Here is a 72,089-nt window from a genome sequence, read left to right on the forward strand (position 1 = left end):
TGCACTTACCACAGCCTGCACTCAATTGTGGCTGCGGTTTCTGTGCACCATGTACTGTAGGATTTCTATGCTACCTCTACAACACTGACCAACCCTCACCAATGGCTGTCCTATATTATTCATCCCTATACAGCCCCGTGATTACCTGTGAACCTTCGCAAAAACAAAGAGGTGATGGCTGGAAGGTTTAGAATTAATCTTAACCACTGGCAACGCTCTGGGCAACCCTCCAGACCACCGTTCTTCGCCTGCCAAGCCATTACAGAAGGGAAAGACCATATGCAAATCAGGCTTGGCCCCACCCCAAAAGGGGCAGTCCAGCCCGAACTGCTAGGCCACATCCCCTCTGCACGAGACCACAAGCATCCCCAAACATGTTTCGCCCTTGTTGGGGCTCATCAGTGAGGAGTAGCTTGGGTCTCTAGGCCCAGCAGGCACGGGACCCACGTCTGGGCATACCCGTCCCACTCGGGGTGACATAGCAAAAACAAAGAGGTGATGGCTGGAAGGTTTAGAATTAATCTTAACCACTGGCAACGCTCTGGGCAACCCTCCAGACCACCGTTCTTCGCCTGCCAAGCCATTACAGAAGGGAAAGACCATATGCAAATCAGGCTTGGCCCCACCCCAAAAGGGGCAGTCCAGCCCGAACTGCTAGGCCACATCCCCTCTGCACGAGACCACAAGCATCCCCAAACATGTTTCGCCCTTGTTGGGGCTCATCAGTGAGGAGTAGCTTGGGTCTCTAGGCCCAGCAGGCACGGGACCCACGTCTGGGCATACCCGTCCCACTCGGGGTGACATAGCAAAAACAAAGAGGTGATGGCTGGAAGGTTTAGAATTAATCTTAACCACTGGCAACGCTCTGGGCAACCCTCCAGACCACCGTTCTTCGCCTGCCAAGCCATTACAGAAGGGAAAGACCATATGCAAATCAGGCTTGGCCCCACCCCAAAAGGGGCAGTCCAGCCCGAACTGCTAGGCCACATCCCCTCTGCACGAGACCACAAGCATCCCCAAACATGTTTCGCCCTTGTTGGGGCTCATCAGTGAGGAGTAGCTTGGGTCTCTAGGCCCAGCAGGCACGGGACCCACGTCTGGGCATACCCGTCCCACTCGGGGTGACATAGCAAAAACAAAGAGGTGATGGCTGGAAGGTTTAGAATTAATCTTAACCACTGGCATATGGTCTTTCCCCTTCTGTAATGGCTTGGCAGGCGAAGAACGATGGTCTGGAGGGTTGCCCCGAGCAATGCCAGTGGTCAAGATTCAGTCTAAACCTTCCAGCCATCACCTCTTTGTTTTTGCTTTGTCACCCCGAGTGGGACGGGTATGCCCAGACGTGGGTCCCGTGCCTGCTGGGCCTAGAGACCCAAGCTACTCCTCACTGATGATCCCCAACAAGGGTGAAACATGTTTGGGGATGCTTGTGGTCTCGTGCAGAAGGGATGTGACCTAGCAGTTCGGGCTGGACTTCCCCTTTTGGGGTGGAGCCAAGCCTGATTTGCATATGGTCTTTCCCCTTCTGTAATGGCTTGGCAGGCGAAGAACGATGGTCTGGAGGGTTGCCCCGAGCAATGCCAGTGGTCAAGATTCAGTCTAAACCTTCCAGCCATCACCTCTTTGTTTTTGCTTTGTACCTGTGAACCTTCTGCATTAATTGCGAAGCCTTTCGTTCGGCATCTGCGCTACTGGTCCTGGCATCTGGCATTATACAATGCGTGGGCGCACCAATGCGCTTGAGATAATGCGCACCGGCAAGTACGTTTCCTAACCGGTTGCCATGAGAACTGACCTAGTATTACCATATGCCCCATTTATTTGGGCACCTGTGGCTCTCAACCCACTCAATTTACGATAATGTTACTCCATACAGGGTCCCTGATTGGGAGCCCTGATGAAGGCGGACTTTATATCTACTCATGACCGCCGAAACGTGATGACTACAGGGAACAGTGGTCAACCTGTACTTCAGCCTGTTGGAATCCCTGTTACCAACTAGCACTCTACCACGTTGGCAATTGATCAGATATCTTGCATCGAAAGACCCTGCACAATTCATTGACTTTCTTACCAAATAACTCTTTGCTCCACTAATGAGCCACTATTGTACCAAATAAGGAAACTCATGATGCAATGAATTCTTTACCAAATTGCACATGCATCTTTATTTGTTTTTGCTACTGAATTGAATTTGAAGCACCATCTGTTTTTGAGTTGTCTCATTTTGTTGTGAACATATGAAATCTGTCTGTATTACTTGCTTACAATATGGTAATTACTTGTTTATAATATGCTTCACAATCCGCTGATGTGTTTTTCAAAAATACACTTTTTATTAATTTTTGCATAAATATTGTATTGCTTTCTGAGATGCTTAGAAATAACCTCCCTAGTGGGTGGTTAAGGTGTTTTGAGCGGTTGATTGACTTAGGGATTGCTAAAATTAAGCAACTCACCTTTCTACCTCTAAACAGTCCAAGAGACCAGGCCCAACAATTGTCGTGACCTGCTCTTCTTGAATCTCTGTGGTTAAAGTAATAACAGTAAGGGTACATTTCTTGTTTCACTGCCGGTCCATTTACAACGGTACCAGTATGCTTGCTGGTACCATTGTTACCAGACCAGCAAACTCTGAGTTGTGCTCCTGGTGCCTTTCATTCCATCAGGTCCGCTTTGGTGGAATGGAAGGCACCCGCGAGCACAGTAAGCCTGTAGCACCGCATCGTTATGAACGATGCCCATGCTACGGGCGTCCCCATTCCCATTGAGCCCTATGGAGCTGAAATAGGAATGGGGATATTGTTACGCTCACCTGGTTCCCACAGGGGCGTCGGTCGGATCCAGACAGCTGCGGTCTCCACCAACGTGATGGGTAGTGCAGAGATGACTGTTTGGACTGGCCCTCCTAGTTTCGTCTGCTTGACCCAAAGAAGTATTCTCCTGCAAGTGGAGAAAGGGATCTAACCACCCGTGGATTTTAGCAAGGACCCCCCGCTGCTCCCAAACTCCCCACTAGTCACCTCTGATATTTCCTTTTAGTAAGCTCACCTTATGTATTTAAATGATGAGCTCTCCATCCTGCGTGGCATGCAGGGGCGCGTAGATACCAGTTACTTCACTGGCTTGAAAGTTCTGGAGGAGTTCCGGCTATTGACTCTGGGGCTTATAAAGTTCAAAAGAGTTCAATATGTCCGATGTTCACTCTTGTTCCATTCCCTTTTTAGAATTGCACTGGGTCCAAAAGAATATTGCCTGGAGGTAGCTGATTGCGTTTGGGTAAGAGTCTGTATTTCCCAACACTGCCCGGTAAAGTTGCCTGGGTTTAATATGTTTTCTCTCCCTTTATAGGTGCGGCATATGAAGATGCGGCATGTTAAATGGTAATGCCTCTGGTGATAAATCAGGTAAGTCTATGGTAAGTGATGATATTTGTCGGCTTCCGGGCTCACCTTGTTGTTTCTTTGGTTTTCCCCAGATGCTGGAGTTCGACGACGAAAAAGATGGAGAGAGCGCCAAGGTGAAAGATGCTGTGGACTGGTGAGTATAATGCGGCGCTGCAGCTGGCGATGCGACGCGTGTTGGAATAATGTTTTTTCCAGGCTCGGAGACGTGCTGGGTCCGGAATCAGGTAAGGAATAAAAATAATGTTAGTTATCTAACCTTTTCTCCTTCTTTTCCCCTTTTCCTAGGAGCTCTGGGTTCGAGGCGGGCATGGCAGAAGACTGGATGCAGGGTAACGCGAAGCGTGTGCTGCTGATCGGGCGTGGTTTAAATAGCCTCCAAAGTAGTTCCAGGGAAGAAGTTCCCCAGAACCACACCCAAGTAAAAAAATAGTCCCTGTAACAAAATAGTCCCATCCAAGCCTCACGTTGACTTGGATTCAGTTGCAGCATGGTCTGCATGAGGTAAGTAATGTCCATGAGCCTGGCGCCAAGACTGATTCCTATTATGAGCCTGGCGCCTAAGGCACCAGGACTGAACCCAAACAGCCCCCAGCCGGGGCTGTTGGGGTTTTGATAAATATCTGGATGCCTGCTCCCAGGGCTGATGGACTTGCACCGGATTCCCAGGGGTAGGCATCATGACAGCACTCCCCCCCAAGTCCCCTCCTAAATCTGTTCTTCCCCTTAGCCCTGGTTTGTCTGGGAAGTTCCGATGGAATTTTTTCACCAACCGAGGAGCATGAACGTGGTCGCTAGGTTCCCATGACCTTTCTTGAGGTCCGTAACCCTTCCAGTCGGTTAAATAAAAATGTCTAGATTTAACCATCTTAGAGTCCAGGATGTTTTTTACCTCGAATTCAGGTTCTCCATCTATTAGGATGGGGTCAGGTGGTTTGGTTAATCTGGTCCCGGGTTGAACTGGTTTTAGAAGTGAAACATGAAAGACAGGATGAATCGGCATATAGAGGGTAATTCTAATTTGACGGCCACCAGGTTGATAATGGCCTTAATGGTGTAAGGTCCCAAATATCTAGGATTAAAGGTCCAAGTTCCTTTCAGAGGTATGTGTTTTGTAGCCAGCCAGACTTGATCCCCAATCTGGTATGGTGGAGTCTCACTTCTGTGTTGATCAGCGTTCTTCTTGTATTTCTCTTTTGCTTGTTTCAAATGTTCTGTTGCCTCCTTAAAGGCTTGTGTAATAGTTGAGTGCAGATGAGTAACTGCCAGCATTTCTAAGTGCTGGGGCGAATCGAGTTCTGAGGTTCGAGAATGATGTCCATATATGGTATAAAAGGGGCTTTGTCCGGTTCCTGAATGTACTGAGTTATTGTATGCATATTCAGAAATCCATAAAATATCCTTCCAATTACTTTCGGTTTGGTGAAGCATACAACGTATGTATTGTCCATGAGTCTGGTTGGTCCTCTCCGTCTGACCATCGGTTTGGGGATGGTGACTTGTTGATAACCTTACGTCGATTTGCGCCAATTGACAAAAAAACTTCCAAAATTGCGAAATGAACTGACTACCTCGGTCAGAGATCAATACGGAAGGCAATCCATGTATTCGAACAATGTTTTCGAGAAATTTCTTGGCCAAAATTGAAGCGGAAATTGGCCAAAATTGAAGCGGAAGGTAATCCTTTTAACAAAGTGGGCCATCTTGGAAAAAAAGATCCACAATAACTAGAATGGTGTTGGATCCATTACATGGAGGTAGATCTGTAATAATGTCCAAAGACAAAGTGTGCCATGGTGTGGGTGGTGTATCTAAAGGTTGTAAAAGACCAGTTGGTTTTTTCTTCTGACTTTTATTTTGGGCGCAGATGCCACAAGACAGTACAAATGACTTTACGTCTTTTCGCCAGGTGGGCCACGAGAATTGTCTTTTAACTTTAGCTTCCGTTTTTGCGATACCTGGGTGCCCTTCTATCAAAGCATCATGGTAACTGGAGATGACTAGTTCCTGTAGTTCCTTGTGTGGTAAGAATATAAGCCCTTCATAGTAAGGTAGGTCATTGATGACTGAACAATCTGGGCCCTTTTTATCCCAGTCCTGCAGGGCTGCTGAATTGAAAAGTTGTTGGATTTTCAAATGAATATCTTCCAGAGTCTGTTGAGCAGTTATGCCACAAATTATTTCTTCTGAAATTATAGGTACCGGTTCTGGGTTCGAGCATGCTTCACCCATTCCTATTCGGGATAAGGCATTTGCCTTGCCATTTTTACAACCTGGTCGATAAGTGATCACGAAATCGAATTCTGCAAAGAATAATGCCCACCTAAATTGACGTGATGATTGGGCCTTGGCTGTCTTCAAATATTGCAAATTCCTGTGCTCGGTGATTACAGTGATGGTATGCCTGGCACCGAGGAGATAATGCCGCCAAGCCTCGAAGGTAGATTTGATGGCTAACAGCTCTTTATCGGTAACCGCATAGTTTAACTCGGGTGCCGAGAACTTTCTGGACCAAAATGCTACTGGATGAAGTTGACCGGTTTCGGGATCCTTCTGGGATAGGACAGCCCCCATGGCTAAACTGGATGCATCGGTTTCAACTATGTATGGAAGCTCGGGGCGTGGATGCCTTAAGACAGGTGCCGATGTAAATTTCAATTTTAGCTCTTGGAAGGCTTTTTCAGCCCCTTCAGTCCACAAGAAGCGTTTGTTTTCGTAAATGTGCTGTGATGGGGTGTACAACATGTGAGAGGTCCGGAATAAATCTGCGGTAGAAATTAGAAAATCCAAGCATGCTTTGTACCCCTTTAACTGAACTGGGTGATGGCCACTTGAGAATCAAGAGTCCATTCAAACTCCTTTTGGAGTCAGGATGAATCCAAGGAATTCAACTTCTGTAGCATGAACAACACATTTTTCCAATTTTGCATATAACTTATGCTGGCATAGTTTCTCGAGGACTGCACAAACGTGCTTAACATGGTCTGATTCTGAAGAGGAGTACACCAGAATATTGTCTATGTATACGACAACACAGACGTCAATGAGTTCACGAAAGACATCGTTCATAAAATACTGGAAGGCTGCTGGTGCATTACACAACCCGAAGGGCATCACCTGATATTCGAATAATCCGTACTTTGCTTCCATTCATCACCTTTTTTTACACGTACCAGATGATATGCCCCTCGAAGGTCCAATTTAGTGTAGATGCTAGCATCCTTTACTTGGTCTAGTAATTCGGGGATCAGAGGCAATAGGTATCGGTTCTTCAACGTAATCTGATTTAATGCGCGGTAGTCTATGCACGTTCTAAGGTCACCTTCCTTTTTAGGCACGAAGAATAAAGCTGAGGATGCAGGGGACTCGGATGGACGAATGAAGCCATTAGCAAGGTATTGGTCCAAGTATTGTCGTAGGTGAAGGTTTTCGGGGTCCGTAAGGGCGTAGATTCTACTGCATGGAGGTTGTGCACCGGGTATGAGATCGATTTGAGAATCGTATGATCTGTGACGTGGTAAGGTGTTTGCATGTTCTTTTTGGAAAACGTCTTGGAATTCTTGATATTCCTGAGGTAACTGCACTGCTGGGCTAGTAACTGTGGCCAGGCCTTTGTTCAAGGGTTTTTCCGGGTAACAGGTGTGTGCACAATCCGGGAAGGTTATTCTCTTCTCTCGCCAATCAATACTAGGATTATGTGTTTCCAACCAAGGTATCTCCAGTATTATTTGGAACTGCGGGGCTTTGATTAAATCAAACACAATAGTCTCTCAATGCCCAGCTTGACCCAACAGTGTCATCTCTGTAGTGGAATGAGTTACAGGTCCAGAGGCAATCTCAGTTCCATCGACTGTGGTGATGACATCCGAAGTGGTCTTTTTGCAAAGAGGTAGATTCATCCTAGAAGCCAATTCGTGGTCCATATAGTTTCCTACGGCCCCACTATCAATGTATGCCCTTACTGCGTGCATACGTGATGGCTGCCTTGGGTTAATAAGGACCATTGGTATGATTAGGTGCGAGGTCTGAGTGTCCTTCTTTAAGCTCGGCAAGCGGACCTCTACGCTTGTCGGGCGTGGTCATTTCCCGAATCAGGCTCTGTTTGGTTTTTGTCAGCAACTCCGACTATTTTCTTGTATGGTTTTATAGGGCAATCCCGTAGAAAATGTCCTGAGGCCTGTAAGGATATTTGGCGTGTTACAGCACAGAGTACAGCACTACTGTACAGGTAGCAATTTTTTTTTGATGCAGCACCACCACATGGGTGTGGTGCATTGCTATATGTGTTGCCAGATTAACATGGACATATAAGTAAAGACAGACTATTCAGTCAAAAACGATTTTAACATATAAGATGCAAATCTATTTTTACAGTTAAAAGCACACGTGCACATTCAAAAATGCACACTATTTTTCACCTGAAATACCTATGGTGCAAGAGACACATTTGAAAATTAATAACTAACATTATTAATAACTAACCTGACTAATAACTCTGCATTTAACATAACCCACTAATAAAAATGTGTCTCCACTGCAGAAATAGGCCTACTCTGAAAGTGAACTTTTAAACGCACATTCATTTTTTTTTCTTTTTCTCTGCTGCTCTGTCCACATAACTACAGGAAGCAAAGAACTCGAAGGAACAGGAAATCAGTTGGTTACAAATGGTTACTGTAGAAATGGACCATTGTGTAGTGAGGGAGGAGATGGCATGATTGATTCTGATTGGAGCAGCGTCATAGCAAGTATCATGCTAGAGGCAGTGATTAGAGTTTTGCTGGGGGAGCTTGAGGAGAGGGGGAGGACAATCGAGATTTGGCAGAGCTGGGAGAAGGACCTGTTTCCTGGCTGAAGCATTCCTGCTGCAAAAGCTGAGAATTCCAGGCAATAACCCCGGTTTGAGAACGAAAGACGCTTGTTTTCACTGGGGTTAATCTTCAAGGGAGCCAAATTCAGAAAGAGAACAGCTGGAGAAAACTCATGCTGAACAGATAAGGTAATTACAGAAGTGTGGGGGCTGAGTGTGTACGATAATATTCAGTCAGTGTAGGAAAGGAGATTCCTGTGCTTTACTCACATGTTTAATGTTGCAAATTGAGTTCTTGTCTCCGCCACTCTCTTTTCAGTGTATCACAGACAATGCTGTTACTGTGCTATTTTATTTATTTCTGTAAAGAGTGAGATCGTGTTTAAATGCAACTTTTATAATACACAAAAATATTTGAAAGCAGACGGGTGGTGCGTTTTATATTTACCAATACAGTGCTGATGATGTGGGGAGATGTTTTGCCATGTAATGCCTCCGGTGATAAATCCGGTAAGTCTTTGGTAATTGATGATTTTTGGCGGCTTCCGGGCTCACCTTGTTGTTTCTTTGGTTTTCCTAAGATGCTGGAGTTCGACGACGAAAAAGATGGAGAGAGCGCCCAGGTGAAAGATGCTGTGGACTGGCGAGTATAACGCGGCGCTGCAGCTGGCGATGCGACGTGTGTTGGAATAATGTTCTTTCCAGGCTCGGAGACGTGGGGGTCCGGAATCAGGTAAGGAATAAAAATGATGTTCCTTATCTAACCTTTTCTCCTTCTTTTCCCCTTTTCCTAGGAGCTCCGGATTCGAGGCGGGCGTGGCAGAAGACTGGATGCAGGCTTGCAGGCACAGTGAGCATTATGCTGCAGAATGCAGAATAACATGAAGCGTGTGCTGCTGATCGGGCGTGGTTTAAATAGCCTCCAAAGTAGTTCCAGGTAAGAAGTTCCCCAGAACCACACCCGAGTAAAAAATAGTCCCTGTAACAAAATAGTCCCATCCAAGCCTCACGTTTTCTTGGATTCAGTTGCAGCATGGTCTGCATGAGGTAAGTAATGTCTATGAGCCTGGCACCTATGGCGCCAGGACTGATTCCTATTATGAGCCTGGTGCCTAAGGCGCCAGGACTGAACCCAAACAGCCCCCAGACGGGGCTGTTGGGGTTTTGATAAATATCTGGATGCCTGCTCCCGGGGCTGATGGACTCGATCCGGATGCCCGGGGGTAGGCATCATGACAGATATACCGGCACCCGGAACCCACGAAAGGGCAATTAACGGGTCCGGCGGGGCCAGAATACCCCGGTAATTGCCCATTCGTGGGTGCCAGATTTTCATGCCGGTATGGAGGTAGCCTTTCCGGTAAAACCGGCAAGGCTACCTCCAACCTCGTAATGAGGCCCATAGACATTCTATAAGATCGGACGAGGAGGTGGTAAAGATGAGCAATATTTCGGGCTCAAGATGAAGATGCTCATGCTACAGAAACATTGAAGAAAATGCTAAATTAGTTCACACATGTACAGATGCAGTAAAGCAGGTAGACAAAGCGATCTTGCGGCTGGCTACATAGTGAATAGTTACAGTGATGTACCAATGTATAATACATAGGAATTTATAGAACCTGGATATTCCACAATGCACTTTAAGCAAGGCTTGAAATCCCGTGATTGGAAAGGGTTTTTCAGTGCGGGCAGTTGGAAAATAACTATTGGCAAAGGAGAAATACAAGAAAGTCTTGGCTAGCCCAGCATCAAGAAGTCGAGGCCACCATGAGCCTGGTTGTCCATCCAGTAGTTACATGAACGTGAGAAAGAAACCAACTACTGTTTGAGGTGAAATGTAAAAACACTGGAGGGATCAAGAATTCATCATTTAATAATATTAAATGCTGCAAAGATCTTGAAAATGCAGTCTTCAGTCACATGGTCAGATCAAAATAGATATTGGGTCGAGTTACACCTAAACCAAGAAGATAGTCCCTTTTATTCTCAGGCACAGAGAGCTTCTGCAAGACCAAGCTCAAAGCCTTAATTGACTGGCAGACTGCAAGAGTGATAATAGATGTTGGGCTAATTGGGAGGGGAGGCATGATCATGCCGACCCTCCCTGCACCTGGTATGGTAGCCCAGCGTGCTGCTAGCATGTGGAATATTCCAAAAGAGTAAAGAGTGCCAAACCAATTGTAGAGGCCATGTATCAAAGAGTCCTATAGTTTGTGTAACCAATAAAGTGTTGAGTATTAGTTTGACACAGAAGATGACTTGCACTTGGGATGGGCTCAGTTTCCCACCTGGCAGTAGAGACCCAATCACAACCCCCGCTAGTATGTAACGTATACTTAGGTGTTCCTTGTAAGCCAATCACATCCCCAAGTCATTTTTTGTAGTTTGCCAAATAGTGTGACGTCACCGATGACGAGTTTTGACTATAAAAGTTGTTTTTTATAATATGCGCTGAGATAAATCGAGCGAACGTCCATTGATGTCCATTGTGACTCCCTGTTTTAGACAATTGCAAATAAAACAGCAACAAGTTTTGCCAACTTCCTGAGTCGGTTTGATTATTGATGTTTGAGTAAATTATGCATCCCCATCTATCTCTTGGTATTGCTACCTGGTCTTAAAGGGCCGTAGGTTTATGGGTTCATGTGGTAGCAGAGGTGAGATGGTTAAAGCTCTGTTGACCCAGTAGGCTTTTAAGGGTCTCGGAAATATCAGATGCCCTCCGCCAGTTATTTGGAGGACCACAAGGCTTACTGTGGATAGCGGACAAGAATATTAGTAAATATTGCAAGACAAACAAAGCAGGTGGGATGGGTCCCTCTTTCACAGGATTTCCCTCCCGGTTTCTACAGGCAGTTGAGCGGACCAAAGGCTAATGTGGCCTGTTAAGGAGCAAACAATCCCTAGGGTCAGGAGCTGAAAAGCAAATGGTGAGTAGATTAAGGGAAGTGGCAAAAAAAATTGTGTATTAAGTGGGGAAAGTGATAATGGGGAGAAAGTAACTGAGGGTTGGTGAGGAATAGTGAAGGTGGCCAGTGCCCAAGGTATTGTTAGAGGAGCTTAAGCTACGTTCCTCTCTGGTAATAGCAGTCTGAGCTGGGGTCTGCACTCTTAGGTTTAGTCACTGATGATCATGGGGTTGGCTGCAGCTCAATTGTGGTTGTGGTTGCTTCTGGTAGCATAGTGAGATCGGTTGCACTGCCACGTAGGGACATTTGCATCCCCACTGCATCCCTCTCACTTCCTGCTTGCTCTTTGCTTCAGGTGTTGTAGTATGCAGGAACTACTAAAGGGTTGTGCTTGCTTAGCCGGTTCCCAGTTTCTGGCTACTTCATGCAGTCAGTGTATGGCCCTGGGTGGGGATTCTCTCTCTGTCTCTCTGCTGGATCTTGCTGTTGCACAGGTCTGGAACATTATTTCTAGGAAAAGCATACATCCTCTGGTGGGCATCTTGCTTAAGAGGTATGGCTTGTGATATAGGTGTACTGCTCATAATCACATTTTAATAAGGTTCAGGGATAGTATTGGGACTCTCTCAAATACTACTGTCCACCTCAGGTGCAGGACTGGCTCTGGATTTATCCCTGGGAGGCCTCCCATCCCTGACTGAGATCGGATTCTATCCTGCTTGACAAGTGCATGGGGAGCTGGCCTGCTCACAGTATTTATATGGCCAAAATCTGCAAGACTAATAATAGTTGTTCTCAGTCTATGCATATCCATTGATGTGCACAGCTAGCCCCAATAATCAAATAATTGTTCATGCTAGTCTTCAAATTCCGAACTACTAATATACCTGGCTTCCACATTTCTGACCAACCAGCATAGCTAGCAACTAAAACATGGTGAAACAGTATGCTCAGTGGCCAGATGCACAGGTTTTTCTTGTATGTTATTTACCCGTTCATTCTCCCTTCCTTCAGTCCCATTATTTTGCCTTTGTACTTCCATTCCAATGAGATTTGTTTTTGTCTTTAAATTCTTGTTAATATATAAGTTATGTATCCCCTTAGCCCCAAACCACATGCAAATGAAGGAACACGTGTTTTCTTTCCTACAGATGTATAGCTTGAGATGTACCTTTGTATGCTCTCTGCTGTGTAAAAAAGGCATGGTATTGAACCATACACAGTTCCTTCGAATAGCCCCTTGGCTGCTTCCCAATGGCAGCTGCAAATGTATGGGGTTATTTAAGAGACAACACCTAGAAAAACTCTTCAAACCTTCAATGTATCAGTGACACACAAAGTCCAAACTGTATCACAGTGAGTTGCTTAAGGGAAACTGAGAATAAAAGGAATGCATACTCTGTACCCTAGTGTAGATTTCTCTGCGTTATTGCAAAACATCTTAGTTTTTGTTTTTCATGATTTTTGTTTGCACTTCACCTATATTTAAAATGCGTTCAGTCCCTGTGATGGTGGCGGTGTGCGGCGAGAGAGTCAAGTGATTCTGTCTATAAATATTCCTAACATGGACCAAGGACTTACGTCCTTAGCATACTAATTATACACGTGTTAGCTGACAATAGTTATTAATTCACTACTAACCCACACAATGAAAATAATGCACCATAGAGGGTGGTTGAAGAGTTACCGTATTAAGTGCAAATTAAGGCTTCGCAAACATAGAAAAGCGCTATCATAGTTAATTTGTACATATTAGTAAGCAGTTGGGAGGAATAAAAAAAACGCATGTTCACACCTGACACGGTTACAAAGTGCTAATGGAATGTAACTTGGATGGGAATTACTCATCAAAGAACTGGATGAGATAGCAAGCATGCCCTGCTTTTTATAAAAGCCAGGACGACCTGCATGGAAAGTCCTCGCAATGGTTTGCAATCAGATGTAAACAGCAATGCGGAGATGAAGATATGAATCAGCCGAGTGGACCATTAAAGATGGCAGCATCTGATCGCCTAATGGATATGAGCTTGCACAGTACTATGTTAAAGGGCACACTCACTAGATTATGTTTGAGACTACGATTCTATGTAAAAGAGATGGATAATTACGTTGTTTATTGGGAATGACAAAGTACTGTGCACATAAAAGATCCCCCCATTGACATTGCTGCTTGTTAGGCAAAGTAGAAAATGGGTGTCTGACACAGGGCTACTATATGTCTGTTTTTAATGTCAAAATGAACGTTGCAAACCGTATTGTGTTTCTGTTTTCCATTAGAACGGGATGTAAAAAGCGACACAGGTGCATACGCGTGTGTTGTGTGCAGCATGTTCTATTTATGCTAAAATACATTACTCTAAATAACCACTGTTTGGAAGTTGCAATGATTGCAAAAGACACTCCTTTAAAAAGAAAAGAAACTGTTGAACACAATAATCAACACTGTATCTCGGTGGACAATATGGGTCTACACGGCAGTCGGGATAGCAGACCCCACCAAATGATTAGAACCCGATGGTGGTCCACCAAACACATTGGTAGCATATCCTGAACAAGAGCAGGTGCAGCCATGCGGGTTTATGTGCCGGAAGAGATTGCCCGTCTCAAGTTATACCTATTATGCAGTGCAGTTTTCCTACCTCACAACACCTGCATGCTATTTGGCAGATCACACTTGTTTCATGCAGGTTCCCCAGCTTGGTGTGTGGCCACACTCAATGCAAATGCCACCCTTACTTTCTTATAAACCCTTAGCCTGCATGCATCACCACAATTTTGTGGGTTCCTGTCAGGGGTGGACTGGCCAATAGAGACCTCTGGGGATTTCGCGTTAGGCCTCTGCACTATGGGCCCCTTTATTGTGGTATTTCCACATTTTCCCAGAAGAAAATGTTTGGGCTGGCTGAAAATGTGCAATATGGGGCCACTTTGAAAACTATGTTCAGGCCTCTTTTTGGTTGTTTACAAAACACTTTCGAGACAATGCTGTATAATTTTCTATGTCATTTTTCCCAATTTGTGGAAAAATAGTTTGTGTAACTGGATTCCTTATTTTTGCCAATAATTATATTTCTTTCCATTCTACCAGACAACCCAGGGACGTCAACCCCAGTTAATAGCTGATCAGCACGTTAGGAACACACATCGGGTGCCCCAAAAACTGTATCCACATTGTTCCTTCCAATGAATTCAAAAACATTGCTAATGAATGGAGATGCATCTGCAGCCCATAGTTCACCTTAATACCATACAATGTATTGAAGGAACAATCGAGATTTTACAATAGGTGTTTAGAACGAGTTTCCATTGAGATACCAAAGGTGCTGCTTTCATTCTCAACATTGTCATCACCAGCAACGCTGCTATGGATTGGTGTAAATAAAATACTATATATTTAGACGGTGCTCCCCTATCGAACAACAACTTTTTGGGAGCTCTATTGTTGTATTAAATTAGCACCTTAGATTAGTAACCATTTGTTTACAAATAGTTCACTTTTGCGTAATAAAAGAAAAGGACCAGTTTTTACTGCAACCTCAAAGGAGTGGGGTCAAAGAGGAGAATATCATCAGCATAGAAAAGCCAATGCATACTTATGTGAAACCACCACACAGGTTCTAAGTTTGCTGGATCCCATAGCTCTATCATATCAGCTAAGTAATGATTAAATAGTAAGGGGGCAAGCAAACAGCCTTGGTGATGGCATACCGAAGTGTTGACAGCCCTTGTTACAAACTCCTCATTATTCAACATCACTCAGATTTTTGTTTGCATATGCAGCAGAGCAATGAGACCGATCATCTTTTCAGGTATGCGCCATCAATGTAACTTCCACCATAAGCATGCTTAAGTCTATCACATGTCCTTGAAACAACCAAGCTTGCTATATAGATAAGGAGAGCCCCAGGAAGATTTTAATTGAGCTTTTAGGTGGCACAGCATCATACCATCCCTGTTTGAAAGCTTTCCTGGAAACAAACCAATGTATTTCTTCCAAAGGTATATGCAGTGAACACCATACTGGTAGCAGATAAAATGGTGAAGATTCGAAAAATAAATGCTCCTGACCATAAGGGGAGCAGGGGTGGCAGAATATTTTGGCAAAAATATCCAAAATGAGATCTTGCAAAAAGATAGCCCATCATTCCACTTTAAGGGTTCAGGTACCTATGAGCTTTTTCAGTATTTGCAACTGAGAAGAAATCAGCCCAAATATATTCAAAATCCATTCCTTTTATACTCTCATAAGTCTGAGCACTAAGTACATTGAATTCTTTGGAATAATAATCAGCCAAATCTTCTTCGGGATCTTATTAACCTATATTTAATATGATGTTCTGAGGGAGTTAGTTAATTTCCAAAACCTTCTCAAATGTTTAGTTCTCAGTGATTTCAGCATAGCCTGGCTATCAGGTTGTCATATTTAAGAATTTAATTTTATTATCATACATCTGTAGGATCTTTTTTTTTTCTTTTGAAAATCAACAGAATAGGACTTATTTGTCATAGTTAGCAGCCTTAATGAAAATCTCTTTTCTTTGTTAGCTTGCATTATATTCAGATTAAATATATGTGTGGAACAAGATTTCCTATTCGACTTCGCCTTTCCCGAAGTTAGTATTAACACCTGTTTAATGAGTAGGGTAATCCTTTAAAGTGCATACTTAGTGGGAATTGTTGTTTACATTTTCTTCTTTACCTTTGGCTAAGGCCCTTTTAAATGGAACTGTAGTAACAGTCCAATGTATTTCCAGTCCCCTACTATTATGGGACAATTGGGCTAAACATGGCTCGTGTGTCTTATTTTGAAGCTGTACGTTTGGAAGCATCAACTTACTTTATATAGCATGGTCACTAACATTCGCAAAAATAATATTATAATTCATGCAGTATGGTAAAATAGCATTTGAAGCAAACATATGATCAATCCAAGAGCTTGATGCAAGCCACAGAATTACCAGAATCTCTATTTTCAACCGGAGACATCAAACTAAAGCCCCAATGCCCCATAAATTGTGACCATTGCAAAGCATTATTAATTAGAAATTCTCCCTAAACATTTATTTGTGGAGAGTATAGTTTATCATCCATCACAAAGTCGCACATCTACAGTTGAAATCACCCAATACTCGAACATTGTTCTGATGACCGTCGTTACAACATGAGCATACTATTAGTTCCATATGCTTATGTGACAATTCTAAATCTGTTTTTTGAGGGTTGAAATATACATTGATGATTTACAATTCCATATAGTCATCATTTTGTATGATTGATGTGTATATTAATTGCTAGCAAAGCGTGTTCATATGCTGCTATTAATGAGGATGCAGCATTAAGCTTAATGTCAACTACCGCAGTCAGACCACCATAGGATTGCCCTGACACACCCTTTTTTGCCTCCACATAATAACATTTCTAACCTTCTAATTCAAAGAGTTCCACCAACATTGATTCCTGGAAAATCATGGCATCCATACCAAATACAAAACCACAATTAAAAAGATTTCCGATATTTAAAAAAAAAAAACACATTAGGTCCATGAGGATATTGACAGATTCAGTGGGTTAAAAACTGCGATCCTCATTGTGTAGACCCAATTTTTCAACTAAGGCTTTCATAAGCCATGACAGTCCTCTTTCACTATGTGTTGCATTCTCAATTGCAAACTGTCTTTGATCGGAGACTTGGAAGAAGCTGAGTGAGGAACTTTAACAGCAGTTGTAGGCAGATCCAAAATGGACCTATAAGTGCCTGGAGTGGAACATGATAACAGATCAAGGCCCATGTTTCTAAAATCATCCACATGATTCCATATTAAGCATGCCACAACCTTAGAACCAAAATGGGCTACAATTCGGTCCAGGCCACTGTCAGATAAATCAATCCATTCGATATCACCAGCAGTGATTGATGTAAATATCTGCATCAATACTGATCGATGAAGGGCAACCGACTCAATGATTTCAGATTTTCATAACCAGCGATGTCATCATCCTTGGAAGCCTATGTATGAATATTAGACACATACAGTGCAGTGAAACCCGGTCAAAAGTTAGATACTACATCACTAATTTGAGTCTTCCTTCCTTTATTCTATAATATTGGCACATGATTGCGGGATTAGGTGTAATTACTTGGTTGTCCAAGTCAGATGTTTTTAAGGCAGACTGTAAATTATTAATTGGAGAGACCTAGATTTATCTTTTAACTCCAACAGCAGTTTCAAATGAAAAATTTACGATTAGTATATGATTATCCCTGTCTTGTGCTGCAGTTACTTTGGCTTGAAGGTAATTTTGTAATGTTGGTGCTTTTTGTTTAACCAAAAATTACTTGATGCTTCCTTGAAGGAGTTTGTACCTTGTTTATTTTCTTTGGCCTTTTCTTGTGGGGTCTCACATCAGAATCTGATGAATTAGGTTGACCTTCACCAACCTCCACAGTTTCTGATGTCACCAATATTAAAACACTCATTTAGTTTCCCTTCAGTGTCATCTTTTCCATTTTCAATGGAACACCTCACTTTTGCCTTGTCATTCCCCCGATTCACGGTATAGACTTCATTCAAATCTGTCCATTTCTGGTAGCGAAGAAAGTGAGTTTCCGTATTGCATGGAAGTGGATCTGCTTGGAGATTTTCATTGTGGCATAATTTTCGATTTCTTGGTATGTTTATTGCCGGTAGAGCCCATTTTATGATTACTTGTCACTGGAGAGCCCACCATCAATGTGTCTTTATTTTCTATTTTGTGTATATGAAGTACAAGTCGAATCGCCTCCTTCAATGGTGATTCAGCTTATAAAACTAGATCTGGGGAGGCACTCAATCTACTCAACAAATACATTTGATCATCCATGTGTTCCTTAGATGAGAGTTGATCAATTAACTCATTTTGGATTCCTGGAAATGACTCGTCCAATTCAAAAGGTACATCCGTTTATGTATTCAAAGTGATTATTTTCCTGTAGTTAAGTTCTTGGTCTAGATTTTTTGTTTCAAACCAAGCTGTCTGGCATTGGCCTTCACAGTCTTTTTTATGTTATCAGTACACCTCAGCATTGACTGTAAAACCAATTACAGGGCTTATATGGAGGCAGGACCCATGGTGGCAAGAGAGAAGGGTTGTGATAAATCTTTATTACCCAAAGGTGCTGCTTGCTGTTGAGAGGTCTACTCTCTATCCTTGCCCAACTACACATATGGAATATTAGCAAAATTAATCATGGTCGGAGCTGGCATTTTTACTGACTGGTCCTTAATGATTGATGTCCTTAACATCTTGTCATCCAGTGCTTGACATATGTGTTAAAAATGATTTGTCAAGAATCACCGAGTCTACCATTCTAGGGTATTCAGCAGGAACTTGACAATCTGTCATCAGGGTTTTGGGAATTAAATTGGAAGTTTCAGTTAATGTTGCATCGCATATTGGAGTGAGCACAGCCACCAGCTCAGTGACATTGCCGGAGCCCTTCTGTTCATTGACCGTTTGTGTTGAGTCACCAATCTGGGAGCCATCCCTGTGCACCATAACTTTAATCTTTGTAGCACCACTCTGACAATTATACATAGACCATATATAATTAATAGCAGGGAGGCAAATCATGAAGAATAGGAACTATCACAAACAATCAGTCACGGCTTACCACTCTTAGACAGGATGTAGGCTGGGTTTTATACCACTCAAAAAAGAGATGCTATTTCCAACAAACCAATGTTTCTCTCCTCCCTTCATCCTGCAGCAGACCATAGCTGACCATTCTTAGGCCACACTTCTGCAACGCACTCCGTGCAGGTAGCAGGGTTTTCAAAGTGGCGGGTGTGCTTGTAGAAAGCGTACTCCTGGGAACAAGGTGCAAACAGAGTTTGGTCTTCCACAGCACCCACACTTAGGCCAAACCTACACGCCACGCTCCATGCAGGCAGCAGGATTTTCAATGTGGCTGGTGTGCCTGTAGAAAACATACTCCCGGGAACAAGGTGAAAACAGAGTTTGGTCCTCCACAGCTGACCACACTTACGCAACACTAATGCCCAGGCAGCAGGGTTTTCAAAGTGGTTAGTGTTCTTGTAGAAATCGTACTCCCGGGAACAAGGTGCAAACAGATTTTGGTCCTCCACAGCTGACCACACTTACGCCACACTTAGGTGCTGCACTTCGCCGAGTCGGCAGGATTTTTAAAGTGGCTGGTGTGCTTCTAGAAACATTTTCCCGGGAACAAGGTGCATCATTGTAAATAATATACTAAAAGTGTATTTGTGCTTTTTAACTCAATGTCTGATGACAGTGTGTATGTTCATATTGGAGAGATTGTTACTCTTTTGTCCAGAATAGTTATTTTTTCTTCCAATTGCTTTCATACGAATTGTTGTCTGTGTGTTATGTCTTGGAAGGATAGCTCAGGGGCAACATGCTTACCTTGGAAACAAGAAAACACAGAGCATCACAGGTTCGATCCCCAGGTCTGCATTTAGAAACCTCTGGGTATTAAGTGCATTATAAATAACCTATCATATCATAACATTAGCGGGCATGTTTTGTATCTTTACTGTAGACAATCTGCTTGTGGGCACTGTTGTGGGAGTCTTCCCCAGCATTCAAAGTTCGAGGACCACCCTTTCTTCTTTTATTATTTTAAATTAAACGGCATATTTGGATAAAAACATATATCCCAGATTTTGGGGTGGGATTATTCTATTGGAGGGTATTAAATTAGAGACATTACTCTGTAAATCACTCATATGCTAGGAATTTAGATATATTCCACTGATGAAATGATGATGTAAAAATTATACAGTCAGAAATGAGAGAAGGAGAAGAGTTGGTGAAAGGTAGCCAATGAGCTGAGTGTCATCCGCATAGCACTGAAATTCTGGGCAGAGAGCAGCAGTCCGGTGGGCAAGAAGTGCCATATATTGGTTGAACAGCCAGGGGGAGAGGTTAGACCTCTGGGGAACACCACAGGTAGAGAGAGAGAGAGATGGAGGAGAGGAAGGACCCTAGTTGGACATGGGAGGGTCAATCAGAGAGGAAAGAGGTCAGCCATGCCAGGGCCTGATCGGTGATACCCAGGTTATAACAGAGACGGTTGAGCAGAGTGGCATGGTTGACTGTGTTGAAGGCAGAAGAGAGATCAAGTAAGATGAGGACAGATGGGGTATTAGAATCGATTTTAGAGAGCAGGTCTTCACAGATGTTCAGGAGAGCAGTTTCCGTGCTTCTGGCTGCTCTGAAGCCAGACTGATGGTCATGGAGACAACCAATAAATTCAGTGTGAAGATTAAGCTGGGAGATAGCCAGCTTTTTCAGGAGTTTGCCAGGAAAGGGAGTGATGGAGATTGGGCGATAGTTTAGCCGGGCAAGAGGGGTCGGCTAAGGGTTTCTTAAGAAGTGGGTGCACAAAAGAGTGCTGCAGGACAGAAGGGAAGACTGCACTGGCAAAAGAGTGGTTGCAGAAGTAAGCCAGAGCAGGGACAAGGGTATCAATGTTGTCCTTGATTGTGTTGGAGGAACAGTGGATTACCTGTTTTGATGAGACTTTCATAGATCGGACTTGTCTAGAAACCTCATCAGGGGAGAACAGGGGAAAGGCAGAGAAGGAGGGAGGAGAGGTTCCCACAGGGGGTGCCAGAGGAGGAGCAGAGAGTTGAGGTAGGAGGCGGAGAGGAAGAGCGAGAAGCTGGACCATGCAGAGGGCATGCGAGGGGACAGGAGAGTTAGAGACTGCAGCAAGATTGGCCAGCTCCTTGCAGATTTTAAAGAGTTTAGCCGAGTTGTTGGATGCTACGGAGCTATGGACTTGGATGTGGACTCTCTTCTTGATGCGGACAGAGAGCCGGTGTTGCCTTTGGAGCAGGCGACAGGCCAGTTTGTCAGAGAATGCACAGGAAGCACGTCATTTCCTCTCAGTCACCCTGCACTTGTGTTTAAGGGTGAAAAAGTCTGAGTCGTACCAGGAATTGCACTTGGCTTTGGGCTTCAAGCGGATCCTCTTGACAGGGGCAAGAACATCAAAAGTATCAGATATAGCAGAGTAGAGCATAGAGTAGTGAATTATTATCAGGTAACACGTGTATAATTAGTATGCTAAGGACGTAAGTCATTGGTCCATGTTAAGACTATTTAAAGGCAGAATCACTTGACTCTCTCGCCGCACACCATCCCAGGGATTGAACGTATTTTAGGTCAGGTCAAACAAGTTTATTCGGAAATAAGAAAATTTCCATTAAACGACAAAAAAAGAAATATAATTTACACAATTCCAATAATACAAAAGCACCAATTGAATAAAAGACGGATAAAAATAGATACCGAATATTGCAAAACACAATCAGCATTGATAATCATAACTTACACTTGCTTGCCAGTCAGGAGGGCATATTTTAAAATTATACATTATAATCAAGCATAAAACAAGACTCAACCACTTTTCCCCCAACATAATTCATTATTAGAATTGGTGGCGCTAACTACCCCCATCTTGTAGATTCAATAGATTCATTCTAAAATGCATCGCTCTTTTTAAAAAAGACAACAGGGCCCAGGATGTAAAAACTGACTCAGCACTCAGAAGAAACTCGAGTGCTGCCTTATGTAAACGGATCTCCGTTTTCTTGAGAGCGGGGACCAAGGTCACTCTGCGTATACCCGCATATCCTATACAAAAGAACAATAGGTGCGAAAGGTCCTCGCGCTTGTGACCACAGACCGGACAGCCGGCATCACTAGGAAAACTTTTCCAATTGCATGTATTTCCCTGTAGCCGGAGGCAGTCAAAGCGGGCCCTCGTGATCAACCACCTTTCTGATTTAAAAGTGCTCCTAGTCAAATATGGTTGAATTTCGGAGAGATTACTAATACTGGAGTGAAAAGAATCAGATTTCTGGGTATATCCCAGGAGAATTTTCCTCCTAACTACAATTTCACCCAGTTTAGCCTTATAAGCTGCCCCCTCTGGCTTAGTGATTAGAAATTCGGGCGGGAACAGGGCACTAAGGTTGACTTCCCCCAATTTTGCCGACACATAAGCTAACCATGGGATTTTTTTCCAACCTGATGTGCACAACACTGTACGTAAGATGAAATGGCACAGCGTTGCGTGTTCATTTGCCCACAGCCGAATCCAGAAAAGTAAAGGTGCCATCGCCCACTGATCCTCCCAGAACTCTGCCCCCAATTCTCTATGAACAGCTAATCCGGGGGCGCTGGTCGGTAACCCCAGCAGGTTTTTAAAAAATTTATTTTCTTTACTCTGGATTACAGCCGCATTCTGGAAACCCCAAATGGCTGCGCCATACAGAGTAGTTGCCGAAGTTTGTGCACCATATATTTTCAGAATCACGTCAAGAGGCTGAGCTCTGCTTCTTGACGCAAATCTAAAGAGCCCACCTATCTGTTGGCTCATCTTTGCCGATTGCTTTGCCACATGAGCCCTTCCATTTAGGGTTTCAGAGAAACTAATCCCCAGATAGTCGAACACCTTGACTCTGGGGATAATTTCCCCAACACATAGCATGGGTTTCATTGGTGCAGGGCGTTTCCTTCCAACACATGCCATAACCGCTGACTTTTTGGAGTTAATTTTTAGGCCCAGATTATTCATAAAGGATGCATAAGCATCAATCAGGACCTGTAGGGCCCTTGGTGTTCTGGCTATTAGGACTGTATCGTCCGCATAAGCCAGAACCGGAAAGCCCCTACCCCCCAAAACCAAAAAATCTGCCCTTACATCGTTAAGGTCCCGCGAGAGACCATTGATATAGAGACAAAAACAAATGGGAGCAAGCACACACCCCTGTCTTACACCGCATCCCACCTGGAAACAAGCTGTGCAATGCCCACCCGGCCCACTACGTACACAAGCCACGGTGAAGTGCAAACAAAAAATCATTAAAATCAAAAACTAAGACGTTTTGCAATAACACTGAGAAATGTTCACTAAGGTACACAGTAATAGTTCATTTTATTCTCAGTTTCCCTTAAGTAACTCACTGTGATACAGTTTGGACTGTGTGTGTCACTGATACATTGAAAGTTTGAAGAGTTTTTCTAGGTGTTGTCTCTTAAATATCCCATACATCTGCAGCTGCCATTGGGAAGCAGACACAGGGCTATTGGTGCGAAATGTATATGGTTCACTGCCATGGCTTTTTTACATAGCAGAGAGCATGCAAAGGCACATCTCAAGCTATACATCTGTAGGAAAGGAAACACATGCTCCTTAATTTGCAAGTGGTCTTGTGATGAGGGGATACATAATTATCAAGAATTTCCGTTTGGCATACACAGGAAAAACCCAAATCCCATTGGAAAAGAAGTAGAAAGGAAAAAGAATGGTAATGAAGGAAATGCAGAATGAAAGGGTAAATAAGATTAAAAAAAAAGCCTGTGCATGTGGCTACTGAACATACGTACTTTTTTCTTTTTATTGATACAGTTACAATAAATCAACCTATCAATATATACAAAGAATTGCAAGATAAAAGGATTCATCATTACAAGCAAGTTTTTAAACATAAGTAAGAGAAGAAAAAAGCATCCAGATACATTAAAATTAGGTTTTAAAAAAAATGCTATTTATTCAATCATAAAGATAAGCTCCCATCTATCTCGAAAGGCAATTGACTTCAGCATTTGTTCAGTTCATTTGATGAGTCCGAAACAGGGGACAAAACGAAAAAATGCAAATGAAATAAGACAAACTATTTCAGTCCAAATTTAGTGACAACAGAAAGTTGATAATTGCAATTCTGACACATTTTCGCTGACAGCTAAATAGTCTACTCCATAAAGACTCACAAGTCAAGATTAGGCAATCTCGAAAATGATGCTGCAAATAGAATATCTGTCTCTCCAGTAGCGCTGGGCAAAAGGGAAAACAATGTTTCAAGGATTCATGTTTCTTTGAATCATGACAGAATCTGCACATGATACCAGATTTAGGGATAATTATACAGTTTGCTAGAACATCCTTAGTTGGCCAAAAGTTCAATCGGAACCTTGAGAATAAATTCCCAAACCTGGAACATGGAAATTTGACAAGATAAGATTCAGGAGTGTGATATTCAATTTGGGAATGGTGATATGTTATGCATGATTGTCTCGTGCAAATCCAGTCATATGAAACACGTGTATGGGGTTGCTGGTGGTACTCTCGTTCAGGTTGGAATTGCCATTGCATTTCGGTGCTGGACTGCCCCTGGGCAGGACAAAGACTGATATGTAAATGGATATTTCCCATCTGTGAAAGGCACAGTGAGTAAAAGCAGTGGCTGCGAACTCTCAAGTGGTTAATAACCACTGAACAGGTTATCAAGTCTGTTCTTTCGAGAGAGGGGCGCCCGCTACCGTTGTAAAACTATTTTTCAAGGAACCTGGGATTGGTAACCCTAGGTCTCCTGGGGGCAACCAGATGTGGTCTACCTCTCACTGTGCTTAGAGAGGCATCAGCTTCACCTCACTGATGATCCCCAACAAGGGTGAAACACGTGTATGGGGTTGCTGGTGGTACTCTCGTTCAGGTTGGAATTGCCATTGCATTTCGGTGCTGGACTGCCCCTGGGCAGGACAAAGACTGATATGTAAATGGATATTTCCCATCTGTGAAAGGCACAGTGAGTAAAAGCAGTGGCTGCAAACTCTCAAGTGGTTAATAACCACTGAACAGGTTATCAAGTCTGTTCTTTCGAGAGAGGGGCGCCCGCTACCGTTGTAAAACTATTTTTCAAGGAACCTGGGATTGGTAACCCTAGGTCTCCTGGGGGCAACCAGACGTGGTCTCCCTCTCACTGTGCTTAGAGAGGCATCAGCTTCACCTCACTGATGATCCCCAACAAGGGTGAAACACGTGTATGGGGTTGCTGGTGGTACTCTCGTTCAGGTTGGAATTGCCATTGCATTTCGGTGCTGGACTGCCCCTGGGCAGGACAAAGACTGATATGTAAATGGATATTTCCCATCTGTGAAAGGCACAGTGAGTAAAAGCAGTGGCTGCGAACTCTCAAGTGGTTAATAACCACTGAACAGGTTATCAAGTCTGTTCTTTCGAGAGAGGGGCGCCCGCTACCGTTGTAAAACTATTTGCCATAGTTTTTGCTTGGCTCAGGATGGATAGGTCAGTAGTAGCTCACTAGATATGCCACCCGCTGCCATAATATCTATTTTCTCCATCTCCAAATTTCCATAGAAAGGTGTTCAGGGGAATTCACATACATAGATAAGGCATTCAGCAGAGAACCTGGGTTTGAAGTTGATAGACACTTCCTATATAAGGAGCACAATTTCCAAGCATATGAGATATAAAGGGGCTGATTCTTGGGATTTGTGCGCCGAAAAACAGGGATTTGTGTGCCATTCTGCCCGCAAATACCCATTTGTTAAACAGGGATTTACGGGCAGAATGGCGCTCAACTCCGCGTTTTTCAGTGCACAAATTCCATGAATCAGCCCCTTAAAGTGAGCAGGCCCAGGTTGTGCCTCACTATACACGTTGGTTCACTCTGAAGCAGTGATAGGACTTTCTTCCAGAATAAGCCTTCTAATTGCAACCAAACGGATTTAGGTCTACAGGCTCTAGTATCAGCACCATATTTGATTCTGGGGACTACCTTCTGGTTGTAGAATAAGCAGTGGGAGAAAAGAAAAAGTACCGTATTTCCAGTGTATAATGTGTGCTTGGGTCGCAGCCGTCTGCATTTTTTTCTTTAGTTCTGATAGGTAAAGAAGATCAAGGATATTGTTGGTTTTTTATCCCAAGCAACGGTATTCATCAACCACTTGTAAACGTTTCTTGTGTACCAGATGCAGCAACATTTCTTGATTTGATGTTTTGATTACACATATTAAGACTTTTGTCTTCTCAAGATTTATTTTGAGTAGGTTTGAATCAACATATTTTTCTACTGCAGTGAGAAGATTCTGCAGCTGCTCTGGGGTTTTGGCCAGAGGAATAAGGTTGTCTGCATAGAATAACCATGGCACAATTTGTTGACCTAATGTCCAATATAAAGAAGTTGAATAATGCAGGTGCCAATATGAAGCCTTCCTTGAGGCCTCTAAAGGTGGCAATAGGGGTTGCATGTTTACAGTCTACAGTCTTACAGTCAGAATGTATCAGCTTCGTTCTCAACAAATCTCTGGAGAGAGAATCAAAGGTGGTCTCAAAATCAATGAAGGCCATATAAACAGGTTGCCTCATTTTGTGCTCATACATTTTTATTGCATTGATGGTTTGCAAGTTGACCGCTGTGTCTATACCCGGAACAAAACCTGAATGAAATAGATTGTGAAGATTCTGAGAGACCATCAAAAGATTGAAGTCTCTCAGAATTAGACAAACAAACAATTTACCTGGGGCATCTAGTAAAGCAATGGGATGGTAATTCTCTGGCGATTGGAGATCTCCTTTTTTAAAGCTGGGATCAATAATTCAGTTACGCCATGAAGATGGAATTTGTTGACATTCTAGAGCCCTGGTGAAGATGGTGTAAAGAATTTTGGGCCAAGCTTCAGGGTGCAATTTAAGCATGGCATTACTGAGCACGCCAGGCCCCTCTGCTCTAGAAGAGCTGAGCTTTGAGATAAAAAATGATGTCTTCTAGATTGAAAGCAATGTTAAGGTCACTAAGAGTTTCTTGCGCTGGCTGATGATTGTTAAGAGGAGCAGAGGCATTCAAAGTAATATAGTAGTGGTTCAGGCTCCTTCCGGTACCGCATTTATTTGCATAGGAGTCTGAGTGATGTGGTTAGCCCGATTCAATAGGCCCCAAATCAAGGCTGAGTTGTTGGAGGCTAAGGCCTGCAGCATCTGTTCAGCATTCTTCTGCATAGTTAGAGCTTTTTGCTACTTAATACAATTTTTGCACTGGATTTTGAGTTGCCTCACTTTTATGGATCTAGTCATCAGGGGTAGATTTGAAAGCTCTCTTTTAGAAAGACGAAAAGCTATTATTTTATCGTGCAGTTCGAGATTGTATAAATGTTTGTGGAAACACTTAGAAAAGGATGATGGTTGTAGTTTGAACATCTGTAGGGCCACAATATAGAGGCCATCAGAGAATATTAACTCTGGATGCAATACTGGATGCAATATATAGCTTGGGTGCTCAATTTGCATGTTCAAATCTCTCGGTAAATTCGGAATCCACCTAAATCGATTTCTGCCACCAGAGACGGCAAGTGCTGGGCTATAAAATTGCAGCTGAGTAAGATCCACAGGAAGATACCAGGATCATGATAGAGATAGCAACTCATGATCACACAATTTTTGGGGCTTCACTTGAAAATTATCAATGACTGCAAATAGATCACAGTCTATTTAGATTTAATCAATTATTGCTTTCTGTTTATCTCTTCTCCAGGTATTTCAAGAAGAAATGTCCCCAGGAGTTATTCCATTGACCATGATGAGTTGTCTGTCATCCATCAATGATGACCAACTGTTAGGCAGAATTATATGCAGTACCCTTTGGGAACACCAAACACAATTAAGACTACAAGTGACAGTACAAATTCACCTTTGGTACAAGCTTGTACTACACAGTAAAGTGGTAGCGATGGCTGAGCAGCCAGACTTATCTCAAGAGCAAGTGAGCAGTATCAATAGTTGCACAAAGGACAGCAATTACTATGGTTCAAACAAATACTGACTCAAGGGTTCTGAGTAAAAGAATATACATTTATTTACACAACAGTTATTAAACATTTCACTATTATCAAGCAGTAGAAAAAATTACAGTCTCAATACACCACACCACTCCCAATTGATTCTGGACAAGTTATGCTCAAAATGAAGTGTGAGCAAAATGGCACTCCAATAATTTAAAAGGGAGGCAAAGACAAAGTTAAACAAAAATTGAGCAGCACCAACAGGTAAGTAAGCACGGCGATCTAGAAAAAAGAACTACAGTGAGGGAATCAAATCAAGAGGCTTAGGGCCAAAGTCAATGGGACCAAAGTCTTCTGCTCAAAATCACACAGCTCAGAGTAGTTCGCGGTTAAGTCTTTGCCAAGAGTTCAGAATGAAGTTGGTCAGACTAAAAGTTACTTTAAAGAATAGAGAAGGACAAGCCATCGAATTGGTGAAATGTTTCACACACTTTCACCTCGGCTGGACGAAATGAACAACCGGATTTGGAACAGTACCTTAAATGGAGAAGAGGCTGTAGCTGAGGCGGATCTTCCTGGCAGGTCCTACAGGCTCACGGTTCCTGAAGCGACTGTCAGACTAACATGAAGTAGGAAGACTGGAGGGTCCTGCACTGCTCAGGGAAGCAACCAGCAGCAGAGCCAAATGGCGAATAAAAGGTGCGCTCCTTAAAACCCAAGCAGGGTCTGACCTTCCTGGCTCTCGGGATCAATGTCGCTCTGTACAGCAAATTCAACCAGAGGAGGGAGGCCTGGCTTGCAGTTTGGTGAACTGGTTCTTCCCACCAGCTCAAGGGGAGAAGATTCCTTGCAGATCTTCACTGTCTACGAAGTTTGAAGATTGGGACCTGCATCAGGGCTTCACCGGGAGGTTCAGTCGTGGTAGAGGTCCTCTTCTGTCTGCTTCTCTTTGGTTCTCTCGATCCAGTGGTGACTCGGCCTTTCCAGTCCCAGAGACCTGCTTTTTATGCCGTTTTCCCCCATTCACACAGTCTGGCTGTCAATCACACAGCAGGGTGGCTGTCCTGGCAGGACAGTCGTCTAGCCAATCAAACAGGAGTGTGACTTGGGTTACCAAGGGAACCCATGGCAGGGGTCATAACACCCCTCCCTCACATCCTGCCTACCCAGACTTTCAGGTGCCTAAGGAGTACTTCTGTGCAGAAGCCTGCAAAATGTCAGTGAGCAAAGGAACGAAACCTGGTTTGGCGCACAGAGAAAAACAGGAGAAAGAGTTTTACAAAAAGAAATGGTGAATAAACCCAGCCAGAACCAAATTAAAAACAATATGGTCCAGCGGATATAAGTTTGAGGCTACCAAGATAGCCTAAAACAATACCAGGGCTGTTTACAATAACCGTGGTAGGAAAAATAGGGTAGTTACCACTGCCACCAGCCAAGTCTTAATGAAAAGGGAATGAAACAATGTTCCATGAGAGACAGACACAAAGTGATAACTAGCAACCCTTTCCAGTACTCTATGTAAGATTGTACTGGGTTTGTGGATTTAAAGAGATTAATAAAGTTAATGGCAACTTTACATGTTCTGGGAAACAGTAGTCAGTCCCAGAAAATGGAGTCTGAGTTGGGAAGTCCAAAAGACAACCCTTTGTCACTGCACTGAAGGTGCTGTGTAACACACAGTAAAAAAGATGATGCCTGTGGAGTAGGTGAGGCGCCACAGTCTATGAACACAAAATATGTTAAACACACACAGCAAAACACATGTAAGAGTGGGAAAAAAAGGCTCACACTCTTACCAGGTGAAAAAAATAAATCCTAGAAATCCAGCAAAGCTGCTGAGGGACTCAGTAGGTAAGGGAAATTAGCCATTTTGGAGAATTCTCCCTAACACCAACTAGGTAAAAGGGCTGCATTTCGGGGGAGCCTTCGGACACACAATGCATGTTGAGGTCACCAGCTAATATTGTGTGTTCTACCAAGCAATCATTGATGATTAAATCCAATATATGTTCTAGATCATGCAAGAACCCATTATCCTTTATACCAGCATGGTTCTAGTATACATCAATTAAGACCAAGATCTTAGAAGGAGACTTATTCTCACTAACTGATTGAACATGTTTGGAGACTCCCATGGTTCAACCTGGAGACCTGATGCAGCTTTAACTGCTACAAAAAGACCAGCCGTGGGTATACTTCTGGCTAAAGCTTTGTAACCCAATGATGTCATAGGAGTTCAGCGGGTTTGAGGCAGTCACCAAGAGATTCTCCAAGGCCTCTTTTATTCCAGCAGGCAAGGTTGTAAGTATAGCAATTTCCATCCTTAAATTGTTAATTTTGATTTGAATGACACAAATACATGGAATGGTTTAAGACAGGTTCTACCCAAAGGTGTGTCTCAACGGCTCCTTGAGAACAGGTTATCATTAAAGGTAAAGGACGTGAGTTTGTATTTGTCAGCAAGGCACTCTCATCTAAGAGTTCAGACAATGAGGGTTGATTTGACGAAGGTTGTTGCATGAGCAAAAAGTCTAGACAAAATAGAGCAGATCTAGCTTGCCATATGGTGTTGAGTACATGCCTGATTGCATCCAAAGTCTCACAATTGATAAATCATTCTCATTTCAGAACTCAACCTGTGCTTTGTCAGGGGAGCAAGGATCTTCTAGCAGTGGAATGTTACCAAAGATGTTCAAAACGCTGGCTCTGTTCAGATCAGAGATAGAGAAAGGGCCACCTCTGCATTGGAGAGTTAAATGATAACTGAAGGGAGTACATGTTACGTCTTTAGGTTTGGAGAAGGGCTCATGCAAGAACTTCCGTGTTAGAACAGGAGCACTATTAGTTGTTTGCTGTGATGTGCTTCTGTATTGGTTCCTAGCATGTGCAATTGAGTTATTCTGTCTGGTCTTTAGCAATGCGGTGAACAGAGCTATTGACTTTGCATTTGACTTTGCAATGTCAGATCGCCTTTCTTCTAGAGTTAGCAAGTAATTTTTGCAAGGAGACAGGGGAGCAGGAAAGGAGTCAATGGGTGCTGAAGAAAGGACTATTTGAGAGGTCAGGATGGGGTTCAGGGTTTTTTTTGTGAAGTTACACCTCTTGTAAAAGGTCATCTAGTGGTAAATTGACAACACACGGCTTGGGAGATGTAAGGTTAACTAGATTTTTGTGCACATCTCTCTTTAGCCAAGCTAAGTTTACATATTTTATTTTCTGATAGCAGTTTCTGTTATCTAAGTTTGTTTAATCAGCGTGTTTAGTGAGTGAATAAAACTCTGGGAGCCTGATTGATTGGCAGCCGTATATGACTTAACATTTTTCTTTTTTTTAAGGACTCTTGAGATTTGGATACCTTCTTCTTCTTGGCAAAAATGGTGAATGATGGTTTAGTTAAAGATTGTGGCAGTAAAGGTACATCATGGGGGTTGAGTGTCAGTGACCATAATAACTTTGTCAGTCGGTACTGATACTGTGTCAGAAGAAGTTTCAAAAGGTTCATCATGGAGTCGAGCATCATAAACTATGATAACCTTGTCAGTTGGGACTGATGCTGTATTAGAAGAACCTTTAAAAGTAGGCGTCTCACCCTGTAATGGTATCTTGCTGTGGTGATCATCATCGAATAGGAATCTATTGGGCTTCTTTCAATGGGAAGTATCAGTGACAGCATCAGAGACATGTTGCAATAATTGCGTCCTGGGAGGATACCTCCGGGGCATAGTGCTTGCCTTGGAAGCAAGACGACACGGAGCAACACAGTTTTGATCACTGTGTCCGCGATTAGAAACCCCTGGGTATTAAGCACGTTATAAATAACCAATCATATCATATCAATTTCATTAACATAGATGTCTGCAAATTCATTTTCATGTCTAGGTTTGCAAAGATCTTAGTGGTGCTCGCATGTGAATTGGAGAGCATGGCACAAATTATAAGAAAGGTTGGCAGGGTCATAACTCGACATACCTTTGACCAACATTTAGTTGCTAGCTATGCTGGTTACTCAAAAATGTGAAAGCAAGTTACATTAGTAGTTTGGAATTTGCAGTCTCGCATTAACAATTATTTGATTATAGGTGCTAGCTCTGCACATTGATGGATATGCGTAGGCTGAGCATTACTATTATTAGTCTTGCAGATGTTGACCATATAAAAACTGTCACTGGGCCAGCCCCGTGACTTGTCAAGCAGGATAGAATCCGATCTCAGCCAGGGGAGAGGGCCCTCACTGGGATAAATCCAGAGCCAGTCCTGCACCAGAGAAGGAGGTCATCTGTGATGTTATCAGCTGTTTCATGGCCAGTACAGCACATGGGCCATGTTGGAATTTCTTTTGCAAGTATAAGTGACATCTTTTGGGGGGCTTGTTCCTTAGCCTTACAACGATTACATCTCTGTAACAAAATGTTTTCAGTGAATGTATTTAGTTTTTGTAAGTAAATTTAAATTTCCCCTTAATTAAGACTAAATATATCACCCTGCAGATTCAATAGTTAAGGTTTAACCTATAAAACCTGAACTTTTGCAGATATGCTATTGCTAATAACTTTTAACTCATTGAAATTCTACCAACGGTTCAAAAGTTATCAAGCAGTGAAAAAAAACTGCTTTTGGAAAGAACACACCAATCATCCCATCAACAGAAAGGGGCGACATTTATCATGCACACAGTGAAAAGCAACGAATAGCTTTGTGCAAGAAAAGAAATAAGTTATGTTCAACAGGGTTCAGATATTCCCTTCGGCAGTGTACTGCAAATCCGTCCGGTAGTAGACAGACAAGGCCGTGCCACCAGCCCAAAACATTATTGTAATGACTTCAATCAATGGAATATATCTAAATTCCTACCATATGAGTAATTTATGGAGCAATGTAATACCCTCCAATACAATAATCCCACCCCAAAATCTGGGACATAAAACAAGTTTTTATCTGAATATGCTGTTTTATTTAAAATAATAAACTTTGAATGCTGGGGAAGACGCACACAATATTCCAGCCAAGCAGATTGTCGACAGAAAAGATACACAACTTGCCTGCTAATGTTTCACAATGTTTACATTCACAATACACACAGACATCCATTTGTATAAAAGCAATATTTTTTTTTACTTGATTTTTTAACCTAAAAGGTTTTTACAAGAGTGATCCATGAACTGTGTCGTCGACAACATTATCTTAAATATTTGAATCCATAAACTATGTTGTAGACGGTATTGTTTTAAAATTTAGAATGAAGTCTAGAATTTTTGCCGCAGCCGTCACCCAAGTGGTCTTCGCTCCTCCAATAAGCCGAGACCACCATAGTTCTTCCTCATGTATGTAAGATGAGGCGAGGATGTTTTCCAGGTAGGGTTTTCTGAGGTGATCGACCGCTGGGCATGTGAGTAGAAGATGTCGGATCGTTTCCACCGACGCCTGGTTGTTACAAAATCTGCATGTATTGGATGCTGACTGGTTTCTAATCTTTAGGATTTCGTTTGGGTGTAAAATATTCAATCGAGCTCTCAGAAATAGGTTTCTGAGCTTCCTGTTTGGATATTTTGCCAGGAATGCTTGGGGCTCGTGGAGCTTCCTTGCTTGTGGTGGAAGGTGGGCCGCAAGTTTGTATTTGGCGGCTGAGTCCAACGTAGTAATCCAGTCTTGCTCGTATAGCCTTTTGTGTTTTTGTTGGATTCTCTGAAAGTTCCTTTTTTGTGCTTAGGATCTCCTCTAGATTTTGTTCCTAGGTTTTTATCCATTTGTTTAAATGAGGACTTTGGGCGCCTATATGTTCTTCAAGTATGGCGTTAAAAAGTTTTGGACGGTCATCTAGGAGGATTTTCCTATATAGCATCAGAGCATTGCGTTCGATCACTCCCTTCAACGAAAGTCGGCTTAGTTCTCGTCCTATAAGCACAATTGGAGTTGACTTAGGGAAGAAGAGGACCTTTCTCCAGAAGTAACTTTCCAATTCTGTCCAAATCTGGGTTGGCAGGAATGGCATTGCTTCTTCTACGTAGCAGATAGCGGGGACAACCTTTGCTTTAAGTTTAGGAGCGAGACAAGAGAAAAGCGGCCACATTTCTTATCTACAGCCTGTGCATGGGTAATTAAACTTCTGATTTTTGTGCATAGTGCAGTTTGCATAGCCTTTTCCTGGATTGAATTGTCCAACATCACTCCCAGGTATTTGAATTCGGTTACACTCTCGATTGGCGCGCCGTCAATTTGCCATTTGAATGTTTCCTAATTTCCTCCACGTTTGCCAAGGGTTAATGTTTTAGTCTTGCTCTTGTTGATTTCCAGATGGTTGTTGGCAATGTATTGAGCACAATTTGACAGTTGTCTCTGGAGACCGATAGCTGTTTGATCAAGTAGTATAATATTGTCTGCATAGAGCAATCTTGAGATTTTACTTTTGCCTAGCTGTGGAGGGAAGGATCGCACATCTTTTTCCGAGTCTTTAAAGTCTCCCATGTAAGACAGGAAAAGAGCTGGAGCCAAAGGGCGTACCTGTTTAATTCCACGATTGGTTGGTATTGGTGCTGACAATAGACCTTGATTGATTAGTCGTACCTGCATTCTAGTGTTCTTATGTAGCGATATTATTGGTTGCAGGATTTCTTCAGGGCATCTCCACATTCATAGTTTTTGCCACAGGATATGCCTGTTGACTTGGTCCAAAGCCTGGCTTAGGTCTATAAATGCCAGGTAAAGTCGAGTGCCTCTTGCCATGACCTTTCCCTTTAGGGCACTGAGAGTCAGGATGTTTGTTGTAGTGCCCATAGTTTTCTTAAAACCTGACTGGAAAGGGTCGTCACATTCTGCTTTTTGTAACCAGATTTGAAATCGACCTAGTAAGAGGGAACCGTACACTTTGCCGATCACATTCAGTAATGCGATCGGTAGAAAGTTTGCAGGGTTGTCCCCACTTCCTTTTTTGTGTATGGGAACCACCACGGACAATGTCCAAGAATCCGGGAGTAACTTTGTTTCTGCACAACGTTCAAAGACCAGGTTGATAAAAGATGACGATTCCTCCGGATGTTTTTTCAATTCAATGTTTGAAAGGCCATCTGGTCCAGGAGCTCTGGAGTTTTTGAGTTTTTGAATTACCTTCAGGATATCCATCTTATCATGGAGCTTTACTCATGGTGGCTCCTCACTGGCTTTCAGGATAGTTCTCTTCAGTCCGGTGGTCAAGATCCTGAGTCGCGCCTTGAAATAGGTTTTTGTAGTGAACTGTCGATACTTCTTCGGATATGGAGGTAGTTAACACGTTGTTCATTTGGCGGTCCGTAGATCTAATCAACGCCCAAAATGTATGAGTGTTTTTCCCACGTAGCTGTTTTAACATCTCCTCTGAATCATTTTGATATAAAGTATGGCAGTCATTTTTCATCCAGGCTTTATAGTTTTTGGATGCCACCAGGAAGGCTTTTCTATTTGCTGCATTGTTGTCTCAGACTGCCGCTCTTTTTGCTGTTCTCAATGGTCTTATTTTGACTACCAGGGTGTTGTCATATTTGTGAGCACAGGCTTCCAGTCTTGGCCTGTTGGTTACTGTCGAGTTTTTAAATGTAGTAAGGAGTGGGCAGTAATCAGGTTTGGGGTTAGTTTGATTTTGGCGCCTCAACAGAGAGTAATTAGTTGCAAGTTTGGAAATGTTATTAACACTCAAAGTAAGGCGTTTTCGATTGTTGGTTACTTCCAACACAAAGTCTATTGATTGATGTGTTTTCCTGTAGCCAATCCAAGTTGTAGCCAGAAGGTTATGATCACTGGCTGCAGTTTGTATCACGTCAAAGGAAGTTATTATCGGAATTACGGAGCGGGAGACAAAGATATGTTCAATTGTGGCTGTTGGTTTTTCCCCTTCCCAAGTCAGCAACCGACTTTTGTTTGAGTAAACACTGTCCAGGTTGACCAATTCTCTTGAGTCCATCAGAGTGAGCCACGCATGACCTCGGTCCTCTGCCAGAGAGGTTCGAGGTGAGGGATGTTTCTTGGTGGAGACTGCATTAAGATCTCCACATATAAGTAGATAGGAGACCTGGTACTTGCTATAGGACCGATCTATCTCATTTTCCAGCAAGGTGATGTAGCTTTCATTTGAGATCGAATCTGGGTTCCAGTAGGTGTTAATGATGGTAACACGCACTGTTGTAATCTTCCCACTGTCCATGTTCTGATGGTTCCATGTAACTAGCACCGTTAGTAGGAATGGTGATGTTGTGAGAATTTCTTTCACTGTGATTCCTTTTCCCAGCCGAATAGCTGTTATAAGGCCGGAGAACGGCATACTCTTGTTCCTTTGTTTGCCAGTGAATGTGCAAGTTCATATCCCTCTCGGGTTGGTTTCTCCATTAACCATGTTTCTTGGAGGCACAAGAAGATGTCAAAATTGGCCAGATTTACATCGCCAGGTGCCGTCATGTGGGAAAAGCCCAGATTATTCCATGAGCCCAGTCAAAATGTTGTCGCTTCGAGCTTTTGTAGAGTAGTTCGAGCGGTCGTCGGTGGAATCACGGATTGCTATTTTCGGTTCGCTGGCAGAGCTTTCGGGATCCATGCCCACAGTTGTTTTAAGGAGGTCGCATTGGTTTGATCTTGTTCGTTTTTTTCAATTGTTACAGGGACCTGGACCAATGTTCTTTTGATTAAGGTTACTTCTCGATTTGTCCTGAGCTGGTGGTAGAAAGGCTTCTTCGTCTATCCCACTCCCTTGAATTACGGTTGATGTACTGATATGTGGGCTGGAACTTCTATCCCTCTTTTCTCTTTCTGGTTGCTTCTGATCAGGACTTGGGATTTCTGGATGCCCCTTTGAGTACAATTTCGATCTGTGGGAGTTGATGTTCTCTGTTTGCTGTCCTCCTCATATGGCACTGAGGGGACTTCGGAGTTTGTTGGGAACTCTTCATTTCCATTAGATCATAGCCCAATTTGTGTAGCTTGTCTGATGCATCTCGCAGCTTTTGTGTGACTCTTCTAGACGTAATATGAAGAAGGGTTGGTTCCACTCGGATTAGGTATTTTGTTCTTATTGAAGAAAGCGTGGATACGCTGTTGAACAGTTCTAGGACCGTTCTTCTATTTAAGATGACATATTCACGACTGTCCCTCAGTTGCTATATTTTAAATGTGGGCAGAGTTTTGCCCATCTTTCAGGGCGTCTTTGCCTCTTTTTCGTTTTTCTTCGGCTTTAGGCCGTCTGTTTCCTGATGTCGACCGCTCTTCCGAGTATAAGTAATGACTGTGCCTCCGTGAGGAGGCAGATCATCTGGTTTCCATAGAGTCAGTTCTGTCAGGAGACTTGTGGGATATTGATGTAGCCGCCTTGGATCGGTAATGCCGTGGAGAGTCTTTAGAAGGTCTGTCCTGAGGTTTAGATGGGTGCACTATTTGTCCCCACTCTTTGCTGTTTGTTGTCTTCTTACATCTGTCTTCCAACATGAGAAAAGGTTGATCCTCATTTTCCTCTTCCATCAGGCTTGGGATTGGCAGACTTGTCCTCACCAAAGTGGGATTGGTGCAGGGGAAAGAGACTGGGCCCTCATTGTATAAAGGTGGGTCTTCGAAATGTTGGCTTAAATTCATAAGTGCTTCTTCCTCCAGGAATTCCTCTGTCATTTTTTAATGTCCGGTGGAGCTTTCTGTCATTGTTAAGTCGACGTAGTTATGGCTGGTCGACTCGTTTGACTTGTTTTGTTGGTTATTTTCCTGCAATTTTCTATCTACAGTAGTTTTACTTGCGGCGGTTGTGACAGCTGGTTTGTTCTGGGCTTTCTTTTCTGTAGGGGGCAAACAAAACACCAGCTGCTTTTATCCTATTGGTTTTTCCTTGGTTGTTTTCTTTGGCTGGTCAAAAATGACAAAGTCTCTGTTGGGCGTAGACTCTATCTCGGGTCCAGTAATTTTTTCCTGGGCCACTGTAGATAGAGACAAATCTTCCTCACTGACACAATTGTTCTTTATTGGCAGTGCTTTCTGGGCTTTGGACTTCTTCTTAGCTGTCAAACAACCTGCCGGGACTGTGTTCTTCGTGAGATCTATTGACTGGATGTTTGCTCTGCGATCTGTGACCATCTTGGTTTGAACTAAGGTCTTGATGCTAAGACTTTGGATTTTTCCTCCAAGACCTTTAAGGTTTGACAGGCTACTGACTTGTTGTAGACCTTGTCATCTGTTTATGCAGGTGATCTTCTTGTCCGCAGGAACTTAAATCCGATGGTACGCTTTTAGTTTGTGCTCCTGACTTTGATTCCATCGCCATGATGTACCCCTCCAGGTATGGGAGTTTGGTTAATATCATAGCTGATAAGGTGCTGTGATCTTTTAGCGTGTTGTTTAAAGACTTGTATAATTTCGTAAACGGTGTGAGTGCTATGCTCACTGCTGACATAATAGCAAAAATGTCGAGTTTCTTTTTGGAGAGTCTGCATTTGCGCTGAATGAGAGGTCACTCAGCCTTTGAGGTCGAAAGGGGGGGACTGGTGTTGCGATTCCGAGTCTCTTCTTGATGGTCACGTGTGGGAGGCTGTTTGCTCCTTTAAAGGTGATTGGACTTTGTGATTCAGTTTATTTTGGGATTGTAGTGATAGTGGTTTCATCGAGCTCTAAGTCTGTAGTCTTTGGTGTAAGTTGTTTTTGCAGCTCTGTCTGCAACCCGCTATTTTCAAATTGTGGCAGGTTGTTGGTAAGTGACATTCAAAGTCTTTGGCGCTCCTCCGGTAAGGCCGATTGGGAATTTAGCGACTCTCTGTGTGCTAGTTGAGCCGTGTCAGGGACCATTTGTGTACCATCGGTCTCTAGGTCGGTGCCTTGGTGTGGTTCCGTGACTTCAGTGGTGAACACTACCACTAGCATTTCACTGTCTGTGATTTAATTTATTCTTTCGAATTTGCATTTGTGCTGCTTTCCGAAAAAGTCCTTTAAAGTATGTAAAGAGCTTGCTTTTCTGGCATCTGTGTTTGGGCCCTTTTGTTGTTGAGTAGTTTTCTTTTTAGTGCAAAGGTTCGATGTGTTTAGGTTTTTTGTGTACTGCCCCTGGGTTTGTCGCTTTTTTGTTCCCTCACTCGGTTTCTCTGAGTGTCCTACAATTCGAAATTTTTGATGAGCGTTTTGCTCTTTTCCATTTTTTTTTGGTGGGGCCCTCCTCATTGATGATTTGTTTTTTTCATGTTCGTTGAAGGCGGAACGTCCGAACAACGACTGTTATGGTCGAGGTCGTGCCAGGCATTTTCTTGGCCAGATGTGATCCTTTTGCATGGTTTAGGGACCTGGGAAGCCGGGACTATTGGCGTCCAGTCCCGGGGGGGGGCATGGACTTGAATAAGCACATCGTGGGTCACCCACTGGGGAAGAGCGATTAATTCAGGCACTTCCCTTTTGTCCAAGGAATCAGTATTAGTTACCCCTGGAAGTTTGGCGTCGTCCTCGAGACTCCGAAGCTGGGCCTCTGCACTGGGCTCACCGATCATGTCCACTCGCCTTTCATTTGCTTGGTCCCCCAGCAGCAGCATCCCCCTCGGATCCTGGGGAGTGCTGGGAGACCGACGGTCTTCGCCGGAACCTTGCGTCTCCCCACGCTCTTCCTCCGCCTCCGCCTCCACAATCAGCTCGGGCCCACCCCCGACGCTCAACGCCTTCTGTCCTCCGACAGACTGAGCAGAGCCTTTGGCCATGGGAGACCCGCCGCTGGAAGGATTCGAAGGAAGGGGGGGGGGAGAATGAGGTAAGGAGTTTTTTTCCCCAAGCTCGTTTGCTGGCTTCTGTCTTCCTGGTAGGATCACGGGGTCTTCTGGCGAGCTTAGCTCAGAGCTTGGTTCGGAAAGCAGAGATCCTGCGCCATGGTCCGGCAATTAATGGAGGCACACTTTGTCTCGTTTGCCCTGGCGGCTTGGGATAATAGTTGAAGATGGAAGTGCAATGTTCAACATGGGCTTTTTTGAGGTTTGTGAATTCTTTAAAAAGTCCCTTGCATTTCTAATCGAGGCACTGGGTGTCACAGCCGGCATTTCCTCCCTCAAGAGTCTTTGTGAGGGTAACAACGTTTCCCTTGACGGACGTTGTTATTGTCCTTTCATCACCTTTAGGTTTGAAACTCCGGAGTCGGCGGCATTCAGCTGTCGCGCTCAGCGGGGTAGCGTCTATGGCGTCCATGTCGGCCATGACTGCCAAGACTGTTACTCTGCCGCCTACTCCGCGCCCGTTCCGTGCACGCTCTGTGGCTAATTGGGGTTTTTATTAGTACTCCTCCCCCAGCACTTGCAGTAGAGGTAGTAAGCAGACTGTCAGGCCCAGGAACGAGGAAACGAGCAGCAGGGACTGCCAAGACTGCTACTCTGCCGCCATGAAAGCAATATGAACAAAACAATACTGGACAAAAGAGTACAATCGTCTGCAATATGAACATACACATTATCATCAGACCTTGAGTTAAAAAAAGCACAACACTCTTAGAATAGTATTTACAATGATGCACTTCATTCCCGGGAAAATGTTTCTACAAGTGCACCAGCCACGTTAAAAACCCTACTGCTGTGGCAGAGTGCAGCACTTAACTGTGACATAAGTGTGGCCAGCTGTGGAGGACCAATCTCTGTTTGCACCTTGTTCCCGGGAGTACACTTTCTACAAGCGCACAAGTCACTTTGAAAACCCTGCTGCCTGTGCATCAGTGTGGTGTAAGTGTGGTCAGCTGTGGAGGACAAAACTCTGTTTACACCTTTTTCCCGGAAGTAATGGGTAATGAAGATGTATCACAACCCCTCTCTCTTACCACCCTGGGTCCTGCCTCAATGTCACCCCTGTATTTGGTTTTACCATCAATGCTGAGGCTTTATGATAACATATAAAAGACGGTGAAGGCCAACGCCAGGCAGCTTGTGATAATAACAAATAAGCTAGACCAAGAACCTAACCACAGGAAAATAATCACTTTGAATACATCAACAGGTGCACCATTTGAACTGGAGAATTCATTTCTAGGAAACCAAAATACGTTAATGGATCAACTCTCATCTAAGGAACACATGGAGGATCAAATGTATTCCTTCAGTAGATTGAGTTCCTCTCCACATCTATTTTTGTAAGCTGAATCAATATTGGATGAGACGATTCGACTTGTGCTTGATATACACAAGACTGCAAATAAATACGAATTGATAGTGGGCTCTCCTTTGACAAGTAATCATAAGTTGGGCTCCATCGGCAGTAAACATGCTGAGAAATAGAAACATATGCCACAATAAAAACTTCCAACAGTTCTACTTCCATGAATGATAAAACAATATCAAGGTGTTCCATTGAAAAGTGAAAGGATGCCACTGAAGTGAAACTATGCCAGAGTTTTAATATTGTTGACATCAGAAACTTTGCAGGTCAGTGCAAGTCAACATCATTTGGGGAAGTCTGATGTGAGACCCCAAAAGAAAAGACCCAAGAAAACTAAGAATAAACAAGGTACACAACTCCTTCAAGGAAGCATCAAGTCATTTTTGGTTAAACAAAAGGCACCGACATTACAAAATCATCTTATAGCCAAAGTAACATAATCATATAATAATGGCATGTTTTTCATCTGTAGATGCTGTTGGAGTTCAAAGATAAATCTTGGTCTCTCCAGTTAATAATATGCCTTCTGCCTTAAAAACATCTGGCGTGGACAACCAAGTCATTTCGCCCAATCCCACAATGATGGGCTAATAATATCGAGAATGAAGGAAGGAAGACTCAAATTAGTGATGTAGTATCTAACTTTCGATTGAGTTTCACCTCACTATATAAGTCTAATATACATCCAGAGGCTTCCATGAACGCTCGCATTGCTGGTTATGAAAATCTGAAATCATTGCGTCGGTTGCCCTCAATAGATCAGTATTGTTGCAGATATTTACATAAATCCCTGCTGGTGATATTTAATGGATTGATATTCCTGACAGTGGCCATGACCGAATTGTAGCCCATTTTGGTTCTAAGGTTGTGGCACGTTTAATATGGAATCATGGGCCTTGATCTGTTATCATTTTCCACTCCAGGCACTTATAAATCCTTTGTGGATCTGCCTACCATTGCTGTGAAAGTTCCTCAATCAGCTTCTTCCAAGTCTCTGATTAAAGACAGTCAAAGAGGACAGACATGGCTTTTGAAAGTTTAGTTGAGAAATTGGGTCTACATAATCAGAATCGCAGTCTTCAACGCACTGAATCTGTGAATATCCTCATGGAACTGTTGTGGTTTTGAAAATATCAGAAATCTTTTTAATAGTGGTTTTGTATTTGATATGGATGTCATGACTTTCCAGGAAAAAATGTTGGTGCAACCCTTTGAATTAGAAGGTTAGAAATCGTATTATGTGAAAGCAAAGAAGGGCCTTGCCGGGCGACCCTATGGGGGTCTCACTACGGTAGTTGACCTTAAGCTAAATGCTGTATACTCATTAATAACAGCATATGAAAACTCATTGATAGCCATTAGTATACAAATCAATCACACAAATGATGACTATAAGGAATTGTTAATCATGAATGTATACTTCAACCCTCAAAAACTGATTTAGGTCTGTTACATAAGCATATGGAACCAATAGTATGCTCATGGTATACCGATGGTCATAAGAAACAACTAGTATTGGGTGATTTCAACTGTAGATGTGTGATTATGTGATGGATGAAAAACTATACTCTCCACAATCAAATGTTAAGGGAGAATTCCAAATTAATAATGCTCTGTAATGGTCACAATGAATGTAGCATTGGGGATTTAGTTTGGTGTTTGCGGTAAAAAATAGCGCTTCTGGTAATTCTGTAACTTGGAGAAGAGTAGCATCAAGCTCTTGGAATGATTGTATGATCAAAAGAAAAAGATCCACCAGATTTATAATAATAAAATAAAATTCCTAAATGTGGCAACATATCAAACAGATAGCCAGCCTATGCTGAAAGCTCTGAGAACTAAACATTTGAGAAGGTTTTGGAAATTGGCTAACTCCCTAAAACATCATATGAATACAGATTAATATGATACCGGAAGAAGAGTTGATCTATTATTGTTCCAGCTCTCGTACTTATGAGAGTAATTAAGGAATGTATTTTGAGTATAATTGTGTTGATTTCTTCTCAGTTGAAAAAACTGAAAAGGTTATGAGGTAACTGAACCCTTCATAAGCATCAGGGCCTGATAAATTGGCACCCATTTCTATGAAAAATAATGTTGAATTATAGGCTCTCTTGTTGCAAGATATGTTTTTGGAGATTTTTGGCAAAATATTCTGGCCACCTTATGGGCAGAAGCATTTATTGTGCCAGTCTTTAAAAATGGTGATAGGATGAAACACAAAACTATCAATGGATCGCCATTTTAGCAGCTCCCAGTAAGGTGTTCAGTGCATGTATCTTGGAAGAAATTATTTGGTTTGTTTCCAGGTAAGCTTTTGAACAGTAATGGGCACCTCACTGAATGGTATGATACTGTCCCACGTAAATGCTCAATTCAAATCTTCCTGGTGCTCTCCTTATCTATATAGAAAGCTTGGATTTATCAAGCACATTTGATGGAGTTGAGCATGCATAGGGTAGAAGTTACATAGATGGCACCTGCCTCAAAAGATGATCAGTCTCATTGCTCTGCTGCATAACCAAAGAAAATTCTGAGTGAGGCTGAATAATGAGGGACTTATAACAAGGGCTGTCAACACTTCGGTATGCCTTCACCAAGGCTGTTTTCTAGCCCCCTTACTCTTTAATCTTTACATAGCTGGTATCAAAGAGCTATGTAATCAAGCAACCGTATAACCTGTTTGGTGGTGTCAAATGAGACGGCATTGGCTTTCCTATGCAGTTGATTGTCTCCTCTTTGACTCCACTCCTTTGGGGTTGCAGTTAAAACTGGGCCTTTACTTTGATTATCCAAATGAGAACACGTTGTTAACAAATGATTCCTAATTCAAGGTGCTAATTTATTCCTACAGAAGAGCTCCCAAAAAAGCTCTTGGTCAATAGGGCGGCAAAGTATGGATATTGTTAAAAACCTAAACTATCTAGATTTTATTTGCACCTATCCCAGCAACTTTGCTTGTGAAGGAAATGTTGAAAATGAAAGCAGCACCTTTGGTATCTCAAAAGAAACCTGTTCTAAACACCTATTGTAAATTCTCAATTGGCCCTTCAATACATTTTTAGGTTGGTGATGTATATCAATTCTTTAGAAAGGTTGAATTATTTGGAAGGTACAATGTGGATAAAGGTTTTGGGTCTCCGATGTGTGTTTCTAATACACTGATCAGATATTAACTCAGGTTGACTTCCCTGGATTGTCTGGTAGAATGGAAAAACATATAATTATTGGTAAAAATGATTCATCCAGTTACACAAATTATTTTTCTCGAAATTAGGAAAAAATGTCATAGAAAATGATACAGCATTTCCTCTACATTGTATTGGAAACAAAGTGATGAGCGTTTAAAAAAAAAAGTAGATCGTAATTTAACTGAATTAATTGGGAATCCAGGGAAACAAAGCTTAAACTGTATAATTTCAATCAGTGTTCCACGGTAGACACCCTATGCCAATATGCTCAATATAAGGATCAGGCAAAATGTCCTTGAAGGAAAGTCATGCTAACAAGATGTCTGGTGAACTGTCCATGTCAGAAGAAAGGGCGAAAGTATCTGCAATTTCAATTTAATCTCTTGTTAACTAATGAAGTATTAGGGGTTAGTCTTGCATTCCTAGCGCTGAGTATTGTTGTGGAACTGTTGTGGTTGTAAACTTACATCTACAACAAGACGCTAAAAAATCTGCTTCTATACGACACCTTCTTTTACAATGAAAGATGAAAACATTTTAAGGAGATGATTGATTTGAACTATGTAATGGCAAGTGAAAGTTTATGGAACATTTCTTTTTTTTTCGATCAGGCAATAATAGATCATTGATCTTGAAGCTCTGTCTTTATAAAAATGTATTTTTGTATTGTTAGAAGAATGATGTTATGGGAAAATACTTTAATGTATAAATGTGAATTTTTAGGGAATTTTTATGAAGTTATTTTATGATAATTGAGAGTACTTATTTGTGTAATGTATTGCATTGTAAAATGTTTTTCTAAACCAATACACAATAAAAATAACAATGAAGCTGCAAATGAAGTACTTTAATTTAGCAAACCCCAGGAGCTCCCCCAACCCTCCTGGAAGACACCACATAGGAAATCAGGTGTTAACCAACCTTCCCAAAACGTCAATAGAATTCTATGCTCTCACAAGGACTGACACCAAAAGGTCTCCATTCAGGCCCATCCCGGTATGCATCCCGAGGCCTAGCATTTTTCAAAACCTTAAGGAGGTGGCTCTGACCCACATGGAGTTCTGGAGAATGGATAACAATGCAGATGACGGGTGAAAAGCAGCACTTTAGAATGAAGGACCCACAGGCAAATTCAATTTGTTTTCTGGTAGCAAGCAGGCCAAAGCAATTAAAGGACTCTGGTCTGGGACACCATTCAATTATGGCAACTGCATACTAGAACACTACAAACATATTCAAGCACAGAAACGAAAGAATTGGGGCACAAAGCCTCTGTAGATTTCAACACACAATCCAATAGCCAGATGTAGGTTTTGTGAAGCACACAAACATTATTGAAATATATGAGCAAACAAAGGAAGGGCCTCTATTGTAACACAGTATCACGTCAACTAGAAGGCTAACAGGCAGCATATTGACCCACCCCAGAAATTCCTCCCACAACCAGAGTAACATACTATGCCTTGGAAAATGTTTGAAGAAAGAGATGTACATATAGTTGGAGGTGATTGTTTGGACAAGATTTACTTTATGTAGAAAAAAGCGATAATTTAATAATCATTGGAAACAGAGGGCAGCAAGTCTGAATAAATCTACCCCACACACCACAGGAGGGTGAAGGGACAGCGATGAATGCATTTGAAGAGCTGGTAGAGAGGATGGTAAATGCTTTCCACCCAATACCAATATTTCAGGTCATGAAATGGCACTGTTTTCCCTCTAGGGAGTCCAACTGCTAGGTGAAACCATAGATGAGTTTGTTTTGGCCTTGCATATTATTGCAGCCTTGTGAAATGTTGACCAATTGTTAGAGTATCTAATATGAGACAGGTTTTTGTCCATACAGACAACCTACATATCAGAGAGCATCTGTGGGGAAAAAGCTGAACCCTACATAGATAAGGCCATTATGCTGTCAAAAACCATTGAGAGAGCCAAGAGTTACTGTAAAGCAATAAAGTATGAGAAGAAGGACAACGTTTCGCCAGTATGTATGAAACAAAACAAATCTTGCAAAGATGACACAACTCATGTTAGACGCTTGAAGAACTACGTGTCACTTTGCATGCACAAATCTTCTGATGCAGGGACTCTTCACATATTGTAACATAAAAGGAGTGCCTAATGATTGGTAAAATATGCAAACAATGTGGAGGCTGCGCGCACTCTTCCAGGAATGTCAGGACCTCAAACGCAACTGCACCTCACACAGACAGCCCAAAGAACCTATGAAATGTTGTCAGAGTGCTGGAAGAAGGTGAGGGGGAGAAAAGGACAATGTAAGATGTATGCTTCTATCTTAAGGGCAATCCCTAGTGGTGAATTGCAAATTAAAAAGGACCTTAGAGAACATTCAAAGGCAGATAGTGCAAATCAGAGTGGAGGGAGTTCCCTCCACACTGTCATAATAATCATAATACGTGAACTTTTTAGGAAGGAACTAGAGAGTGAGGTGCAGCAGCTTTACTCTACCAAGTTTGCTCCTGGTGCTTGTTCAAGCATTAGAATTTACATCATTATGAAACTTCAAGGTGCGCATGAGCTTCATAGACCACCTTATTGAGGGCCGTCTCAATGTAGCATGGAAATTATCTCCAATTCTCAGCAGGTGACATCAAGCTGCATTCAGAATGACACTCATTCTTGGGCCTGAGATAAAGACCTTCTGATTGGCATATCAGAAGTAGTTTCTGACTTAATTGGGGCCTTTACCAATGTGTTAAAAATGCTATAAAAAAGAGGAAAGGGATCAACATGTTTAGAGTCCCCTTAGGGAAATGCCCTATTGGCTACAGGAAGGTCAAGGATGATGTTAGGTGACATGGTCGACAATGGGACCCTAAAAGAAGCTGATTTGTCTCAGTGGGTGACAAGTCAGTAGGACATTGCGTGTACCTCAGGGGATCAAACATGAACACCAGTATAAACTGGCATCCACTACCCAAAATAAATAAGCTCTTACACAGTGTCAGCAATGCTATAGTTTTTTTCACTCTAGACCTGATGTGTGCTAACCATCAGATTCAACTACATGATATATCTAAAGATCTGATAACATTCACCACACCATTTGGTGTCTGCAGGTCTAATCGCATGCCCTTTAGATAGGCCTCGGTTGCATCGATCTTTCCCTGACTGATGGGGAAGATTTTCAAGGATGAAGCATGATCATTTTTCAAATTGTATAAGTATTGTGCCATATTTGTTAAGAACCTTTCAGAGAGAAAGGAACTGTGAAAAAGACTACTGAAAAGGGGACACAATGTCAGTGAGGAACAGTACATGAGAAAGCTTTTCGTGGGGCAAAGGGTAGCATAAGGTCTGTTCCCACATTAACACACCTTGACATATTGAACAAACACATGTTTTTCATTGATCCAAGTGCCAAGGGATTGGATGCTGTTCTTTCTCAAAGGAGTTCTGTGCCAAAGGGACAGTCACATGTACATTCCATGCACTCACTGAACCTGACAGGAACTATTGCATCATGGAGTATGAAGCTGTAACATGGGCCTGAGTGGTGGAACTCTTTCATCAATGTATTTGGTAAACAGAATTTGAACTGACTATTGGCCACAGATCATTCATTGCTTAGCTCAACATTGGAGATGCTATCGATAAGGTTTATCATGATATGAAAACTCTGAAAGTGTTGCAAGGAAAGGTAAAAAATAACCGACACACAGTTGTATGACAAGGAAGGAGCCTCGTGCAGTTTTGAGCCCAGTGAGATCTCTTTAGATATACTAACTCTGCAGAGAGCCAAAGAGGAGGGAGATCACATGAGTTGGGCACAGGAGATGTCAGATGAAGACAGAGAGACCGTGGGGAAGAGGGAGATAATGCATGTGGTCTTGAGGGATGTTTTACAATGGATAACGAAGTTTGCTGGTCATATTTGGACTCACCTAAACCACGGGTGTCAGAGTCACTGGGCCTCATTACAAGTTTGGTGGTAGCCATGCCGTTTTAGCGGCATGGCTACCCTCAAACCGGGTAATGGATCTCAAAAATAGGCAATTACCGGGCCATGCTGACTTTAGTGGGCCCGGTAATTCCCATTCTCGGGACCCAGACCCAGTACATCCCCATTCCCATTTGAGCCCGAATAGGGCTCAATGGAAATGGGGAGGATGCTAACAATGGGCTCGTTAATGACAGGCCCGCTGTTAGCATCCTGTACTGCTAGCGGGTCCCGCTCTGCATGTCTGGTCTGGCCAGGCATCCAGAGCGGGACCTGCTGCATACCTCATAATGTGGAGCCCTGTAATGAACGGTGCCGGCCCCTTACTGGCACCGTTCATTACAGGGCCACCTACTGTGTAATGAGGCCCACAGACGCGGCCAAATCCACCATCTAATGGGCAGTCCCATGGTCAGAAGGGGGACTCACCATTGTATTTGAGCAGGTTAAGGTCACTGCTGGGAAGAAGGTGGTGTGGAACCATTGTTCCTACTATTGATAGGCAAATGATGAGAGCTGAAGATGTGTTAGGGGTCTCACAGTTTCCTTTGTTAGAGAAAGGAGGAGCCATACCGCAGTATAAAACTTGGCCGCAAATGGACTAGAATAATTTAAGGTGTAAACTCCTGAGTTTAACTTCTGGCACTGGGAAATGGATACATGAATTAGAGAAAATGACGGGAGGGAATATGTTGGCTATAGGGTACTTTAAGGGTGTACTGAATGCAATCCTTAGAGAAAGGGCTGATGACGTTTGGGCACGAGCAGGGTATTTGGGGATTACCACGATAAACACTGCTCATGATGGAGAACCATTCAATAATTGCAGAGTAGAAGTTTGGAAAGCGCTTAGAGGGCTGTATCCGGACACATCAGATATGAAATCTATAATGACAAAAAAAGATGCAGGAAGGGAGTGATCCGCTTGTTGACATTCAGAATTTTCAAGAGCAGTGGAGCTTGGAGACAAGCAAAGCTTGGGGGAAATCAATACCTGTGTTTTATCATATACTATGCCAGGGGCTGTCAGAGATCGTGCAGAAGCAGCTCAAGATTGGTAGGTATTGAGGCAAAACCATGGTCAGAGATACAGCTGACCATGGTGCATTATTGCAGACTGTTGCAAGAAAATAATCGCAGGAAAGATGATGCTTGGAAAAGCAAAGAGGTGAAGTTAGTGCAGAAAAAACTCTCTTAAGTATGCCATTGAAGGGGCAATGCTAACCAGTGGGGAATGGATTGAGCACACAGCAAGCAGCAAACATACCGTAGATAAATAACCAGAAGCAGTTTTATCAAGGAAATAATGGGTTTATACCACGGGGAAGAGGAAGATTTTGAGGAAGAGGATTTCAGAATAATCAGGGACATTTCCAGATGGGGTTTGCCCAGCATCAAACAGTGTCACAGACACAAGCACCGAGAGTACAGCAAGGTTTACAAACACATCAGGCATCAATGAGTGTGCCACAAGGGCAGTCGCAGCATTAACACATGCAGATACAGCAAACCACAAATACAAGGCAGTTAATGACTCCTAGAGTAGGGGTTGTCAATGTCGATGGAGGGAATCCCTTTACAGGCACAGGGATGTGGCTCTATCCACAATATGACAACTCACTGCAGGACTTGATGTGTTCTATCTGTGATGCCTAATCATCAAGATGAACCAAGGGTTGACGTCAAAATAGGAGGAAAGTCTTTTTTGTTTTTAGTAGAGACAGGTGCAACACGCTCATGTATACGAGAGGGAAAGCTTTCAATGTCTGGAAATGCCATGAATACTCAAGGTTTCACAGGAGCAACAAGCAGAGTTCCTTTTACTAAAGATTTGCCAGTCTCTATAGGAGAATTTGATATGTCTGTGCCATTGCTATATTCAAGGCAGACACCTGTTAATATATTGGGTCAAGATTTAATGAGTTAAATATGACAATTTTGTTTACTGATGAATGCATAGTGTGTTCAACAGCAGGCATGAATTATTTAAATGTGAGTGAATTTATTATGGCATTTGCAGTGCAAATGGCCATATGAGGAGTACTGTTAAAACCAGAAGTGTTTCACAATGGTATACGCATTTTGTTAACATGGTTGCCAGGTTTAGTGGGCAGTACTATGAGAATACCGGAGGTGTTCTTATTCTGGCCAAAGATGCTTATGGATGAAGAGGAAGGGCAAATCTTTCCTTTGGAATTACAAGCAGTCATAGTGTGAGGAGAAATGGCTTTGCTTGATGGGAATAATTATAATGGCAGAAGATGGTGCACAGTGATTGCCATTGGGGAGGGTTGCAGATTGACTGAGGTCACTGATGAGGATATGTTTGGAGATCACACAACAGATGACAAATTGATATTTGAGATGAGTATTACTTATTGGGTAAGAGCAATTAAATGTGAGGTTCTCCAGAAAATGATGCTAGCATAAAATCACCCTGAGTATTTTGAGGAAGACATGGCGAAAGTGCGAGCCTCATTATGGACAACAGGCCCCTATGATGTAGGATTACTAAAGGGGGTTGGAGAAGTGAAGATTAAACTGAAACCAGGAGCAATTTTACCTCGAGCAAGGCAGTATCCGATGTCTCGAGAGGCAGATGAAGGAATTTTTAAGACGATATCCGCTATGATAGAACAATCTTATTGAGATCTGAGTCACTGTGTAATACTGCAATTTATCCTGTCAAAAAGGGGAAAACGGGGGTTGTGGAGGCTGTAAAGACTGGAGAGGGGTGTCTGTACTTCCGCTCTCTATATGGTAGAGGACAGGCACAGTGGACCCCAGCCAAGATTCTCTATTGTGGTAGCAATGGACGAGCAATCAAGGCCTAGCTTCTCAGGAGGTGATGCGGGCTGGTTCTTAAGTACAGTGTAGTCCCCGAACCCCCACCAAGGAATGTCCACACATTGTATTACTGAAAACACAGTATTTATATAATTAATATTCAAAGGTATGTACACGATCACAATAACACACTTTGTACTCGGAAATCAACAATGATAAATATGTACAATTCTAAAGTGCTACCACCAATGTTATCAAATCTCATTAAAGTGCATCAACTGTACGGTTAAAATGTCACACATATCAATAACAAGGAAACCAGCAATAGAGATAGCAAGGAACGCAAGATGGTTTGAAACAATAGGCAGAATACTGGCCCCTACCGATAGACACAGTTCTGTGTGGAGATCCCTCCACCTGGACGACCTGTAAAATAAAGATATATAGCACAAGCCCAGTCGATATATTGTTCAATCGCCTTATTTCCTCCTGTAATGTTTTACCCCTCAATGTACCTGGTGGAGTAGAGTTCTTCAAAGACGCGTCGAAGGATCCTTCTTGAGTGACTCCCTTTAAAGCAGGAGCCATGGATCTTCGAGAGGCGTCGAAGATGGTGAACTTGGCGTCAACGGCGGCAATGAGAAGTTCAAGGGTGCTGAGACCCTGATGTCGATCCAGGTGGTGTGGCCCAGCAGGGGCGTTGAGTCGTCGAAGTCTTTGTGGCCTTCAGGTGGCGGGAAACACACCGGCAGATTCTCCTTGGCGCATTGGTCGTCCTTGACTTTCTCCGGCGGGACAAAGCGGTCGATGTTGCGGACAAGGGAGTCCTTGGATTCAAATGTACTTAGGCAAAGGAGCGGGCGGCTCCGGTCTTCGGCGGCACGGCGTCAAGTGGTCCCCACGGCTGGGCAACACAACTTCGATGGGCCTCCTGCGGTTACACAAACCTGCGAACCCTGGTCGTCAGCAATAGACTTCGACAGCGGCGAAGTCCGGGTGCTTTGCTTCGTTCTCCTCAGTGGTCCCGTCTCAGGTCGGCAGCCTTTTGAGCGTCTGACTTCCAAGGAGCTTCGGCAAAGGTTAGCGGTGCTCAATGGTTTCTCGGAGCACGGGAAGAGGGTGCCTTACCAGGTCCTCTCTCTGATCAGTCCTTGACGGGTTCGGCAGCTTTCAGATCAGGTCGAAGCAAATGCAACAGCAAGTCTTCTTCTTCCAGATGGGCATCGAGGATCAGCAGTTCCAGTTACTCTTAAAGTGTAGACACAGCTTCTGAACAATTTCCAGTGGTGAGAGGTCCCCAGATATACTATCATGTCTCTCATCCACACTGCTGGGTCACTCTCAGCAGCCAATCATACAGAAGGGCATTCATGCGGTCAATCAGCCAATCAGGCACACAGTGCACTCAGGCCATCCTCCTCCCTCTCAGACACTCACAACAAGGAATATGGATTGGGACAAGTACCCAGCCATTCAACACTACACACTGCATTCAGGCCAGTTTCGGGCAGGGCTGTCTCAGTCTTTGTCTCTCATACCAGAAACCAGACAGCCACAACAAGAAGTGTATATTGGTCACACACTCCATTCACCCAGGTCCCACCCACAGGGCGGACCCACAACATACAGTCACTGGGAAGGCTCCAGTCAGTCTGGACTGGACTTCACAACAACACCATATATGGAACTTCCACCCAACAACCAGTCAGGAGGAAGGGACAGAGTCAGGGCTTCCCAGGACTTTGGGAAAACAAGGTAACAGGGAATAGAAAGCAAGAGGCCACAGGGGCCATCTTGTTTTCCATCAGGAATCAACTGATTCCAAAGGCAGGGCCTGGGTATCCCAAAATGGAGGATACTCAGCGCACCTGTCAAATTCAGCATGGAGCTGCCACCAGCCCATACCCTGGTCTGCCGGCCACCCACAGGTGCCCAAAAACATACACTAGGGGCACAGGGTTGTACCCCCACCCATGGGTGCCGTAAGGGTATCCCATGGGTCTGTTCACCAAACCAAAAGAGAGAGAGCTGCACCGCCAGGAGTCTCACATGAACTCCTGTGCGGAAAACAATACAGAACACACAATACAAAGGCAGTAAAGGACGAGGATATGGAGGCCCTGTCCCTCCGATGCATTTCCAGCATCACAGTCGCCCCCCCAGACTGAGGTGGAGGGTGCCTAATCTCCCACGGGATAGACACCCTCATCCAGACGGTCAACATACCTTCTGGAAAGGCCTTCTGCATTATCGTGACTCTTCCATGGTCTGTGCTCTATGGTGAAGTCTAGCCCTTGCCGGCTAATGGACCACCTGAGCAGTTTTGGGTTTTCACCCTTCACCTGCATAAGCCACTTCAGGGGCTTATGATCTGTTTGTCATGATGCCTACCTCCAAGGAGCCAGGTCCAACCCAGCAACCCCAGAGGCAGGCATCCTTTCCCCCAGGGGAGTGCCAGCGGGCCCAAGCTGGGGCCCTTTGGACGCAGTCCTGGCGCCTTAGGCGCCAGGCTCATGTTGGACCCCTGTCCTGGCGCCTTAGGCGCCAGGCTCATAAAGATAGACATGTGTTCAAGTGTTTTAATGTGCACTTACCTGATGCAGACCATGCTGCTACATCCAGGCCCTCTTGAGGCCTGAATGGAACTACATTACCTTTGGGACTACTTTCCACCCGGGTGTGGTAGGGGAAGGATACATACCTGATCGGTGGAAGGATACACACTTGGAACTTCTTCCAAAGCAATTTAAACCACACCCGATCAGCAACTCACGCTTCGCGTTGTTCTGCTCCTCGCAGCTGGACGCTCACCGTGTTAGCTCCTACATCTGGACCTCAGCCACGCCTGTCAGTATCCTGGGTCACCTGCAAAGGGAGACAAAAGACCTTACCTGCTTAATCAGCACCACGTAGACATCACACCGACGATCCTGAAAAGGAAGACATCATTTTTAAAAGCATTTCGCTACGATCGCTGCAGCGCTGCATTTCACTCAACTATCCTGGACGCCTCCATCTTCAGCAGCGATCATCCAGATCCACAGCCACTTCCCAGAGCCTAGAGTGAAAAAGACAAGAACAAGGTGAGAGAAGGAAAGGAATAGGAAAAGCTCAGTTTCCTTCTAAGACTTGTCTGTTGGGTCATTCCCATTTCATTTCGGGTCTTGCCGCTTCCAGGCATTTTCCGGAACCCGGCCCCTATGGGGAAAAAAGACAAAGACATTGAATGAGCGAATGCAAAGACATTACCCGAGCGCTCATCCAGAACTTACGTGTCATTTACTGGAACTGCACGTTTCACTTCGGGTCGGCGCCATATCTCCGGCATTCCGAACCCCGGCCCCTAAGGGGAAAAAGACATAAGCATTAGCGCTTGCTGCAACAAGACAATGAACATTATTATAAAGCTTGGACTTTTGAACTTGCAGCAGAACTTTTACAGCGCCTTACCTGAATAGTCAAGCTTACCTGAACTCCCATAAATCCTCAATCCAGTGAAGTAACTGGGTTTCAACGCGCCCCTACATCAGAAGCAGGATGGAGAGCTCATCCTTCCTGACCCTAAGGTGAGACTTCACGGGGAATCGTGGAAGGGTATCGTGAAGGGTTGGAAGAGAGTGGGAGGCTTGAGCATAACTCAGTCAGTAGGTAATACTCCCTTTTCACGCACAGGGCAATATTCCTGCGAACCTCAGAAGCCAGAGCAGAGGGGCCCTTCCTGTCCATCTTCAGAGTCCTGCGCTTCACCATTAAAGAAGCACCAGCACTCGAAGCCAGACCTGCGCCTCCGTGGGAATCAGGTGAGCGTTACAGAACGCGAAGCCAACCCTCAATTTCCCACCCGGGCGCTATGGAGACTTCCGAGACTGACCAGCTGGCCCAGCTTTTGGGGGGATTACGGTGAAGTGGGAAAATGGAAGACCAGGCTCCCGTCCTTCCTCTCTCGCGCCTGGCCTAAAGGATCACGGCCCAGGCACCCCCCACGAGAAGAGTTTGCCCATCTACCAGACGACCAAATACCCTGGTACAGGAACATACGGATGTGTCCATCTGCCTGCCCAGCAGCCCGCCCTGTCCATGCCGACACCTGCGGCACGGATCAACTAGACTAAAACCTACACGTCGTTAGAGATGCCATGACGACCTAGCCAACGGTCAGCACACCTGTGCAAATATACACACCGGACACTCCCGCACCAATCTACACGAAGAATATACTCAGTGCTATGACGTAGGCGACAGACATACTCACGGACGTGCATCTTTATTATTTTCCACGTAGGCTCTCAACATGCAGAAACGCAAGACGCATCATGAACCCATCTAAAGAGCTTGCTTACGCTTCTCCTAAAACCAGGTGCCATAATGAGAAATATAACGAAGACACGATACTGGGGATAAGACAATATGATACTATAACCTAAAGCGCCTGTGCACCAAACGGTTCCACCTATACACCAGGCCTAAGTAGGCCGCAAGCAAGAGCTTCCATGGACGTTAAAAGAACAAGAGTCAGGTTGCTGATCCTGCAGAATGAGCCCGGCGAAAGCAGACAGCCAAGGTCGCAATGTTGCAAACCCACATTCCGAAAGCGAACAATCAAGGGCACGATGTTGCAACCTCGCACGCCGCACACCAACATCAAAGTCACACCTGCAAATTAAACCAGGCACACAGTGGAAAAACAATATTAATTGTGCAGAATTCTGTCTCAAACACGGTCCCACCTCACGTGACCAAGCCGAACCTGACAGGATGCCAAGGCCAGAAAAGGCGTCTGGATCCCTCGTTACAAGACACAGGCAGATACAATTAAAAGGCTCAATGGACATCTGCGAAAGTGGGAGTAGTCGGCCTTCCAGCTTATGAATAAGTCCTCACATTGTCTGCACGTACTCATAGTGAAACATTGTTGCAAATGACAGCTGCACCGAGAGCTGGGAACAGCGATGGTCCCAGACTGGGAGGCTCGCGAGCGCACCAATCAGAACAAGGGGCTCTTATCACTGACGCCATTAACATTAACCAATCATCAGGGGTCTTCATGTAACAATTCTCATGTATCTAATTGTAGGGACAACCCAGATATATCACCTGACTAACCCTTGACCACTAACATTGTTCTCTATACGTATGCTATACTAACCCTACCACTCGAGCAACCAATTAAGAGTGGCGATAGGTTTTTTGCTAACTTTCCAATGTGACGCAAGTAGCGCGTCATACTGAGGTAAAAAGGGCCTGCGAGCCCCACGATTGTGTGTGTGTCAGGACGGACGCGTACGATCCTTGACTCATCCCTGCCGTTTTTGTCTAATAAACAGCAGAGTCACCTTGCTTCTTGCGTGTGTCTCATACTCTTTTGGGATATACGGGAGGAGTTGGGGCCTCCCTGCCTGGAGGTCTGCGGACGGCCTGGCCGACCCCGGCAGAATTTCCCCCCCGACAAGTTGGAGGCACTGCTGAGATCTGTTTAAGATCCGCTTTTTTTATTTTTACTTTTTCCAGGTACTCCCGTTGCGAGGAGGCCCGGCGGCGCGGCCCCCTTTGCCGTTGCCCCCTTCTGAGGACTACAGGACCATCGCGGAGCTGCGAGAAGACCGGACAGCGCAATCTGGATATTGGCCCTCGGGAGCCGGTTGAGAAGTATCCCGCCCGCGGTTGGCGAGTGTCCAGATGTGGTCCAGACGAGGGGAGGTGGCGAGCCGCGTGGAGGGGTGCACGCAGTCGAGCGGCCCCGCATCAAGAGAACTTGGTGAGCATGCCACGCACAACAAGCAATTTATTTATTTATTTAACATTTATAAAGCGCTCACACAGCCCACAGGCATCGAGGCGCTGAGATTGTGAGGGGGGGGAGGAATTAAATACGGGAGGTGGGAGGTGTTGCACAGGTGCGCGGCGAAGGTTTGACAATTTAGTGTGGCAATGGAATGAATGGTAGCCGGACAAGTGCGAGAGCAGTCGGCTACGTTACGCGAGGGGGGGGCGGAGCACTAAAACATCACGTGCGGCCGCTCGTAGAAACTGATTGGCCTAGGTCGCGACTACGTGTAAGGGTGGGTGTGTGTGGTTTCCTACGATTTGGCATTTATTGATCAATGAGTAGATGAGGATCCCTATTGTTCGAGCAAGAAACTCGATAGGTAGATGACATTTCCCTGTAGGCGGTAGCTAGTTAGATGCCCAATACGGAAGATAATTGGCTGGTTAAGCCCTCCTGTCGAGGGGCGTATCACACGCGAGGCGACGCAGCGTGCGCAGTCCGATTATATTATTGATTACCTTGTTCCAGGAGTGACAGGAAGACAGCTGTAAGGTTAACGGGGGTGGATTGCAAGTGTATTTTGAACTTAAAGAATATATGAAGAACTTACCAGTAGCTCGAAGAGATCGGTGACGTCACCAGTAGGGCTTTCATTGGATATCGCAAGCACAAGGCATCTTCGTTTTTGAGAGTGGTGGGGAAGAGAACTGTGGTAAGGGAGTGGAAACGGAGATAAACGGTAAATGAGTTGATCGAGGAAAGGCGAAACGGGGGACGTGGCTGCGCACGGAGAACGCCGGCCACGGCAAGTGTAGAAGAAGGAGGAGGAGCACATGAAAATAGGACAACTGTATAAGAACGTCACGAGGGGTACGCAGCCGCAGGGGGCTACGTGCGCCTCGGCCGCAGGGGGCCGTAAGGGTGTCGTATAAAGAAAGAAAGACAGAAGAAAATATACAAATGTAAAATACTATATTTTTGTAATTCTCCTTAGCGGACTATCGCAAGTCCCCAAACTTACGGGGCCAGGTAACAATATAAGGCTGTATATTGTAAACTGCTAGTGAGATAACCACTACCAGATAGGGGAAGGGTAACAAGTGGAGCGCTACTATGTCACACGGGACAGGATCGGGAGGGTGGGGGAACACCCTCACTACCCCACTACAACACATATGTACAACACTGCCACCCCATAGGGAGAAACTGATCAAGTATAGCATAGAATGGACCCAGGGGACGGATAACAAAATGATAACACCGTGGCCGCCTAATGGTAGCTTCGATCCATATGCCCAACATTCACTATTAAACCATCTGCACAATACATACAAAGGGAAGAAGTTGGCAAACCACGTGGAGGTGTTTAACTTATGGAGGATGTTCCAAGGGTTCAGACCAGGGCCAAATGGAATGTTCACTGTGGGGGAAATACCGGAAGAAAAAGCGATTAAGGAGGATGGAGAGGATGGGAAAAAGGGGAGTGAAGACAGAAAGAACACGGGGAACGGAGGAGAGGGAGGAGAAAAGAATAATACATCAGATGAAATAAAAAAGGAACCTAGCAACGATATACCCCTAGCAAAGGGAGTGAAAACAGAGGGAGGGGGGTTGTACCCTTTAAGAGAATTAGGAGAAATAGAAAGAGGACAGTTAAGGGCGGCCGAGGGATACTCGAACCCGGCATACAGCCCTCCACCATATGTGGCTCATAGGAAGATGCCAGCAGGGGAGGGGAGAACTGGAGAAGAACAAACTGTGGAAATAGGAAATGATGAGTGGGTAGCTGCACAGATATTATTAAAATTACGAGGTTCATTAACAGGAGAAGAGAAGGAGGTAGTAAAGAAAACAGACGAGGATAATACCAGGGAGAGTGAAATGAGGGGGGAAGAGCTGTTACGACAAAAGGAAGAGATTTTGGAGGAACGACTAGCAAAGTTAAGGGATGAGCAGAATGAATTGATCAAGCAGCTCGAGAGGGAGGAGAGAGAGAGAGCGAGTAGAAGGAAAGAAGGTAAGAACAAATTGGAAAAAATAAGGGAACGAACTGAGGAACAAAGGAGAGAAGTTGAAAGAGTAAAAGCAGCAGCAGAAAGGGTATCAAGAGTAGTGCTGCGAGAAAAGAAAAGGGAAGAAGAAGAAAAAGAAAAAGAAATGGCAATGTGGAAGAGGAGATTACTATCAGAAACGACTAAGAAATACGAAGAAGGGAGGATGATAGAGAGTATAGTAGAAAGAGAAAGGGTGAAATGGGAAAGGAAGAAAGAGGATGAAAGAATATTGGAACAGATGAGTAGTGAAGTGATGGAGGAATAAAAAGGAAAAGGGAGGAAAATAGTAGGGAGATGGAGGAGAGAAATGAAGGGGAGAGAGAAGATAGGAGAAGGGAGAGTGAAGCATGGGGGGATGTATATAGAAACACAGAAGTAGCAACAACATCAACACAAAGGGGAGCGGTTGATAAAGGAGAAAAAGGAGAACTGGACCTAATAGACTTACAAACAGTAACAATCAAGGGGAAAAAGACAAAGTGGGGGGTGCCGTTTATGACTGACTTTTGTAGTGAGGAAGAAGAAGGAGTGGAGAAGGAAGGAAGAAACAGTGAAAGGGAAAGCTTAGATAAACTATACATCACCCGGACCAACACAGACTCACCATGGATCAGTAGGAGAAAGGATGAGCTGGAGAGAAGTGAGGAGGGAGAGCAAGGAATAGCGGAAAGACAGACGCATGAGGCCGCACCATCCCCATCCCCATCACGCCCTCCCCCATCGCACCCTACATGCTCAACCACCTCACGCTCGTTACGCACAATAAAACTCGCGCCCTTCACAGACGAACTGACACCCTATGCATGTCGGCTTAGAGACCTCCCTAGACGCAGGCAGGAAAGACGAATACACATGCCCACATTAAATACAGGAAATGATGGAAGAAGGGGAAAAGATGGAGAAGAAAGAGTTACGAGCAGGGGAAATATGGACGAAATTGACGATGTAGAAGAAAGGGAAGAGGAGGAACGGTGTGAGGACTCGATATTATGGAACACAAAGGGTAAAACGAGACATAACTTAATGCCACTTCTGGAGAGAGGAGGGGTTAGACCACAGTATGTCCCTTGGAAGCATACAGACAAAGAAAATATAAAATGCAGGCTCCCATCATTAAGTGGAGGTGCGGGTAAGTGGATATATGAAATGGAAAAACACACCGCAGGACAGAAACTGGCAGTAGGAGATGTAAAGGGCCTTCTAATATCGATATTAGGGGATACAGCGGATGACATTTGGAAGAGAGCGGGATTCCCTGGGGTAACAATAACAAACACATCGCATGATGGGGCACCATTCGCAAACTGCAGACATGCACTATGGCAGGCACTGAGGGTACAGTACCCAGACACATCAGACATAGGAGCAATTACCTCCCGCAAAATACGTGAGAATGAAGATCCTGTTGATTATATCCAGGAAATCCAAGAGAAGTGGCGCATGGAAACTAGAGAACAATGGGATAAAACACCAGCAATATTTTATCATATACTAGTACAAGGGCTCCCAGAAGGAGTTCAGAAACAACTAAAGAAAGTAGTGGGAATGGAAGCAAAACCATGGCCAGAAATACAACTGACTATAGTGCATCATTGCAGGACATGGCAAGGACAAATGAAACAAAAGGAAGAGGACAGGAAAACGGAAGAGGCTAAACTAGTACAGAAAAAGCTTACTAAATACACAATGGAAGGGGCACTAATAACTACGCCTACAACAATGACCCAAAGCCCCACACAAGTAGTGGCTGCACAAGATTCTTCCCAAATACCACCTTCACAGACTATAACACAACAGGCACTGCCACTCCAACCATACACGACCAACATGGGAGGAGGACACCCAATGCAAGAAGCTGGGTATTATAATTATAACAGGGGGAGAGGAGGAATTATGAGAGGGAGAGGATACGGATATAACACCCAACAGCAGGTGGGAGGACTTAGAAATTCCTACCCCACAGGGCAACCAGTATACCAGGACAACACAGGGAGCTTTCCATGGCAGAGTAGGGAACCACCGGTGTGTTGGAGTTGTGGACTATTAGGTCACATGTCACGCACGTGTAGAGTTAGACCAGGAACACCATCATGGAGTGAACAGGGACAACCAAGGCCCTCACAGGAACAGCAGGGCATACAGCAACAGCAGACGTTGCAACAGGGAAATGAACAACAACAACTAATAACACAACAACAGCCACAGACATATTCACTGCCACAACAACAGGTAGCGATAACACAACAACCCCAAGCACAACAAACTCAACTGGGAAGGGTGACGGTCTTGGGACACAACCCTTACACAGGAAATGGCCAATCATTGTACCCTCAATAGGACAGCCCACAGACGGCCTTGGTGTGTCCCATCCTGTCAGTAACACCTAATAGTGCGGAGGAACCACGCATAGAGGTAACGATAGGTGACAAAAAATTATCATTCCTTGTTGACACCGGGGCGACCCAGTCTTGCATAAGGGAAGGTAAATTTAAGATGTCAGGCGAAGCCATGAACACCCAAGGATTCTCTGGGGCTAGAGGGTTGGTTCCCTTTACTGATAACATTCCCTTATCTATTGGAGATTATGACATGTCAGTTCCACTTCTATATTATAGTGCCTCACCAGTAAATATACTGGGGAGAGACATAATGAACAGGTTGAATATGACGATCTCCTTTACTGAGGACGGCATAATTTGCTCTACTCCAGGGATTAACATGCTCACAGCACGACAGATTATGCAAGCATACTGCGGACAGACAGCGATTAGGGCGGAGCCAGTAGATGGCGAACTATTCCAGTATGGAACAGATATGGCATTTGCATGGATGCCAGGGATAGAAGGGAAAATATGGAGGAGGCCAGCAGCCTATCTGTTCAGACCAGAAACACCTGTTAATGAACCAGAAGGAAAGGTGGTTCTAATGGACATTGAGAGCATTATTGCAACAGCTGATTACATTGCTGTACATGCCCAAGACAGAGAAGGAAGAGCATGGAGGGCAGTGATAGCATTAGCAGAAGGATGTAGGCTCACCCAGGTGTCAGATGAGGAGCTGTTCTCAGAAGAAAAGGAGGAAGGTGAAATGGTGTTTATGATGAGTGTGGAAATATGGCTAAAAGTGGCTTACAAACAAGTAGCACAGAAAATTGCAATGGCACTTGAGCCACCCGCATGCACCCCAGTCCCCTTCTTTAAGGAGGATATGTCAAAGGTACCCAAATCATTGTGGACTACTAGCCCCTATGATGTGGGGTGCATAAAAAGTATAGGGGGAGTAAGGATAAAATTGAAAAAAGGTGCAATACTCCCCAGAGTGAAACAGTACCCACTATCAAAAGAGGCAGATGAGGGCATATATGAAACCATAACGGCCCTTATAAATAATGGCATATTGGTCCCCTCAGAATCACCATGTAACACGGCTGTATACCCAGTGCGCAAGGCTAAAGGGGGGTCTTGGCGCTTCATACAGGACCTCAGGCCCTTAAACAACATAGTAGAAGCAGAATATCCCATAGCAGCAAACCCGGCCACAATATTGTGTGGCATTCCAGCAGAAGCATCACGATTTACAGTGATCGACCTTAAAAATGCTTTTTTCTCAATACCATTGCACCCAGACTCACAAGATCTGACGAGCTTCACTTACAGAAACACAAAGTGGAAGCACACCAGATTGCCACAAGGGTATTGCGAATCACCCTCAATTTTCAATAGAGTAATACAGATGGATTTGGGTAACATTGAAGTGGAAAGCACAGAGTTGCAATATGTGGATAACATAATAATTTGCAGTACAAACGAAAGAACATGCAGAGAGGACTCCTTAAAGATGTTGACAATATTGGCTGAAAAAGGTTACAAGGTAGACATGGAAAAGATACAGTACTGTCAAGAACAGGTACTTTACATTGGTCAGCTTATATCCCAACATGGAAGAAAGATTGCACCACAAAGAGCACAGGCCATTTCAAACACTCCAATGCCACAAACAGTGAGGGAACTGCAGCAGTTCCTGGGGCTGTGCAACTACTGTAGAGCATGGGTATTTGATTACAGTTCGTACATAGGACCCCTGCTTGAGGCGTTAAGGGAAGCTAATAAAGGGGAGAAAAAGCTGGGGTGGATGATGGAAATGAAAGAGGCTTTTGATGAATTAAAAGATGCGATATCAACTGCTCCGGTACTGGCATCCCCAGACTATGAGCGACAATTTTTTATATTTTCACATTGCGACTCAGCAGTAATGAAAGCAGTGTTGGCTCAAAAAACGAGCATGGGCTACAAACCAGTAGCATTTTACAGCGGCCACTTAGATCCTGTGATGTTAGGTCACTTCCCTTGCGAACAAGGTCTCGCCGCAGCTGCTTTTGCGGTAGAGAAAGCGTCAGCAATCACCATGGGGTGCCCAACTACACTGTTTGTGGAACATGCACTATTTGTGATATTGAATAAACCTAAGTCCACCCTAACCACGCAAAGAGCATCAGGTTATGAGATCATTTTATCCAGAGCTGAACTATCAATTGTTAGATGTAGCACGGTCAATCCTGCAAGGTTCTTAGCAGAAGTAATTGAGGAGGGAGATTATGCCCACGACTGTACGCAAATAACTAAAATGTACTCAGGTACTAGAAAGGTAGAAGAAAACGCACTAGAGGGAGGTGAGCTCCTGTTTATTGATGGGTCATCAACTATCGATCAAAGGGATGGTATAAGGAGGACTGGGGCAGCAGTGGTAAAAATGATGGAGGTACCGGTGTGTGTGGCCATGAAATGTGTACAATTACCACAGCATTACTCCGCTCAAGCAGCGGAATTAGTTGCATTGATCTTGGCGTTGAAGGAAAGCTTTGACAAACGAGTGACCATATACTCCGATAGCGCATATGTTACATCCACTGTCCACTCAGGGCTGTCGAAATGGAGAAGAAGAGGGTTTAGGAGAGCTGATGGCACTCCAGTGCAACATGCCCTCTTATTGGCTGAACTAATTGAAGTAATAAATGACCCCCAAGAATTAGCTTTAGTAAAATGCACCGCACACACCAATGGTGAAGACCACATCTCGAAAGGGAATGCAGCAGCAGACGCACATGCGAAGTATGCTGCATACTTTGGTGAGATATGGAACCCCCCAGAGTCACAGAGAGGGAGAGGGAGGGGAATGGCTAAGGAGATGTTGATAAGAGAAGGGTACACCCATCTCCCAGCCACACAGATTATGGAGCTACAAGCGGCTGCACCAATGGCCGAAAAAGAAATATGGGTAAAAAGAGGATGCACAATGTCACCAACCGACGCACTATGGCGCCAGGGTGGCACTGGAAAGGTTGTAATACCATTGGCACTTTTGAACACCGCCCTGAGCCAACTACATTATCCAGCCCACACAGGCAAGGAAGTAATTGCAGCACGAATTAGGGAAGACTGGTTTTGCCCCGAGTTAAATTCTCATGTGTCAAATTTTATCAGCAAATGTCTCACATGTCAACAGTTTACGGCCGGCCATACTCTAAAGGTGATAAGAGGTACTATACCCCGGCCAGAGGGACCTTTCCGGCATCTCCATATTGACTATGTTGATATGATCAACATATGTCAAGGAAATAGGTATATGATTGTAGTAGTATGCCCATTCTCGAGGTGGATTGAAGCATGGCCCTGTTCACACCCAGATGCATTTAGAGCAGCTAAATTCCTAGTGAGGGAGGTCTTCCCCAGGTGGGGAGTGTGCGAGGTGTTAAGGTCAGACAATGGCCCACATTTCGCAAACAAAATGTTCCAGCATATCACATCCTTGCTGAACATCAAGCATAAATTTGCATGTGCATACCACCCACAGGCCAACGGTATATGTGAAAGCCTAAATGGCCTATTAAAGGAGGCAATTGCAAAGATACAGCAAACAACAAAGAAGAGTTGGTTATATTGCCTTCCATTAGCCCTATTTGAGCTAAGGAATAGACCAGGGTCCGACCACCACCTCACCCCTCACGAGGTGGTTACCGGACATCAAATGCGCCTTCCCCTAACGCCAACATCAAGAGCATTTACCGACCACGAGAGTAGTGCGAGTGTTCTTGGTGATGAAATGTACCAATATGTGTCTTCTTTGATTACTAGTGTAGTGTTTGTTTCTCAACAGCTCGAGCGCACGCGGGGCGGGTCTAACAGCAATCAACAAGAAGACGTGGATAAAGAATTGGAAAAGGAAAGACTGTGTAAAGTTGCTAAAGGTGACCATGTACTACTTCGTAATTTCAACAGGAAGTGGAACAGTCCACGATTCACTGGCCCCCATCTGGTAGAGGAGGTATCAACGAGAGCAGTAAAGCTACAGGACAAGCGTGCCTGGAACCACCTACACGATGTAAAGATCTACAAACTCCAGACCCGCCCCAGCGCCACCGACAGGTCCATTGGGAGAACAACAACAACATCACCAACGGAGGAAGAGAGTTCTACCATAGCTAACGGCCTAAGTGTTCCCATACCCTGTCACTCCCCAGATTCCCCAGAGACAATAACTGAAGAAGAAAGGGGTGATCCCCATACTGCCCACCCCATGGTCACACGCTCAAAGAGTAAAGATACTTCCGCCAGTTGAGCCCAAACCCCCTGCCCATTGACCCCTACCCCCACTGCAGGAATAACTGAACTGCAGGACATTGTCTTGCACACGTACACATGTAAACACGTGAATGCTCTCTTTTCTTTTCTCTCGCACATGCAGGAACTGCTTATTATTGTACTGCTAAGAAAATAGATAACTAACAAATTCACTGCCCAGGAGTAGATGGTACCCTCAGACGATAATTACCCAGAAGAACTGTCACACCAATTTGTATATGAAATAAAAAGGCCAACGTACCTGAAAAGAAGAAGGGTACGTGTCTACTACACAGCATTCCTCTTGGCCATAGAATATTCAATGCCCCATCTCCACCCATACTTGCCTGTCCTAAGAGATAGATCGCTTAGATTAGCGTGGGAACAGCTCTTCGCCTGGGCACTGAATGACTATTTGATAGGGAGAGCTTAAAAAACAACAACTAACATTTAATAACCAGCATATTGAGAATTTTCAGGCGGGCAACTTTAACGTCGCAAGAATACGCTGCCGGACTGCAGCAAGGTAAGAGCAAAATGCCGGTGAAATTAGCATGTGTAATAAAAATAATAGGGATTTTGATGATCACCGGGTTCTTGGCTGCCTCTGTATGGCAGTACAGCTATGCTATCAATCTTATTGCTGTACCCAAACCTAATACACCCCCATCCCCAGCTGCAACAGGTATTACGTCAGGTGATACTAGTAAAATAGCACACAAGCAAAATAGAGTTCAACGCAGCACATACTCAGATAATAAAGGTATTGACAATTATATACAAGATTCAGCACACATCTCAAACAACATATGGTACCAACACATGACCCGCATCGGTAAGCAGACAACAGAAGACAGCTGCTACGTTTGCTCATTAATACCATACGCCATGAGTGCTTCTCGAACATTCGTTGCCACAGAAATAGATGAAAAGACAGCACGATGCATAATATACTTGGCACTGTTCCAAACGAAAGGAAGATTTCAAGGGACAGTGGTGCATCTGGTGTGGAAAACACGAGACTCATACCCATATGAAAACAATTTCCTCAAGACGTATTTGAGTTACCACAAGAGCAGTTTACATGCTGAAGCAATCAGATACATAACAAGTGGTCCTGAAAAAGGGGAAACAAAGAAAGTAACACTGAAGTATTTACCATGTGATTGGTACGCCACTGAAGTTCCTGGTAAACCAGGATGTTGGGAGAGGCCACTGGTGATGATAACAGGGAAGGTGTACATGGACAACAAATGGGAGATAGGAGTGATTGGCAGCAACATGATAACAAAAGAAACTATTTCAACTATCGATGCACACAACCACAGATGTTGGACGACTTGGATCAAGTATGTGCCCATGCTCACGTGGATAGAGACGGATGAAGACCCAATAACAATACTGCAGCTGACTGCGCCTAAGGTATGCTACCAACATAAAGGAGAGGTGGACGTAGGATACAACACCAACTGTGCAAGCGTGATGGAGTTACCTGAGGGGGGAGCAGGAACAGCAGTGATAATGGACCATTACTGGGCCTGTGGAGAAAAGGCATACCACACACTGCCCCCTCTGTGGAATGGTGTATGCACGATGGTGCACGTCAATGTACCATCACTAGTGGTACCCCAGAAGCAGGTGAATGTGGCAAACTTTCCCAAAATGGATGAAGGGGACAAGAGGAAGAAGAGATCTGCACCACCTCAGGAGGGGCCAGGGAACAGGAACAACAGCAATAATACTGTCCTAAATAGAAGGAAAAGACAAGGAGAACCTCTGACAGGAAATTACCTATGGGGAAGGTCGGAAACGGCACTCACTTCAATTCCGCCAGAACACAGACTATTCAGCAGAGCAGCAATGTTCTTCTCCTCAATAATACATCCGGGACTGCAGGCTTACGCAAACGCAAAATGGCTCCAGATAACTAGATGGGAACTAATGATGACCATCAATTCTACAGTAAATGGATTTAACGCAATAAAAGAGGAGCTGCGAGCTACAAGGATGGTAGCACTTCAGAACAGATATGTATTGGACCTCCTCACAGCCATGGAAGGAGGAGTCTGCGCAAAGATAGGACAATCATGCTGCACGTTCATTCCTGCCAACGATGCTGACAACGGTACACTGACAGAAGCAGTTTCACAATTGGCCCAGCTGCACTCCAAAATGATGGATGAAAGTAAAGGTGTGAAAACGGATGAGAGCTGGTTTTCAATATTATGGTCATGGATGCCATCTTGGCTGTCAGATGGACTGAAAATTATAGTTGGTTGTACTATTTTGGCTGGAGCTACACTGATCATAATAAGATTTTGGAAGGCCCGGAAGGCACGCACCACTGACGAGTTGCTTGAAATGGTCGGTATGCACCCCTTGATGCCAGCAGAGGACGGCCAACACACGGGCACAATCATACAAGAGAGAGAGAAGTTGCGCAACCAGATCATCACCAACCACCTGGACCCACCATCTGTGAAGATCGAGAACCCAAGAAACCCCAGGAGTTACATAGGGAAATGGGTATACTGTACTCCTGGAGGAACCTGTGAATATATGTATTGGTCATTTGAAGATCATGTGAATCACTATGGACATTTAGGAGGAATAACTAAGATATGGAGAGTAAGAGGAGATAACGAAAAGGATATGTTTGTCGACCAGAGGGGGGACTGAAGTGGGAGAATGGAAGACCAGGCTCCCATCCTTCCTCTCTCGCGCCTGGCCTAAAGGATCACGGCCCAGGCACCCGCCACGAGAAGAGTTTGCCCAACTACCAGACGACCAAATACCCTGGTACAGGAACATACGGATGTGTCCATCTGCCTGCCCAGCAGCCCGCCCTGTCCATGCCGACACCTGCGGCACGGATCAACTAGACTAAAACCTACACGTCGTTAGAGTTGCCATGACGACCTAGCCAACGGTCAGCACACCTGTGCAAATATACACACCGGACACTCCCGCACCAATCTACACGAAGAATATACTCAGTGCTATGACGTAGGCGACAGACATACTCACGGACGTGCATCTTTATTATTTTCCACATAGGCTCTCAACATGCAGAAACGCAAGACGCATCATGAACCCATCTAAAGAGCTTGCTTACTCTTCTCCTAAAACCAGGTGCCATAATGAGAAATATAACGAAGACACGATACTGGGGATAAGACAATATGATACTATAACCTAAAGCGCCTGTGCACCAAACGGTTCCACCTATACACCAGGCCTAAGTAGGCCACAAGCAAGAGCTTCCATGGACGTTAAAAGAACAAGAGTCAGGTTGCTGATCCTGCAGAATGAGCCCGGCGAAAGCAGACAGCCAAGGTCGCAATGTTGCAAACCCACATTCCGAAAGCGAACAATCAAGGGCACGATGTTGCAACCTCGCACGCCGCACACCAACATCAAAGTCACACCTGCAAATTAAACCAGGCACACAGTGGAAAAACAATATTAATTGTGCAGAATTCTGTCTCAAACACGGTCCCACCTCACGTGACCAAGCCGAACCTGACAGGATGCCAAGGCCAGAAAAGGCGTCTGGATCCCTCGTTACAAGACACAGGCAGATACAATTAAAAGGCTCAATGGACATCTGCGACAGTGGGAGTAGTCGGCCTTCCAGCTTATGAATAAGTCCTCACATTGTCTGCACGTACTCATAGTGAAACATTGTTGCAAATGACAGCTGCACCGAGAGCTGGGAACAGCGATGGTCCCAGACTGGGAGGCTCGCGAGCGCACCAATCAGAACAAGGGGCTCTTATCACTGACGCCATTAACATTAACCAATCATCAGGGGTCTTCATGTAACAGTTCTCATGTATCTAATTGTAGGGACAACCCATATATATCACCTGACTAACCCTTGACCACTAACATTGTTCTCTATACGTATGCTATACTAACCCTACCACTCGAGCAACCAATTAAGAGTGGCGATAGGTTTTTTGCTAACTTTCCAATGTGACGCAAGTAGCGCGTCATACTGAGGTAAAAAGGGCCTGCGAGCCCCACGATTGTGTGTGTGTCAGGACGGACGCGTACGATCCTTGACCCATCCCTGTCGTTTTTGTCTAATAAACAGCAGAGTCACATTGCTTCTTGCGTGTGTCTCATACTCTATCTCTTTTGGGATATACGGGAGGAGTTGGGGCCTCCCTGCCCGGAGGTCTGCGGACGGCCCGGCCGACCCCGGCAGAATTTCCCCCCCGACAACGGGCAGAGGTGCACTCAGCCCGCCAGGAGACTAACGCTCTCAAAAGAGAACTGATCCTATCCAAGGAAAGAACAGATGACCTAGCCAAAAGGTTATTACAGGCCCAGGCAGGGCACACTCCTTTACCTAATTCCGGAGACATTTCCACATCAATGGGTTTGAATAACCCGGTACAAATCAATCTACCTGGACACATGCCTTTGGCCCCGCCTGAACGTTTTGCGGGGGATCCCAAGAAATATGCCGTCTTTATGAACCAATGTCGTTTACACTTTCTATGCAGACCCGGAGCCTTCCCTAACGACCAGACCAAGGTAGCCTTTATACTATCTTACCTCAGTGGCAGTGCTGCCGATTGGTCTATTCCATTGGTAAATCAGGATGATCCCATTCTCCAGAATTTTCAGGGCTTCCAGGCCAGCATGGAAAGATTGTTCGCTCGACACTCTCAAGGACAGGCCCTTGATAACGAACTGCTATCCTTACGACAAGGTAATCAGGATCTTCTGCCCTACATTGCCACCTTTAACAGACTGGTTGTGGAAACTGGATGGGCAGAAAACAAAAGGATCACATTGTTTCATCGAGGCCTGCGCGGAGAACTTAAGGATGTTCTAGCTCAGATATTAAACCCACCCCAGGTCTGCGCAGACTACATAGACTTGGTGGTTCAACTTGATCACAGACTTCAAAACAGAAAAGCAGATTGGTTCAAGTACGAAACCCGAATACTGATCAAAACCCACGCTAACTCCAAGAGTACCGACGTATCCGAACCTATTCAAATCGGTAGTGTTAAAGGACCATTAACGCAGAAAGAACGAGAGAGAAGGCGGCAAATGCAACTTTGTCTGTATTGCGGGACTTCCGGTCACTTTCTTCGGAATTGTGCAGTTAAACCACCTAAGAAGGTGGTTGGAGCTACTGATGACGAATTATTGACACCTGATTCGGGAAACGACCTAGCCCGACAAGCGTAGGGGTCCGCTTGCCGAGCTTGAAAACTAACTCTTTGAACTCGCATTTTGTCATGCCAATGGTGCTCGTGGACCCAAAACAGCCTCAGCAGTTGCATGCTATAAAAGCATACATCGACAGTGGAGCTATTGGAAATTTCATAGACCGTGAATTGGCTTCGAGGATTAAGCTTCCTCTCCGCCCGAAAGTAACCCAAGATGTCATTACTACAGTAGATGGAACCGAAATAGCCTCAGGGCCTGTAACGCATTCCACTGTTGAAGTGACTCTGGTGGGTCAGGACGGACATCGGGAAGCAATCGTGTTTGATGTGATCAAGGCCCCACGATTTCAAGTAATTCTTGGAATTCCTTGGTTAGAAACACATAATCCCAGAATTGACTGGCGAGCAAAGAAGATAAGTTTTCCTGATTGTGAACCAACTTGTTATCCAAGAAATCCAGCTATGGGTCTAGCCTCAGCAACTTCCACCCCTGTACAGTTACCGTCAGAATACCAAGAATTCCAAGACGTTTTTCAGAAAGAACAGGCTAACACGTTACCTCCCCATCGGTCTTATGATTGCCAAATCGATCTGGTACCCAATGCTCAACTACCTTCTAGTAGGATTTATGCTCTTACGGAACCTGAGAACCTGCATTTGCGTCAGTATTTAGATCAGTACTTAGCCAATGGTTTTATTCACCCGTCCAAGTCTCCTGTCTCTTCAGCTCTGTTCTTCGTGCCGAAAAAAGAGGGCGACCTTAGAACGTGTATAGACTATCGCGCCCTAAATCAAATAACGATTAAGAATCGTTATCCTCTGCCCTTGATCCCTGAGCTTATCGACCAGGTGAAAGACGCTTGTGTGTACACCAAGTTAGATCTCCGAGGAGCTTATCACCTGGTGCGTATAAAAGAAGGCGACGAATGGAAGACTGCATTCCGCACCAAGTTTGGGCTCTTCGAATATCAGGTGATGCCCTTCGGTTTGTGCAATGCACCTGCCGCCTTTCAGTACTTTATGAATGATGTTCTTCGGGAACTTATCGATGTCTGTGTCATTGTTTACATTGACGACATCCTGGTGTACTCTTCTTCAGAATCTGATCACAGAAAACATGTTAGGGCAGGTCTTGAGAAATTGCGCCAGCACAGACTATTTGCAAAACTCGAAAAATGCGTTTTTCATACCACAGAAGTTGAGTTTCTCTGATTCATCCTGACACCTCAAGGAGTCCGAATGGACTCGCGAAAGGTGGACGCCATCCTCAAATGGCCATCTCCTAGCTCGGTGAAGGGAGTTCAGAGCATGCTCGGCTTTGGCAATTTCTATCGAAGATTCATCCCGGAATTTTCCCGAACAGTCCAACCCATCACAGCTCTCCTAAAGAAAAACAAACGCTTCGAATGGACTCTTGAGGCCGAACAAGCCTTTCAGGACCTGAAAACCAAATTCACCTCTGCACCTGTATTGAAGCACCCGCACCCAGATCTCCCGTACATTGTGGAAACCGACGCATCCAGTTCGGCCATGGGAGCTGTCCTGTCGCAAAGAGACCCAAAAACTAACCAACTACACCCAGTGGCCTTTTGGTCCAAAAAATGTTCTCCTCCTGAAATCAACTACGCAATTACCGATAAAGAGTTACTGGCCATCAAATCTGCTTTCAAGGC

Source organism: Ambystoma mexicanum, chromosome 5p, assembly GCF_040938575.1.
Source record: "Ambystoma mexicanum isolate Mex_15411 chromosome 5p, UKY_AmexF1_1, whole genome shotgun sequence".
NCBI classification, from domain to species: Eukaryota; Metazoa; Chordata; class Amphibia; order Caudata; family Ambystomatidae; genus Ambystoma; species Ambystoma mexicanum.